We start from the raw sequence: 56,722 nt of genomic DNA, 5'->3' as shown, positions 1-56,722 counted from the left end.
AAACGAACACAATGTACTAGAGACAAACACAATTTTGAAGAAGTGATCGACGGTTCGTATCGTTAATGAATAATTTTATATATCAAACATAGAAATGTAACTAAAGTTTTATCATGCATGCATGATATTAATTTGAGATATGAATCGGATCCAAGACGTTATTAAATTTCATAAATGTACCCTTTTGTGGAGACTATGACATGATTTTAATTACTATATTCGTACCGTTTTGTCTTTCTCTATTTATTTCTTAAATCCAAATCAATAATTCTATAACACCGTTGCTCTTGCCATCACTATGACGAGAAAAAAGACGATTGAGGTAAATTTATTTCAGTTCAAATGATATAACGAAACTTCATTATATTCTTCCTGTAGTCTCAATTAAGAAGTCATGAGTTGGTGTCGATAATTACTAATCACAAACAAATAAAACTCGAAAGACTAAAAGAATATGTAGATGGTGAAATTTATTGCCCTTTTAAAAATAATAATTGACTTTTGCAGCAATTAATCAGAAAATCGAATGTGAGAAAGAGAGTTAGTTCATGAAACAAAGTATCTGCAAGTTGAGCAGAAATCAGTACTTGGGAATCAAATATATATAATAAAGATGGTGGGCGGCTTTCAAAGATCAGACACGCCATTTCCGTGCCTAAGATTCTACTTCTTCATGCACATTTATCATTATCATCATACATGCTTCATATTTTGCATACATTTTTTTCTTGAGAAACAATATTTACATATTTGCAAATACAGCATAAAATATTTAAATTAATAAATTAAAAATAAATTCATATTCTATATATTAAAAAGATAATACAATAATAAAAAATAAGTAAACATGTTTTAGAAAACATAGTTAATAAGTAATAAGTATAAATTTAATAAGTAATTAGTATAAATTTTAGAAAACATAGTTAATATATAGTTTATCTAAACTATAAATTAATAAATACTATATATAGAACTTATATAAAGATGTTTTTCTTCAATATAAAGTTTTTTTTGTCTTAATACTTAACATATTTCAGTGTTATTTGTGGAATTAGCTAGATTTGAAAACACATACTCTAAGGTTATATATCACTTATTCAGCATAAATTTTATCTAATAAAGATAAAAAAATTAAAATATAAACTTAGTCAATATTTAAAATTATGAATAAAAATTTGAAATTTCATCAAATAATTCTTTTATTTTAAAGATTTTTGACAACCATTCACTGCAACCTGTAGAAATGTTTCTCAAATAATCTATCTAATTAATAAAATGTTGTAATTTTGATATAATTTTACTGTATTTTCAAATATATATGTTGTAAATGATCTATTTGTAGAGTTGGATCTTGTAGTGGTCGTTGATTATAGATGGTCTGTCGGAAACCACAGAGTTTTCACTGTCGAAAACTAATTCATGTAACATCGATTAAATTTATCTCAAAAATCTAACTTTCTTAAAAATTTGTTGAAAATCGTCAATGAATTTTTTATGACCATTATAATCACCAATATTGATATAATTTCTTCGTAACTTTTTTGACAAATTTGTTACGATCAAAGTAATCATTGATATTAATGAATTATTGTTAAATTTTGTTTGAAATTTTTGAAAAAACTTTTAGGTTCAAATTCAATGTAAATATCGACAGAATATCGTTTGTTGAAAGTTTCTTACAAAAATATATTGATGTATGTTTTCGTCGAAAATTGTTGACGAAAATCTGAAACATATTTTTATTTGAAAATCCTCTAAATTTTGGCAAATATTTACAACAAAAGGAAATATTTGGTCAAAACTTTTTTCGGGATCCAACAAGTTTTCTTGTAATTTAATATTACACTTTTAAACATGAGAAATGTGTGATGTGTTTTAGACTAATGCTCTGAAAGTTTTATAATGAATACGATGGATTGATGGATATGGATTAATGATGTAAAAGAACTTAATAATAATTTAGGACTAAATAGATAATTTGTAGTTCCATCTTTTGTATAGCCCGTGCATCGTGGAATTATGAGGCTTTAATATATATATATATATATCACGTCTTCAGTTATGAGAACACAACCGACTCACAATTCGCTCCAAATGTTTAAAATAAAATTGTAGGTTAAAGTCTTTGGCATGTAGTCTTCTAGATATATCCAAGAGTACAAATTTAAAATATTTGTGACGTCGTAAATTATTTGTAAATATAGCACCAGACTCGAATTAAGATCTCGCATCACTCAAAAATACTCTTCTTGTTGAAGTAATCACGTTTAGGTTAAACTAACAAACGCATCAGATAACACACACTGCATTATATATATTATATATGATCACGCATGTAAAATTACGTAGTCGTTATAGAAAAGCGCGGATACGAGTGCGAGATTGTATGTGTAGCTGACGACTCAGTACTCACGTAGTAGTGAATTTGACTGTTAGAGTCGCAATTGGGACCAAAACACAGTATGCCCTAACTGGTTTTTAGTTCAAAGTTACAAAACATACCCTCTATCAGCTGTGTTTCAAAAAAAAAAAAAGAACTAAAATCAGCTCTAAACCCTAACACCGGTCGCCATTATATTGTTCTTTCTTTGAGATACATCAAGGGATAGGAATATACGATTCTTAAGAGAAGTAAATACAAACAATGATGAACCTAACGATAAGCAAGTGAATAATTACAGCAATCCTCCAAATTTAAATACTAATTACTCACGAGAATCAATGAACAAATAGATTATATGCAAAAATTGCAAAATTTCTTCAGAAAAGAACAGAAAATATGAAGCCAGCCATGACACAAATATATTATATGCAAAATTTATAAGCTTGAATTTAGGAGCCAGCCATTGCCCTTTTCATTTTTTTTTTAACAGCAAAAGGCTATGAAACTAAGAAGATCCCTAGTCCGAGAGCCACCTCGGAGGAACTGAATCAACATAAACTATAGCAGATGGCGAAGTTCTAGCACCTCGTGCCAGCTTGTCCGCAAGAGTATTTTGCGCCCTTGGGATATGTTGGATAGTAAAGTTGAGAAAGAACTCCTTACATCGCAGAAACTCCTCCGTATGTGTAGTGAACACCGGTCATTCTGTTAGTGTAGACACCATCTTCACCAATTGAGAGCAGTCAGTTGCAAACACCACCTCTGAAACTTGTAGGGTCTTCATGCACTCCATCGCTCATACCAAAGCTTCACATTCAGCATGTAAAGGTGATAGACTCCTGCGAATAGACATTGCACCCATCATAGTATCAGTGGATCCATTTTTCCTATAGACCCATCCTTGTCCCATATAAGGATCATGTTCTTTCCATGCTCCATCAATATAACACTTGTCGATGCCATGTGGCAGAGCTTTTCCTACAACATCTAGGGGTCCACGATTTATAGACGCATCTTTTTGAGCTTCAGCCCACAAGACACCTTCTATATCCGCAGTCCTGAGAATGTCAAAAGGGGTTCTTATCTGATTCTTAAAAACTTTAGCGTTTCGATTCTTCCAAATATACCACAGTATCCATGGAAAATAATTCAAGTCTGGTTCCTTGGGTAACCGCCAGAAAAGATAGTTCATATTTGTGAAAAGAGGACATGAGGGAATATTGGATAAGGCCCAAGTTTGTAATGCCAACGGACATTCAAACAACACATGATTAATTGATTCTTCCTCATCTCCACATACTTGACACTGCGTATCACATCTTATCCCTCGGTAACGAAGATTCTTAGTTACCGGTAGACTACCCGATAATATTTGCCAAACAAAATGTTGCAGCTTTGGTGAACATTGAAGCTTCCAAGAATGAGCCAAAAGTGGTTTAGTATTTGGTCCCAAAAAACTATCATGAGCTCCACTATTGCAGCTTTAATTAAATCTTCCACCTTAAGTAATGGATTCAAATATTGATTCGGAAATTTTTGTATTGCTGACCTCGGGCGAGGAGCAGGGATCCAAGGATCATTCCAGACTGAAATGCTTGAACCAGTTTCCACTCTTTTGATTAGCCCTTTATTAACTAGAGATCTAGCTGATGTAATACTTCTCCACCCGTATGAGGGAGAATATGATCTGATTGGGTCCAAAGGATAAGATTTCCTATAGTATCTTCCTTTAAAAACTCTTGCGAAAAGAGAATCAGGTTTATCTATTAACCTCCATAGCTGTTTCGCTAATAACGCCGTATTAAAATTTTGAATATCTCTAAAACCAATACCACCATCCACTTTATCTTTGCACATTTTATCCCATGAAAACCAATGCATACCTTTTGTATTGCCACTACCACTCCACCAAAAATGGGAAACTGTACTGGTAAGTTTTTTCGTAACCGTTTTTGGTAAACGAAAACATGACATAACATGAGTTGGCATAGGTGATGCCACTACTTTAATTAAAACTCCATTTCCTCCTTTCGTAATGAATTGTATTGTCCAATTATTAACTTTATTATTAACCCTTTCATTAAGAAAACCAAAAACCTGTGTTTTGGATCCCCCAAGACTCTCAGGTATTCTCAAATATGTTCCCATACCACCAATTGTAGTGATGCCCAAAATCTGTTGTACCTCTAGACGAACTGCGTCCGGAACCTTATGGCCAAACTGTAAGGAAGATTTCAGAAAATTAATCGGTTGCCCCGACGCTCTTTCATAGTCTTTCAAGATCTGTAGGATAGTTTCACATTCTTGTCTATTGGCTTTGCAGAAAAAAAGACTGTCATCCGCAAATAATAGATGTGAAATCGCCGGACTACCACGTGCAATTTTTAGCCCCGTTAGTAACTTTTCATCCTCCTTTTTCCTTTTATTCGCTATTAGTGCCTCGGTACACAAAATAAACAAATAAGGTGATAACGGATCACCCTGACGAAGACCTTGGTTTGGTACAATATGTCCTTTTGGTTGACCATTAATCAGAACTTTGTATTGTACCGATGTAATGCAAGACATTATCCGAGATACCCACCTTTGTGCAAATCCCAGCTTGAGCAGCATCACCTCAATAAAAGGTCATTCAACTCTATCATACGCCTTGCTCATATATGTTTTATAGCCAAAATTTTCTCCTTACATGAATTATTCGTTCTTAATCTATGAAACATCTCCTGCGCAATCAATATCTTATCTGAAATTAATCTCCCAGTGACAAAAGCTAATTGTGTTTTTGAGACTAGTCGTGACAATAGTCTTTTCAATTGTTGGCAAAGCACCTTCGAAATAATCTTATATCCCACGTTACAAAGACTGATGAGCCGTAATTCTGTCATTCTACTCGGTCGCACCGTCTTTGGAATGAGGTAAATATTGGTCATATTTATTCTCTCATGCAAATATCCAGTCCTAAAAAACTCGTTAACCATATATATGATGTCTGATTTTATAATCGACCAGGACGGTTCGTTTTTCCATTTAAAATTCAAACTTCAACAGTAATAATACTATAACATATTTGTCTCTTTCTATGTGCTTTTATTACATTTGCATGACAAAAATTTAATTTCCTTCATTTCCGCTTGCAACCTACCTACGCATTACATGCCTACACGTCTCTCGTCTCTGTAGTTCGGTAGTCAGTGACTCAGTATAACAGTGTATATCTCTTTCTGTACATATCAATGGTAAAAGGTGAATATACATAAACTGGCAAAGGTTTGTACTAGAAGAATCTAAGCTCTTGAAGGATAACACTTTATTTTTATTTGTTTATTTGGGTAAAAATTAAAATCGATTCTAGTAGAAACAAAAATGTAGAAGTAGTTGAAGAGGTGAATGAGATGGGTCCTACTCAAACTTTAATCACTACGAAGATCTGAAATATCATTTACTCTGACAACGAAATACATGAGCGACGCTTTATTGCTCTTCCTCTCTCTCTCATCCCAATGTGCCATATTATGATTACATATTATGAGTTTCATCATCTATGAAAGACAAAAATTGTAGGTTATGATTATGTTTCTAATACGAATAGGTTTCCTAAAAAACAACCTAGTTCACATTTGTTTTCTTTTTCGATTTAGGTAAACGACAGTAGTAGAACAAGCTGTTTTCGTTAGTGTTAAAATTTTATTTAGAAAACAGTGAGTTTTGTTACAAAAGAAAAAAAGAACGAAGAAAAGAAAACGGTGAGTTTAAACAAACATTCGACCAGAAAAAATAGTGAAGTTTCACAAAAGTAGTAGGGAAACGTTTATGGAGTAGCATTTTTTACTCAATAGCAAACAACATACAAACATATAGTGGAAAGTCAAGGTAAAAACCCGCTTGAATGATTAATTAATGTGTAAAACCTCAATTCTAGAAAGTTAGATATGAACACAAGAATACAAGATCAATAGCACAATCCTCTTCGAATAATTTTCTAATTTGTTATAATTAATTATCTGTGTTTACCATGTTTGCATAAAAGAATCTTTTGGATATCAGTCAATCATTTTTTGTCAACTTCAGCCAGTCATTTATTATGTATCTGAATATCGGCTAACCAGATAATGTGTAATTAGAAATCTTTTGATCTAAGATTCACTGAACGTTGCAACGAACGGAGCTAAGACTCATAATCATATTGACTAGTGCATGATACTCATGACATGCATAGTTTATATCAAACAAGAGATCCTCCTTGGAGTCTCGTCACAGTTAATTCTCAACTACTATTATCTTACATTAAATCAACCATTGTTTAATTTTGTAAGACACATTAATGACTTGAGACAGTCCATAAAATTTGTTTCATAAAGGCTACGTACTATTTTGTGTGACCACGAATTAAAGAGCAAGAATTAGTACACTTTCATTCATCCAGGGATGATTTGTTAAATCAGTACCGATCATTACTCCTACAGTGTTTTATTTACTACTAATAATTTGGGCGGCTAGATTTGGAGAAGAAGCTGGCTAGTGGCTTCCCCCAAATACGCGGGCCGGGGACCCATAATACTTTTGATTGCAAATTAGATTTGAAGAGCCCATCAAGTGAATGTCCCCATCTTCTACTAGAACCATAATGAATGGTGATGGTTATTCACCTTTTTGTGATGTGGTGCATGCATCTTTTCAACTTGTTTCTTTCTTCCACCCTACTAGATGAATCAAATTTAAGCAAAAATTTAAACACGAATGCTTTAACTGATAACTTTGAAATACTCGTGGAAGTATTAAATAAACTAGATATAATTAGTTGTTTGTAATAATATCTTTTACTGATATGCTACTAGTATCAGACACCAAATTTTATTATATAACCTGAACATATTGACGTAAACGTGGTCGATATGACAATAATAATTCACCAAATTTTGATATATGTTATTGTTAAAAAAATTTGATATATGTTACTGCTAATTATGACGGTTAGGAATATTTAATTTAGGAAGCATTTTTTTCTGTTTAGAGCAGGACAATGGCTTTCTTTTCGTAATGGTTTTCCGGTTTCCGAGTCATGTCACTACAAGAAAACAACGGTATTCTGACGGACATTCCGACGGAAAATGAAATCCTTGGAATATCCCGAGAAATTTCCGAGGAAATTCCTAGGAAACACAAAATTTGGCTTCCTCGGAATTTCCTCGGAATATATCGACGAAATTCCGAGGAAATATTAATCTGTCGGAATATTCTTATGAAATGCCGAGGAAAAATGTATTCCTCAGAAAAAACTGATGAATTCCGAGGATATATTATAGCCGTTAGAGAGCCTTGGGGGATTTTAAAAATTCCGAGGAAATTCCGACGAACTAACTGTTGGCGTCGGAATCCCGTCGGAATTTCCTCGGACTGTCGGTAGGATTTCAACTATAAATACAAGCACCCATCTTCCTCTTCATTCACTCCATATCTTCATCCTCCCTCTTACTCTCTTTACACACGAATTTGATTCATACAAAACATGTTTTCTTCAAATTATTTTCCTTCTTAGATCGATCGACCTCATTTGGATCCGAACACGAGATTGCTTACGGAAGAATACCTACGAGGTATAACCGAATTCATGGGGTTAGTTCACCGACAACCGGAAACAAAAACAGGTATGTTAAGATGTTCTTGCTCTAATTGTAAAAATAGAAAGGTTATTAAAGAGTGGGATGTTTGGACTCATCTATATTTGAGTGGGTTTACACAAAGTTACAAAATTTGGTATCATCATGGGGAAACTGATTATGAACATGGTAGTACTAGCGAACCTCAGCCAGCGGTTAGATTAGAAGAACCAATTAGAACGGATGTAGATTATGGTGTAGGTACTGAGCAGATGGTAAATGATCATTTTAGAGGGGAAGATTTACCCAATGCACAAGCTATGAGATTTTATGATATGTTGGATGCTGGAAAGCAACCATTGTACGAAGGTTGCAGAGATGGTCATTCAGCTTTATCATCTGCTACAAGATTGATGGGCATTAAAACAGATTATAATTTGGCTGAAGACTGTGTGGATGCGATTGCTGATTTTGTAAAAGGTATTCTACCCGAGGATAATGTAGCTCCTGGTTCATACTACGAGGTTCAGAAACTCGTAGCTGGTCTTGGTTTATCGTATCAGGTAATAGATGTATGCAGCGACAACTGTATGATTTATTGGAGGGCGGATGAACAGCGGGTTACATGCAAATTTTGTGAAAAGCCTCATTATAAAGATACGAGTGGAAGAGTTCCAGTGCCATATAAAAGGAAAGGTTGCAGAGGTTGTATCTGTCTGAACGCACAGCGCAACCAATGAGATGGCATGCGGAGCACTCAACAGATGGTGAGATCAGACATCCTTCAGATGCAAAAGCGTGGAAGCATTTCCAATCAAAGTATCCCGACTTTGCGTATGAGAGAAGAAATGTCTACCTTGGATTATGTACTGATGGTTTCAGCCCGTTTGGCAAGAGTGGAAGACAGTATTCTCTATGGCCCGTCATTCTTACACCATACAACCTACCCCCAAACTTGTGCTTACGACGAGAGTTTTTGTTTCTCTCGATTCTCGTTCCCGGACCAGAGCATCCTAAGAGATCACTTGATGTGTTTCTTCAGCCACTAATATATGAGTTGCAACAACTATGGGCTCAAGGTGCTGAAACATACGATGTTTCGTGTAAAGAAAACTTTCAAATGCGGGCAGTACTAATGTGGACAATAAGTGATTTTCCAGCATATGGTATGTTATCTGGATGGACAACGCATGGAAGGCTATCATGTCCATATTGTCAAGATAACACTGATGCTTTCCAACTAAAACACGGAAGGAAAACGTGTTGGTTTGACTGTCACAGGAGATTCCTATCACCTGATCATCCATATCGTAGGAGTAGGAATTTGTTTACGAAGAACAAGAGGGTGTTTGACAGTCCACCTCCGGAAATTTGTGGGAAAGATTTGAAGACACAACTAAGAGATTTTGGTGCAGAAAGGACGCCAGACGTCGGTGGACATGAGCGTTTTCCGGTAGATGCTGTTGGAGACCTACATAACTGGCACAAAAAAAGTATTTTCTGGGATCTGCCATACTGGGAGGATCATCTGCTAAGGCATAATTTAGATGTCATGCATATTGAGAAGAACTTTTTTGACAATCTCATGAACACGATCCTTAATGTTCAAGGTAAAACAAAGGATAATTTGAAGTCAAGACTGGATTTAGTCGATATATGTGCTCGTTCAGAACTTCATGTTGATGAGAATGGTAGGGCTCCTTTTCCCATATACCGACTTGATGCAGAGGGAAAAGATGCATTCTTTGATTGGATTTCAAACGATATGGAATTTCCAGACGGTTACGCATCTAATTTGCGTAACTGTATCGACAGAAAGGAAGGAAAGTTTACTGGCTTGAAAAGCCACGATTGCCATGTAATGATGCAGCGCCTCCTTCCGTTTGCCTTCAAGGAACTATTACCATAAAATGTTCATGAAGCAATTGCAGGGATAACTGGTTTCCTCCGCGATTTATGCACGAGATCAGTGACTCTTGAAGGTATTAAAAATTTGAAGACTAACATAGCTGTGATTCAGTGCAACCTTGAGGAGATATTTCCTCCCTCATTTTTTGATGTTATGGAGCATCTTGTTATTCACCTGGCAAGAGAATTGGAACTTGGTGGTCCTGCACAGTATAGATGGATGTATCTGTATGAGCGGTATATGTTCCATTTGAAGAAGATGGTGAAAAATTTAAGTAGGGTGGAAGATTCTATAGTCGCACAGATGATCAATGAAGAAACTTCAAACTTTGCCGAGTACTACTTTCCAGCAGAAGTTCAGACCAAAAATAGAAGACCTGCTTGGCATGATGATAGAGGTGAACGGGCAACATATCATGTTACGGTTCCAGACATTTTCACAGACGTTGGACGACTTAGCGGAAAACCAAAGGACCGTCGACTTACTAAGCAGAAGCGCAGTAATTTGCAAACATATTTGCTCACCAACTGCGAAGATGTTCTTCAATATGAGAGGTAAATAAATTAGCTTACAAATTTTTATTTTAACAAGTTGAAATTTAAATCTTAATTAATTACATTATTGTCATCATATGTACAGGATTTTCATGGCAGAAAAGCGGTTCGAATATAGATACGCCACATAGGACGAGCTAGAAGAAATGAAGCAGAGAGAATTTTCTGGATGGATGTTTACTTATGTGAGTGCTTTAAACAAATTAAAATATCATTTATCACATATTTATACTAATTCACATTTATTGATATAACATATATATGTGCTATTAATATAGGTGTCTGCTGGTTTGGCCAGAGGTGAAACATTTGACCATTGGATACGCGAGATGGTCGTTGGACCAAAATTTGTTGTGAAGTCATATCCGAGATTTTGTACTCGAGGATATGCATTCACAACTCAGAAGAGGAGACGTTCAAGTACGACTTATGATGTTGGCGTTTGTTCTGCATCAGGGGATGATGTATACTACGGACACATACGTGAGATTTTGGAAATCAAGTATTTGGGCATGGTTGGATTGCGCTGTACTGTTTTCTATTGTGATTGGCACGACAACACTCTAGATCGAGGTGTGAGAACAGATGCATTTGGTGTTACATCAGTAAATTCGAGGCGAAAGCTGCAATATTATGATCCTTTCATTCTTGCTTCTCAGGCCGATCAGGTACTTAAATGTTAATTATTTAGAATGATTCATCATCATGTGTATTAATTTATAATTTTACTAATAATTTTTTTAATGTTACAGGTTTGTTATATCAAGTATCCCCGGGTAAGGAACAGAGATGATCCATGGGTTACTGTTACAAGACTCAACCCGAGAGGCCGAGTTCAGGGAAGTTCTGAGCTGGAAGACCCACTACAACCAAGCACATCCAGCAACTTAACTGCAGCAGAAGATTTAGTTGGAGTTGGCCTTGTAGTCTATTTAACCGACTTCGGAGAGGAAGCCGTCGTTCACGTAGATGATGAACCAGTGATTGGAGAGTTTCACCAAGATCCAGATTCAGATTCATCTAGTGATGATGACTCGGAAACAGACTAGTATCGACTTTTTTTTTAATAGAAATACCGAGGAAATTCCGAGGGAAGATAAGGTTTTCCTCGGTTCCGAGGGAATTCTGAGGAAATAGGGTTTTTAAACAGAAAACAACGTTTTGCGGTTTGAATAACACTTATATAACCCTTATTAAGTGTCTTAGACTGATTATGAAGTCAAAAATTTGTTTCTTACCCTATAATAAACACTTTTCCGATTGTATGAATGAAATCCCCACAACGTAAGAGAAACACTTATACACTTTAATGAACGGTAAAGGGAATACTTTCAATTCGTTTTGAAATTTGTTATTTCATGGTTTATGATCATCTATACAAAGAATCCTCAATGTTATGCATTACAATTGTATAAGAAATGAAATACGGCAAAAAAAAAATTGATGTTTTGAAACCCCAAACACTAGTTCCTCGGTATTTCCTCGGAATATTTCGACGGAATTCCGAGGAAGATAAGGTTTTCCTCGGAATTCCCTCGGAATATTCCGAGGGAATTCCGAGGAAATAGGGGTTTTAAACCGAAAACAACATTTTGCGGTTTGAATAACACTTATATAACCCTTATTAAGTGTCTTAGACTGATTATGAATTCAAAAATTTGTTCACTACCCTATAATAAACACTTTTCCGATTGTATGAACGAAATCCCCACAACGTAAGAGAAACACTTATACACTTTAATCAACGGTAAAGGGAATACTTTCAATTCGTTTTGAAATTTGTTATTTCATGGTTTATAATCATCTATACAAAGAATCCTCAATGTTATGCATTACAATTGTATAAGAAATGAAATACAGCAAAAAAAAATTGATGTTTTGAAACCCCAAACACTAGTTCCTCGGTATTTCCTCGGAATATTCCGATGGAATTCCGAGGAAGATAAGGTTTTCCTCGGAATTCCCTCGGAATATCCCGAGGGAATTCCGAGGAAATAGGGTTTTTAAACCGAAAACAACGTTTTGCGGTTTGAATAACACTTATATAACCCTTATTAAGTGTCTTAGACTGATTATGAAGTCAAAAATTTGTTCCTTACCCTATAATAAACACTCTTCCGATTGTATGAACGAAATCCCCACAACGTAAGAGAAACACTTATACACTTTAATGAACGGTAAAGGGAATACTTTCAATTCGTTTTGAAATTTGTTATTTCATGGTTTATGGTCATCTATACAAAGAATCCTCAATGTTATGCATTACAATTGTATAAGAAATGAAATACCGCAAAAAAAATTGATGTTTTGAAACTCCAAACACTAGTTCCTCGGTATTTCTTCGGAATATTCCGACGGAATTCCGAGGGATATTTAAGTATCCGTCAGAATTTCCTCGAAATATTTTCATTTAACCGAGCAAATATTTCGCAAAAATTGAAATTAGAATTCCGACGGAATTCCGACGGATACTATCCGTCGGACCCTAGGTTTTATAACCACGAGCCGCTTCCTCTTCCCCATTTCTCTCTTCTTCCTCTGCGCCTCCTCTCCCTCCTCTCCGGCAAAAACCTACTTCTCTCCGACGATATCTCCGGCGATCTCCCCCTTCTCTTACACAAATCATGTAAGGACTCTATCCCACTCTCATAGATTCTATTTGTTAGGTTTTTGTGTAGATTTGATAGATTTTTGTTAGGGTGATTGGTTAGGATTGTGATTTGGTTGTATAATAGGTTTAGAATTGTGATTTGGTTGAATAATTTGTTTTGTTGAATTGATTTAGAATTTTTTTATAATTTTTTGATTTTTTTGTATTTATAAAATCGATTTTTTTATATAAATTCATTTTTTTGGATTTTACAAAATGTTTTTTGTATATAAATTCGATTTTTGGATTTTACAAAACATTTTTAATATCTATAAAACTTTTTTTGTACTTAAAAACTATTATTTGGGATTTAAAAAAAAATAATTTTTTTATATTTATATTATATACATTTCTATATTTATTAAACATTTTTAATATTATTAAAACTAATTTTTGTAATTAATAAACTATTTTTTATTTATTAAAACTATTTTATTGTTTATTAGAACTATTTTTATATATTTATTAAACATTTTTAATGTCTATAAAACTTTTTTGTGATTAAAAACTATTATTTGGGATTTAAAAAAACAAAAAAAAAATTTATATTTATATTATATAAATTTCTATATTTATTAAACATTTTTAATATTATTAAAACAATATTTTTGTAACTATTAAACTATTTTTATTTATTAAAACTATTTTTTTGTTTATTAGAATTATTTTTATATATTTATTAAACATTTTTAATATCTATAAAACTTTTTGGTGATTAAAAACTACTATTTGGGATTTTTTTTTTTAAAAATAATTTATATATTTCTATATTTATTAAATATTTTTTTTAATTTACAGGTCGCATGATGATCAGACCCGGCCTCGACAGCGTCGTGGTCGTGGTGGTACGGGGAGCCAGTCTCGGGATTCCAGCCATTTTCAGGATTTCCCTTCGCCCCACAGCTCCTACCATACATCTCCCTCTGCTGCACCCGCTCCTGCTCCTCTCGCTCCCGCTGCTGCACCCGCTCCTGCTCCTCCGGGTCCCGCTGCTGCACCCGCTCCTGCTCCTCCGGGTCCTCCGGGCGTGATGAGTGTTGCGGTGTTGGTTCGACAGCCCGGTCGTGACCATCTTCACTATCTCACTTCGTATCCACATGGACGGGGTCAAACATGGTAATTAAACATTTTTTCATTAAAATTTGATTCATTATTAAGCGTTTGTTCTTTTTATTAGGTTCAACCGATCCGGGAACGGGATCAGCGCATGGATCAACCGTATGATGTACTCGGCCCTCGACAAGGGACATCCGACTTTCACTGACTTCCCTACCGACAAGCAGCATCTGTGGTTTCGTTAGTTTGCGGTAAGTATTCTAATTTTTTACTTATATTTTTAATCTTTAATATCAATTTTCTACTAATTGTGTTTTTTTTTCAGCAAGAATTCAACTGGAATTCCGATGAGACGCTCTTTATCTATCACCACTTCGTCCATAAAGTTATGTACAACTATGGGAAGCAGATCCACGAGTGGAAGAAGAAGTGGGAAATCAATAAGGTTCGATTTAATTTATTTAACAATTTTTTAATTTATTAAACTATTTTTTTATTTATTAAACTATTTTCTTTTTTTTTATTAAAAGGTCCTAAAGTCGATAAACAACACGGTCTGGACGGAGTTGTGTGCGCATTGGGATAAGGAAGAGACGAAAGAAACTTCTTCCACCAACCGCAGGAGAGACCATAAAGGGAAGGGCGTCTTCAAGCATAACTTGGGTGCTCAATCTATTGCCTCTCTGGGAGATCGCATGGTAAGTTCAGCCGCTTTTTCTTCAATTATTTAAGTTTTGAAATTTTATTTTTTGTCCATTTCTTCTACTTTCTAATGTTTCTTTAATTTATGTTTTTTTCAAGGCGGAAGAAAATGATGGCGAGCCGGTTGATGATCTCGCCCTAATGAAGAGGGCGTATACCAACAAGAAGACCGGCCAGATTGATGACGGCCTTGTGAGGGAAGTGGTCAGCCTGGTCCAAACTCAGGTGTAAGACGAAGTGTCTCAGCTTCAAACCGAGGATGACGCTTCGACGGCTTCGACCAACTTGTCCCGGTTTCGAATCAACGAAATCGTTGAATCCGTAAGTTCTTTTTTTTTTAAGTTCAATTCATTTATTTCTTGATTTAAATTTGTAAATTTGGCTATTTTCTATTTCAGTCGGTTCCAAAGAAGAATGGACGTTTGGTCGGTTTAGGTCGTCGCACCCGGTTGGTTCCTCTTTCTTCTGCACCACCGCCCTTTGTTGATCCAGAAGTACTTACGGCTCAGTTGAAGGAAAAGGATGATCGCATATCTTTGTTGGAGACCCAGATGGCGGCTCAACAGGCGGGCTATGAGGCACAGCGGAGGCTGAACCAGCAAATGATGGAGATGATGCAGAGGATGTACCCGAACGAGGTGTTCCCGAACGTACCAGACCCGTAGTTTTTTTTTTCCAAAAACTCGGAATGTTTTATTTTTATTTTTCTAGAACCCGTTCGGTATTCTTACATATCGGGTCGGGTTCAGATATTTTTAGTTCGGGTTGAGTTATTTCATGTCGGGTTCGGATATTTTAGATTTTGACAAAACAAATCAAATTCTTTATTGCTAAAGTTTCTTGTACCTAAAAATTTACAATTAATTTCACTAGTTTTAAAAAATATAATAGGTTAGGCGATCAATCATGCGGAGAATCAACAGGAGATAACTGGTGCGGATGTCACGTGCTAGCCCCCTGTGTCCCACCTTTTTTCGTTGATGATAGAATTTTCTTCTACAAGGCAGAGCCCCATGAATTTGATGAAGTAATGAAAGATGTTAGGATTTATGGAAAGATATCGGGCTAGTATATTACTTTTGAAAAGTCTGCTCTACTCTTTGGTAAGAGAGCCTGCGAATATAAACAAAAAAATCAAAACCTCTTTGAGAATTGATAATGAAGGAGGGATGGGATCCTACTTGGGAATTATGGAGGATATCAGTGGATCTAAATGTAAAATCTTTGCATTTTTAATAGATAGATTACAACATAGAGTTAATGGATGGTCTGCATGATGGTTTTCGAGAGGAGTGAAGGAAATCCTGGTAAAATCCATTGCATAGCCCTTTTGACCTATGTTATGTCCATCTTTCTGCTTTCATTGGATATTTTCAAAAAAAAATTGTGATTGCCATTGCTAGATTCTGGTGGAGCTCAAATCCATCTAAGAGAGGATGCATTGGGCGAAATGGGAGAAACTTTGTAATTAAAAAGAGAAAGGTGGTCTTGGTTTCCGTATGATCCATGACTTTAATTTGGCTTTGCTAGCAAAACAGTTATGGCGTCTGAAACAATTTCAAAATTCTCTTCTTGCAAGGGTACTATAAGGGAAGTACTTCAGACTTAGATTGCCTTTGCGATCAGGTGCTATTGATAGCCCATCTTATGTCTGGAAACGTTTATTGGCAGCAAGACAATTACTGGCATTAGGGATCATACAGAGAAGATCCATGGGTTCTAACTGTTCCGGCGAGGACTGATAGACCGTGTGTTCCGGTAGTTCATCCCTGGATGATGGTGAGTGGTTTTATTCACGGAGAGCCTAAAGAGTGGGATGTGGAAATGTTGGAGAACCTTGAAGCCCCCAAAGATATAACACTAATTCGGAGTCTGACCGTAAGCCAATCCACTCGAGGTGATAAGTTATGTTGGAGCTATACAAAGAGTGAGAAATATATCGTAAAATCTGGATATTGGATGGTTAGGAATATCCTAAATGCTGAATTTTAGCTAATCATAACCGAGCCTAGCATTAAGATGTTTCAAGCATTTTCTTGGAAGATTAATGCTCCTCAGAAGATATGACATTTTATGGCAGATCATAATAGGTCATCTAGCGGTAAAATGGCATGTCGTCGCATGTGATGTGATAATCACTGTCCCCGATGTGAGGAGTTATATGAATGGATAAACCATGCAATTTTTGAGTGCCCACTAGATTTACAAACTTGAAAATTGTCATTTACATCATCTTGCCCATCGTTTTTTCCGATTTACATTGCTTACACTAATTTGGATTATCTTTTCTGACATAAAATGATTTTGAAGACCCATTGTTGTATCCATGGATAATATGGTATTTATGGAAAGCCAGAAACAATAAATGATTTAGGGAGATCACAAGAGATCCCCTAGGATTAGTAAGACATACATAGGGTGAATGTCATACATGGTTTGAAGCAAATGCACAAGCAATTGTGGAGGTCCAATCCTTACATCATCCAATAACTGCTCTAGTCGTATGGTTGCAGAATATTTTCTTGATTGATGGATCATGGACTTTGAATCACATTTTAGTGGAAATTGATGGGCTTGGAAAGATTCTTCTGGACATGATCAACTTTGGGGGATAAAGAATCAAAGAATGTGTGTCTCATCACTTCATACAGAACTTGAAGCACTCTCGTGGGCTATGGCATGTATGTTACAATATTCAATATGTCAGCATTTTGGAATGGATTACAACGACCTCATTTTGGTAATTCAATATCCGACATCATTGTTAAGCTTCTCAACATAATTGAAGGATTTAGTTGTTTTAAAGAAAGATTTCAAGATTGTCTATTATCCTCGAGAGAAAAACAAGATGGTGGTTCCACTAGCTAAGATCACGTAATTTTTATAGAAAGTTGATTTTTGTTGATTGTTCTATTTCGGTCTAGTTTTTTATACGAGTTTAAATAATATAATAAATTTTTGATGTAAGAAACTACTAAAAATATGTGAAAGCACTCCAAAATATAAAAAAAATAACCAAAAAAAATCCTAAGACAAAAATGTCTCCAATGCAGAATCTCAAATGTCAACAAATCGAGAAATTAAATTGCGTTTACTTCTCCCAGCAGTTTACAAACAATAATTACCTATCTTGCTCTCCACGGCTGCAAAGGAAGTAATCATTATAAAGTTGTCAGAGTAAATGAACGTTTTCTTGGAACTAACTAACGGGTAAAAAAGCAATCAAAATTTTTAACGTCGACGAGACAACTTCGAGAAAAATGAATTCAAAGAACAGATCTTACAAGAATGTCTGCTCATTGAACTTAAAATTGAGAGCCTGTGTACAGTAACTCGTTTGTCTTGTTTCAGTTTAAACTCTAGAACGGTACACATGTTTGAATACAGTGAAAAAAGACCGATCATTTTTACGGGCTTCAAGTGAGTCCACTTAATACTTATACGATCCCGTGAATATTGAATAGAGTCAATCCTTAGTTTAGAAGAGAGAAATGTGTGACATGATGATCATCTTACGAAACCGCGTGTAGTTCGTATTCACAGTTGTCACACGTGACAAATCTAAACACCCGTGGACAATCTTCAGTCTGGGCCCTAGGAGAAAGTTAGCTAGTCTGGTGCCGTTTTTTTTTGTAACTTATCTCTATGGGAAACAATAAGCTGATAGCTTAATCACAAATCTTGGTACAAAGATTGTTGCTCATTTTAAGGAAGAAAATCAGCAATGCCTACTAAACAGAGAAACAAACAAGTAAGTTTCAAAGTAGATTGAGGGATATAAAAAGAATACTAATATTGTGTTAATCTGAAACTGAGTACTAACTGTATTTTTTGTTCAATAAGTAATTTTACAAAATTTGAGATCTGAGAACGCAGAGAATTATTAAACCTCATTTAATAAACGTTATTTTTTTCTTGAGTTCTTTTTGGTTGAATGGATTTCTTGTGTTCTTTTCTACACAAGTACAACTGTTAAAAATATATTTTTTCAGAATAGTAATGAAATATCAGAAATTCTAGCTACCACAAAGTGACACCTCGCCTTCTTGAATAACACTATCTCTATATATTTGAAGAAAACCAATGAATATCGAGTCCGATTGGTAATGGCTGTAGCTTTAAAAATTTTGCTGTAGAAAAAAATCTGTAGATTTTTTGTTGTGGCTTTAGATTTTAGTGTTGTAAAATTTTATGGAAAGCACTAAAAAATTGCTTTGGATATTTGGTTCTGCAGATCACTTGTACAGCTGTAGGTTATTTATTTAAGAGCTGTGGCTTCAAAAAAAAATTTAAAGCTTGATTGCTTTGAATTTGGTGCCGTAGAAATAAATAGGGTTGTGAACAGCACTAGCAACTACCAATCACCCCGATATCACATAATTTGAGTTCACTTTAGCACTTTTATGTATTTTAGCTCCAAACATATTGAAGACCATCAACTTAATAAACCAATACAAAATCGTGGCTTGACGAGTTTTTCCTTCGATTCACTAATTATGGATTTAGTTTTTAAAAGATTTCACTCTCGATTATTTCCCTCTTTTCTACTGTTTTATCTGATTCTTTATTCTTTTTCTACGAATCCAACGTAACAGGATTTGATGCATATAATCTATTCCTTTAGTAGGTTTCAGAGGCCAGATTGGTCAGCGGGATCAGTAATTAATTTCGGGTTGCAAAATCCAACACAAAACCAAACCGAATCGATCAATACGGTGCGCTTTGCGCCGGCGCTTAAAAAAAAAAAAAAAAAAAAGCCAGTTGATAACCTAAAAGATGGAGTGTGAGGCACGCTAAACTGCGCTGGTCGTCGTCATGGATACTAAGAGAGCGTTAACGGGGACGCGTTTCGCCGACCTCAAACCTCCGATATCTGACGATATCATCAAGGCGCTTGGCTCCGGTTTCGAGTTCTGCACTCCGGTTCAGGTCGCGACGATCCCTTTACTCTGCAGTTACAAGGATGTTGCCGTCGACGCGGCCACCGGTTCTGGGAAAACCCTAGCTTTCGTCGTCTCGCTGGTTGAAATCATGCGTAGATCCACGTCATATACTCCCAAGCCTCACCAGGTTATGGGAGTAATAATATCGCCTACAAGAGAGCTATCAGCGCAAATATTCAAAGTGACGCAGCCATTCGTTTCGACTTTGCCAAATGTGAACGCTGTCCTGCTTGTTGGAGGGCGAAAAGTCAAAGCTGACATGAAGACTATCGAAGAAGGAGGAGGCAATCTCTTGATCGGCACGCCTGGAAGGCTTTCAGATATAATGCAACGGATGGACATTCTGGATTTCCGACATGTTGAGATTCTTATTTTAGACGAGGCAGATAGACTTTTGGATATGGGGTTCCAGAAGCAGATGAATTACAATATATCCCGCTTGCCAAAGTAACGGAGGACTGGCCTCTTTTCAGCTACACAGACAGAAGCTGTTGAAGAGCTGGGCTTAGGAACCCTGTCAGAGTTGAAGTTCGAGCGTCCGAATCATCTTCCCATCAATTCACCCACTCGAAAACGCCTTCTGGTCTGCATCTTGAGGTATTGTAAGGTCAAATACATAAATACGCAAATTATTGTTTTGTCATTTTCCTCTTTATGGTTCTTTTGGTGAAGAAAAAAAAAATTTTAGGTTCCAATATTCTATTTTACCAGCTTATTTGTTTTTGTCTATTATGCAGTATTTGGTATGCGAAGCAGATAACAAATCATCACAAACTAGTGGATCTACAGATTGAGAACAAAAATAAAAAAGCTTATTGTGTGAGTTTAAAACATCTCTCATAAAATTAAACATCTTTACAGATAGTATATTAAGCACGTATATCTCTGCAGATACTTCATAACCTGTGCTTCTGTTATTTACTGGGGATTCGTACTTTCAAAAATTCCTATCCTGAAGTCCATATCGTTAATTCCTATACATAATACATGGGAAGATGAAGCAGGTAAGCTACCTTGATATATATTTTAAATATTCCATATCATCTCGTTGCCTGTTTGTTCTGATGAAATTATACGTTTACACATCAGAATGCTAGACAAAAGGCATTAGCTTTGTTTACAGAGGCAACAAGCGGTGTTCTTGTGTGCACAGATGTCGCTGCACGTGGACTTGATATTCCAGGCATCGATTAGGTAGTTCAGTATGATCCCCCACAAGACCCAAAAGTATTCATCCATAGGGTTGGCAGAACTGCTAGATTTGGAAGACAGGGGAGGTCATTGTGTTTTTACTGCCCAAGGTTTAGCTTTATACACTCTCTTCTCCATACTTACATAATCAGGGCAAGAAAAGCTGATAATTTCACTTTATTAATGTCTAGGAGAAAGACTACGTAGAGTTTATGCGCTTAAGAAAGGTCCCCCTTCAAAAGAGAAAATGCTCTGAGAATTCTTCTGATGTCATCCCGATTGTAAGGAAAACCTCCATACCTCTCTCTCTCTCTCTCTCTCTCTCTGTGACAGGGTGGTTTAGTATTTGCTATAATGTATTCAGATACGCTCAGCTGCCATGGAGGACCAGGCAGTGTGGGAGAAGGGAAAAAAGGCATTTGTCTCCTTTATCCGAGCTTATAAGAAGCATGAGTGCTCTCACATTTTCATATGGAGAGAGCTTGAAGTCGGAAAGTTAGCCATGGGATATGGCCTCTTGCATCTTCCTTCAATCTCTGAAGTTAAACAACATAGACTTTACAGTGACGGTTTTACACCTGTTGGAGCCATCAAGTTTCAGGACATTAAATTTAAGTAAGTCTTTCGCCTTTTGGAACTTGTTGTTCTATTGTTTTGTCAATGTTCATGCCCACTATATCCATCTTCTCTTAGTTTTCATAGTGCTACAGAGAAAGCTAAAACTCAATACATTTGTTGAAGTGAGTTTCCAACTTTCCATATACCTGATGAGTAAGCATTTCTCTAAAACAGAAAAAAAAAAATTTGAATAAACGCAGGGACAAATCTCGGGAGAAACAAAGACAGCAAGACTTGCAAGAAAGGAGAGAGAAACGGGAAGAATAAGAGAAAAGAGGGAAAGGCAAGAAAAGGTCGAAAAATGCTTATGCTACTAAAGTTAACAGGAAAGCAGAGACAAACCATCCAAACAGCTGAAGATGAAGAAGAGATGGCTCTAGAGTATCGGTTACTGAGAAAACCGAAGAAACGGCTAATTACAGAAGATGAATATTTAAAAATTACAGATTTAATCTTATAAGAAGCAAGAAACCTTTCAGGCTTTGATTAGAGCAGGGATGGGGACTATGCTTTAGTGTTTTCATAAGTTCAAATCTCCAAAATAGCATCTTTCTAAGTTTATATCACAAAACTAGCACTCAAAAACTAAAATGACCAAAATAGCACATTTTTAAGTTTATCTTTTGAAAATTTTAATTTTTTTATTTTTCAAAATTTGAAATTTTATCCCCAAAACCTCATTTCTCAACTCTAAACTCTAAACCCTAAACTCTAAACCCTAAACTCTAAATCCTAAACCCTAAACTCTAAACCCTAAACCCTAAACCCTAAAATCTAAATCCTAAACCCTAAACTCTAAACCCTAAACCCTAAATCTTAAACTCCACCCTTTGACTCTAAACCATAAGTTTGTGACTTTTGATAAAACATTAAGTGCTATTTTTGTGACTTTTGATAAAACATTAAGTGCTATTTTTGTGACTTTTGACCTTGAATACTAGTTTGAGAACAAAAACTTGATTTAGTGCTATTTTTATCTTTTTTTTCTTTTTATAATAGAGAATATCACTCTGGTGTTTTTGTTGTGGCTTTTGAGTCTGAGTTGAGAGCATTAACTGAGATATTTTTCGTATTTGACTTTAATATATTGTAAGCAAATTGGTCAAAAAGTTATGGAGAAATTAGCAAAAGGATTCGATTTCCTCTTTTCAATATTTTTTTGGGAAAATTGTTTTTTAGAGAAAAAAATAGTAACTATGTCCCTTTAAACTAATTTATATTTTGTGTCATATTTTCTTATAATACCCTTTAATATTTATGAAAATAATTTTAATAAATAGTTTTACAAACAAAAAAAAATTAGAAAAATAGTAACATTTGTATACCTATATGAACTTAATGGTATATTTTCCAGTTATAAAAAAGTTAAAATTATAAATTTCAGATTATGTTCTAAAAAAAGTAGAAATGACATTCTACGAAGTAGAAAACGAAATCTATTTTTTTCATTGAATCTACAATGTTTAGAATACGTGATCTACGTAAATAGGAGTATTCTACAAATATGTAGAATACACATTCCGCGCTTAACCTACCATTCTAAAATTCTTAGAAATCAAAATCTACACATTAATCTAATTCTAAAACATGTAGAAACCGACTTCTACAGATTTACTATAAATCTAAAACATGTAGAAATCAAATTCTAAACATTACTATAATTCTAAAAAACTGTAGAAACTGATTTCTACATATTAGTTGTATTCTACGGATAAGAAATCAGTTCCTAAAAATATGGAAACAAAATATTTGAGAATATTCACTTTTATATTTTTTAAATAAATCGATTTAAAAAAAAAACGAAAAAGGAACAAAAAAAGCGACAAATCGATTTGAGAATATTCACTTTCATCCCAGAGAAAAATATCCTATTTTTAGAAATTCAAATTCAAAGGGGTGCTACTGGTTGTTGTCGATGGAACATTCTTGAAGAGGCGTGTCCTATTTTTAGAAATTCAAATTCCTATTTTTAGAAATTCAAATATTTGAGAATATTTGAGAATATTCACTTTAATCCAGAGAAATCGAGTTTAAAGAGTTGAAATAATGCTTGGTCGGTTCAAATCAAGTGGGAATCAATCCGGATATAATCATACAAAACCAAAAAAATCGATTTGGGATTCTTTCCTCGTCACGGGATCGATCGATCTATTCTTACAGATCGGTCGATCTGTGTAAATCGACCTTCGCCGATCGAGTGAAATGGACCAGGTCGATCAGTATATATTTCGCGTTTTTTTTTTGTTCTGAAAAATGATCGGGATCGATCGATCCACTATAACTTGTAAAGTGGGATCGATCGATCCCCCTTGTCGAACTCAATATATATCTTTTTAAAAAAATTACAATTTTAAGGGCATTACTGCCATTTTGGAAAAAAATAGTCTAATAAAACATAAAGTAATATAAATTAGTTTAAATGGACATAGTTACCATTTTTTGGCTCTAAAAAAACAGATTTCCCTATTTTTTTTACACATCCCTGAGTAACTAAATAAACTGTGAATGACAAAATAATATTCGTCATTAGGAACTTAATCTCAACAAAGGCTTGTTTGCATATATACAAATTTCATGATCAGAGATCATTTCAGTGGGATTTGACCCAACAAAAAAGAAAGGATCATTTCAGTGGGTATAATTAACAAGTTGAGTTGATTGTTAAACTAAATTCATAGTCAAAGAGGCCAATAACGATTTTTCTTTTTCATTATTAAAATGAAAATGGAACAAATGCAGCAAATAACAGTTCAAACGAAATATTCTCTTCTCTGTTAGAGATATCAAGGAAGTGGGCCGAGCGGAGAAGGCCCAACTGACTCAAAGCTTAACAAAGCCCATGTTCAGCTCTCCTCAACGGTCGACTTCTGAACAGAAGAGACAAAACCAGAAGAGTACGGAGGAGAACGGTTTGCCTCTCCAAAACAGATTTGAGCTGTTCTTATCCTTTGGTGATTGACTGCTTTATGCTTTACCAGCTGGAGAGATAAGGTTTTGTAAAAGATCTAGAGAGTTCCTAGGGTTGAGACTTGTTTTATATAAATCAATGTAATCACTCTGTTTTGGAGAGGCAAACCGTTCTCCTCCGTACTCTTCTGGTTTTGTCTCTTCTGTTCAGAAGTCGACCGTTGAGGAGAGCTGAACATGGGCTTTGTTAAGCTTTGAGTCAGTTGGGCCTCCTCTGCTCGGCCCACTTCCTTGATATCTCTAACATTCCCCCTCAAACTTGTGGTGGGTGGAGAACCAACACCAAGTTTGTCTCTCAGTTCCATGAAGGCTCGTCGAGGCAAAGACTTAGTGAATATGTCTGCTAGTTGCTGTGTTGCAGGGATATGCCGAGTCTCTATCAGCCCCAGAGCCACTTGTTCTCTGATGTAGTGGTAGTCGGTATCAAAGTGCTTCGAGCGCTTGTGCATTGCCGGATTGGCACTTAGATAAACAGCAGAGAGGTTATCACACAGTAGCATAGTGACATGTGGTTGACTGATCCCAATGTCGCGTAGCAAGAAGGATATCCAAGCAATCTCCTGAGCCGTAGCACCAAGTGCTCTATACTCGGCCTCTGTGGAGGATCTTGAGACAGTAGCTTGCCGTTTTGCTGACCAAGAGAGAAGGTTTGGTCCAAGAAGTGTGCCAAAGCCTGTAGTTGATCTTCTTGTCTCCTTGCAACCTGCCCAGTCGCTGTCACAATAAGCTGACAAAGTCAGTATAGATTTCTTCTTGATATGGAGACCAAGGCTTTGAGTTCCTTTGATGTATCTCAGTATGCGCTTCAGGAAACCAAAGTCAGCTTGAGTGGGAGCATGCATCCTTTGGCACACAAAGTTTACCGCATATTGTATATCAGGACGAGTGATGGTTAGATACTGCAGTTTCCCAGCTACACTCCTGAAGTATGTAGGTTCTATAAATAAAGCCGACTCTTCATACTCAGGGCGTAGAGGAAGCGGTGTTGCCATAGGATTGCAGTCAGACATCGCAGTTTGATGAAGGATATCTCTGACATAAGCTGCTTGATGCAGAAACAGACCACCATCATACGACTCAATCTCAATACCAAGGAAGTAGCTCGGCTTTCCAAGATCTTTCATAGGAAATCTCCGTTTTAAGACTGCTAGTAAGTCTTGGAGAAGACCCTCATCACTTCCAGTGAGTAAAATATCGTCCACATACAGAAGCAACACCAGTGTCTTGTTGTTTCGATGATAAGTAAAGATAGATGGATCAGACTTACTACAACAGAAACCAAAGTCAATGAGAAACTCACTGAAAGTGTCAAACCATGCCCGAGGGGCCTGTTTGAGTCCATACAGAGCCTTGGTGAGACGACAAACATGATTCGGCCTGTTAGGATCTTCAAAGCCAGGAATTTGATACATGTAGACAGGTTCCTTCAACTCACCATGAAGAAACGCACTTGACACATCAAGTTGCCGTAGCGACCAACCTTTTGCTACTGCTACATTCAGTATCTATCACACGTATGGTTGTTGTCCTCACCACAGGGCTGAATGTTTCGAGGTAATCAAGCCCCTCCTCTTGTTCATGACCTTTGGTAACAAGCCTAGCTTTAAGTTGCTTCACAGTTCCATCCGGATTGAACTTGACAGTAAAGACCCATCTGCTACTCAGTATGTTCATCTCAGGTGTTGCAGGAACCAGAGTCCAAGTATCTAACTTGACAGTAAAGACCCATCTGCTACTCAGTATGTTCATCTCAGGTGTTGCAGGAACCAGAGTCCAAGTATCTAACATATGTATGTTAGTCATCTCTTCTCCAACTGCACCATTCCAGCCAGGATGCTTCATCGCTTCTGTTATGTTCTTTGGTATTTCAGGAACAAATTTAGATACCAAGAGAGCATATCGGCTGTTTGGTTTCTGAATTCCCGACTTGGCTCTAGTAGTCATAGAATGAGTATTCTCCAGTGGAGCTACCTGAGGAACTGGAGCTTCCATCTCCTGATAATTGTTGTCAGCTTCATGGATTGGTGAGGGAGGAAGAGGTGGGATTGGAGCTTCAGTTACTGGATCAGGAGGAGGTGGGAGAATTCTTATACACCTCTCATCTGTTGGTATTGGTGGAGGAGATGTTGCAGTCTGCCATGCTTTCAGAAGGGTGGACTCATATCTAGGGACTAGATGTTTGTAGTCTTCGTTAAACGGAAAGTATTCCTCATCAAATACCACATGGCGAGAGATGTAGACCTTACCAGTAGGAGCATACAGACATCTATAGCCTTTGTAGTTAGGACTGTAGCCGAGGAAGACACACTTCAATGATCTTGGTTCTAACTTGTGATCTGCAACCGGACGCAGGTAAGGGTAACAAGCAGAGCCAAATACGCGGAGATGAGAGTAGTCTGGTTTAGATTTCAGTAGTAGCTCAGCTGGAGATTTGCTTCCCTTCGATAGGCCAGGAAGGAAATTTCCAATATAAGACGCCGTATAGAAGGCTTCTACCCAGCGATTCAGAGGTAGGTGAGAATGGAACATCATGGATAATCCTAGTTCAGTGAGATGTCGGTGTTTTCTCTCTGCTAGACCATTCTGCTCTGGTGTATAGGGACATGATACACGGTGTTGAATCCCATGATGACTGAGATGATCTCTGAACCTCTGATTTATATATTCCCCACCACCATCTGACTGAAACACCTTGATCTTCCTGTCAAGTTGGTTTTCGACAAGGTTTTGAAAGGCAGTGAAGACTGATAGAAATTCTATTTTATTATGTAAAGGAAAGAACCACGTATAACGAGTGTGTTCATCCACGAAAATTACATAATAACGGAACCCTTGGTTAGATGTAACAGGTGAGGGTCCCCAAAGATCGCTATGTATGCAATCTAATGGCTCAGAAACAGAAGAACTAGAATAGGAAAACTGAAGACGACTACTCTTTCCCATCTGGCAAGGCTCACAAATGGGAGATGTTCTGCTCTTATTCACTTTAATCTCCTTGCTGGCTTGAAGATGCTGAAGAATTCTGAGGTTTGAGTGTCCTAAGCGATGGTGCCACACTGCCTCTGAAACAGCTACATGACGACTTGAGTAGAAGGCAGCAAACTCATCACTCTTCAGCATATATAACCCTTAAGTTCGTGGACCCTTTGACACCACTTTCTGAGTTTGGAGATCAATCACAGACACATTATGAGCATCGAAATAGACTCCACACGGGTAGTCATCACAGAGCTTAGATACTGACAACAAAGATTTCTTAATATCTGGACAGACAAGAACTTCTTTTAAAGGAATTGTACCTGAACCAGAGGTGATGTTAGCGGCTCCAACATGAGTGATAGGGAGGTATGCTCCGTCTCCAACCATAACATCATCGTTTCCTTCATAGGAATGGGCATTGTGGAGATTCTGAGTGGAGGATGTGACATGAGTCGTTGCTCCTGAGTCAGGATACCACTCCTTTCCACTCTCATCAGTCATCCTCAGGGCAGAGAAAGCATCATTGCTCTGGTAGTTATTGTCAAACCTGTTGTAACACTTGAGCGCGGTATGACCAATACGCCCACAAATCTGACATGTAGGCATGTTACCAGAGCCTGTTGGAGTTGACTGATGCTGAGTGAAGCCATGACCTCTGGTTGAATATCCACCACGACCTCTGTAGTAGCTTGATCTACCTCGTCCTCTCTGTTGTGGATTGTAAGTTGGAGCAGCTTGCTTGTGTTCTTGAGAGTTCTGGTATTGGTGAGTGTTGAACACCATATGTGGAGAGACTGTGGCATTTTCTTCATATGACTTAAGCTTTGAGTCAAAGCCCTGAACTTCAGACACAACGTCGTTGAAGGTTGGCTGAGGGAACTTGGTGAGGGAGCTTTGAATGACGGTAGTGATAGGGTCATACTCCCTTCCAAGGCCATTGAGAAAGCCAAAGATCTTCATCGACTCATCAATAGGCTTTCCAATAGAACTCAAAGCATCACACATTGACTTGAACTCTCTACTGTAAACCGCAAGCGTCTTCCCTTTGTTGGTCAACAGCTGAAGGTTGCGGCGTAACGTGAACTCACGAGCCAAGGAACTCTTGTTGAAGTTTTCCGCAAGCGAGAGCCAGATCTGTCTTGAGGTAGGGAGATTATGAACGTACCCTAGAACTTCCTCTGACAGGGTACCAAACAACCACGAACGCACTAGTTGATCATAACAGAACCAGGACTCATACGCCGGGTTAGGGTTTTCGACATCGACACCATCTTGAACCACCGTTACAGTAGCCTCCGGTTGCATCACACCACCATTGACGAAGCCAATCAGCTTCTGACTGGACAGTAAGGACTCGAACTGGGTCTTCCAGAGTAAGTAGTTCCCATCGTTGAGCTTGAGAGTAACAGAGCTCAGGATGTGAACGTTCTTCGGGAAGGGGTAGGGATCTGCCATTTTTACCTGTTAAGGTTTTGATGGCTCTGATACCATGTGAAAGAAACAAGAAAAAAATAATTTCTCTGAATATAACTTCTCAACTTAATTCTTGAAACAGAGTGATTACATTGATTTATATACAACAAGTCTCCACCCTAGGAACTCTCTAGATCTTTTACAAAACCTTATCTCTCCAGCTGGTAAAGCATAAAGCAGTCAATCACCAAAGGATAAGAACAGCTCAAATCTATTTTGGAGAGGCAAAACGTTCTCCTCCGTACTTTTCTGGTTTTGTCTCTTCTGTTCAGAAGTCGACCGTTGAGGAGAGCTGAACATGGGCTTTGTTAAGCTTTGAGTCAGTTGGGCCTCCTCCGCTCGGCCCACTTCCTTGAGCTGTTCGTATCCTTTGGTGATTGACTGCTTTATGATTTACCAGCTGGAAAGATAAGGTTTTATAAAAGATCTAGAGAGTTCCTAGGGTTGAGACTTGTTGTATATAAATCAATGTAATCACTCTGTTTCAAGAATTAAGCTGAGAAGTTATATTCAAAGAAATTACTCTTTTCTTGTTTCTTTCACATTCTCCACACCTAAAAGTTTTTATAAGATTAAACAAGAATAATCTTATAAAAACTTTTAGGTGAAGTAGACTCAAGTCCAACTAGTCTACTATATTTTGAGGTGGAATAAAGTAAGGAGCTTCAAATGTAGAAGTTGTAGCGTGACTAGCGTTTAAGGGGTACCCATCCACCGGATGGACAGATGTGTGTTGGTCGAAATCAAAGATGTAAACCCAGTTAGGATACAAACCATGGAAGGAAGTAGAAGGGACACAGAACGGTTCAGACTTTGAAAGGAACATGGTCAGATCTCCCATGTCTTGAGTGTAGACCGCGTTTCCTTCTTCGTCTAGCTTGTACACCATTAAATATTCTGTTTTCATTTTGGCAATACCTTCGACGATCGCGGCTGTCTTCCTGTACTGCTTAACCAAAAAAGTCTCACCGGTGGCTCTTGACTCCACCAAGTGCTCGCTCTTCCAGCAAGAATTCATAAGCTCACGTGTGACCATCGGCAGCTTGGGAAGGTTTTGAAATTGCACGTTTTACAGCTTGGGGTCATCGCTGGGTTTGCAGGGGTCCCATGAGCCGATGAGGTGGCCTCCAGATCCGGGAATGCGAAACATGTCGTCTTTCTTTGAAAACATGACACGGGAGGAGTAGAAGCAGGAGCTTTCGATCTTGATGTTGGTCCACTCTGGTTTACTCTTACCGGCTGGTTTGCAAAAGCTGAGTTGAGGTGCCAAGAACTTGACAGCCACGACACAGTCTTCATCATCCTCTGGAGAAGATGATGACATTGACACGTAGGTGACGATTTGGGTTTGGCAATGAAATGGGATCTTTATACAGTGCATACGGGTTTAGATCGTCATGGAGACGCATGATTCCATCTTCCTTCAAACTAGCTACCCACCCATGAGATGCCCCGATGGTTACAATAGTATCAAAACAATCATTGTATACCAACTCCGCTAGACACCTTCTTTTGAAAATGAATGACGCGTAATTTTTTTGGATTGGCATTGATAATGTTGAGTGTTCCAAGGCGATTATCAAGGGAAAACTTGTGTGGTAGACAAGGTTTAGCGCCGATGATGGAACAAGGATGGGTTTGACACAAGGAAGTTGAGAAGGCGTTAGAGAGAAGATGAAAAGATCTTCTCACTAACTCATGTTTCCTCGAGAACCGGCTAAGAAACAGAGACATGAGTGTTCTTAAGCAAAAAACCCGAGAGAGATCTGAGAGAGTTGATGATGTTCCACCTTCTCCACCTAAACTCTTTCCATTAATGCAGAGAATAGTCTTGCCCACCAAGGCAAGGTTTAGTCAGAGGATCTGTAACTTGTTTATATGATAAAGTCTAGTATATGAGCTTTGGAAATAATCTGTTACACTCTGTTTATATGACAAAGTCTAGAACATGAGCTTTGAAAAAATTGTTATACATTATACCTTGTTTATATGACAAGTCTAGAACATGAGAGCTTTGGAAATAAATCTGTTATACTCTATCATCACACATGGGATGTCTTAAACCAAGTGGAGGGTATCCTATACAGCTATGCTATTCTAACACTAATACTATTCCATTTGAACTTAATTTTCTAGTATTTGGAATAACCAAAGGTCCAACACACAAATATGAATCATATGCTTGTGTTTATGATTAGTAATATCTTCTTTAATCTTCCAACTTTTTTGTTCAATATTTTCTATAGATTGATATTGGAGTGGTAACACTAGCATAAACAGCTAGGTTGATTTGTAGCATATGGTTAAGGCCTTGTTCGTTTGTACATCTGGAAGATGCATCCAGATGGTCCATCTAGATGCTTTATCCAGATGCTTCATCTGGATGTTGTTTGTTTCTTCATTTCGTCTATGCATCCAGATGAATCACCTGAATGCAATTATGTTCGTTTGCTTTTTTATTTTTTAACTTGCATCTGCATCCAGGTGGACTTGTTAATGAAGTGACTAAAATATATATTTTTAAATTTTTAGCGGGAAAATAGCATTTTTACGGTTTTGGCGAAAAATAATTTTTGCAGTTTTTGCGAAAAAATGTGTTTTGGCGAAAAGGTGATTTTTCTGGTTTTGGCGGGAAAATACGTTTTTGCGGTTTTAGCGGGAAAATTGTGTAGCAATCTAAATGCATTTGTGCAGTTATTTATTATTTTAATAATGTAAGTGAAAACATAAATTAAGGATCTATCTTTTACTCCATAGTCTGATCAAAGTAGACAAAAGTAGTTGATGTCTAGAGATACCAAACACAAACCAGATGAATGTAGTAATTTAGATAAACCAAAGTAGGTAGATAATCTATCAAGTCGATGACAATCAAAGCCTCCAACAAAAGGGTATCATCAAACAAAACATTACAACATCAAAACCAAGCAAAAGTACTCTTACATTCCAGTGAATGCCTTCTTTGCAAAAGCAGATGCGCCTGCTGGGATCACCTTCAGCACATTGAACCTCACTGTCTTTGACAATGGCCTGCACTGTCCAATGATGACATGATCACCTTCTTTAACACGGAAGCATGGTGAGACATGGGCTGGGATATTGGAGTGTCTCTTCTCATACCTGATCAAAATTTAACGGAGATGTTTATAAATCCTCTAAAACTCTATCAAGAACAGAGGTTTCACACTTGTAAGTAAATACCTTTGATACTTCTTGACAAAGTGGAAATAGTTCCTGCGAAAAATGATGGTTCTCTGCATCTTGGCACTGTGGCAAGTACCAGCTAAGATACGTCCTCTTACGGAAACAGTTCCAGTGAATGGACATTGCCTGTCAATGTAAGTTCATGTTCCACAACAAGCCACGATTAACAAAAAAATATGCCTGAATCTAATTGATCTTTAAACTTAGATAGAGTACATCGAACAATCAGCCAAGCACAAGTTTAGATTTTTAAGAAACCAAACCTTCAATGGCATCACGAGGAGTCTTGAAACCCAATCCAATGTTCTTCCAGAAACGGTTTCCACCTTTGCGAGGTCTCTTTAATAGACTCCTATCAAACATAATAATAGGTCGATGATAAGATGAGGGCGTTTGTCATGGAAGTAATAAGAACGAGAAGAGAGAAAAGACTATTAAATATAAGAAGGATGAACAAAGTGGGGAACGTGAAGTGGATAAATCATTTGACCACACCGGTTTTCAATCTTATATATTAAAACAGAAGTCACAACCTTGATCCATGTGTGATTTTTTAAAAAAAATGATCTAATGGACATATTCTTAAAAAGTTATGTTACATTTAATATATAATCTTATCATTTAAATTTTGGGCCTACCAAAATTTTTTATTAGGCTATCACTAATTGGATTTAAACAATAGATGATCTATTGGATTTATAGATAGTATAAATTAAATATATATAATTTATTGTTGTAATATTATACCTATATATGCTAAATATTTAAATATTTGTCGATGTTAATTTTTAAAATTATAAAGATTTTTTTTTAAATAACAAAAATCATATTATCTAACAATGATTAATCTTTACTACCTTAAACCAATGAAAACAAATTTTAAACTATACAGTTTATTCTAAAAATTAAACAAAAACTAATGTTTAATTATTTACTCGATAATATAAATTTATGAAGCGAAAAGTTTAATTTTTTAAAAACTTTCTAAATTTGTGAAATGTTACAATATCTTTGAATATGACAATAAAACAATATTTTACTAATCTTTATATATATAGTTACGATTTTAATAATGAAATAATAATCCGAAAATATATATATATAAGAAGATACAAATACATGTGAAAGTTTGAAACAATCTATTTAATGGAAAAAATATACAATAAACTTATTATGTTTTAAAAATTGATAGACACATATATATTATAATATATATCAATTTAGAATTGAAAACAAAATATTTATACAAAAATAAATGAAAACAAAAATCTGGGCGGTTGCGTGGATCGAAATCTAGTATTTTCTTCTTTTGTTTTTTTTTGATTTTCAATGGCAAATCTCAGATCCGGGTACGGGCTATTAGTTTCATAGTTTGTGTATATATTTGTGGACAATAATCCCGTATCACCGGTGATCCGACAAATGGTTTGATTAAGCTTATTGCATACCATACCAATATTCTTAAAACGATTTGCTTTTGGTCACCGAAGTGGCTGAGTTCTCAATACTTTTTGCTTTGTTTTCAATGAAATTTGCACGAAGGATCTATTTAGACAGATATCTAGAATTTTGAATTTTGCTAGTCTAACATTTGATCCATACCAATGATATTAAAGTTGGTTTTGTTTTGGTGAGTTTTCGGTACATTTTTGATATTTGTTTGGATCTGGGTTGAGATCGTAGGCCTTTTTAGCTGTTGTACAGTTATAAGGGCATCTTCATCCCTACTCCATTTTTTTTCTAAAATGGAGTAAAAGTGATTATGGAATAAAGAATGCTCCAACCCAACTTCATATCTCACTCCATAATGAAGTTTACTCCATAAATAGAGTAATCTATTTTTTTTTTGGTTCATCACTCCATTATAGAGTGGGAAATGGAGTAGGATTAGAGCAATTTTACTCAATTTTCACTTTTACTCCATTTTGGAGGAAAAATGGTGTTTTACATTGGAGATGCTCTAAAATGCCTAATTTTTTTGCTGAGTTTTCTGTACATTTTTGATATTTGTTTTAATGAGATTTACTCGAAGGATCTATTTAGGCAGATAGCTAAAATTTTGAATTTAGCTAGTCTAACATTTGATCCTTACCAATAACCATAATATTAAAGCTATTAATCTAAGATTTGATTTTTTTTTCTGAGTTTTCAGTACATTTTTATATTTGTTTGGAACTGGGCCGAGATCATAGGTTTTTTTTGTACACTTATAAAATGCATATTTTCTATTCGATTAGAGTTTTAGGGTTTTTCATCTCCGCCTTTCGACGAGCTCTAAATTGGTAAGCTTTTCACCTATCTAATTTCAGATCTATGTTGTTATCTCTTCTGTTTTCCCTAATCTACAACTATCATTGTACACTTAGAGCATCTCCAACCCCTAGCTATTTTCACCTCTATATACTATAATAGAGGTAAAGTGCTTCATCCCATCTCTATTTCCACCTCTAAAATATTTTTTCCTCTATTTATAGAAGAAAAAATAGCATTCCTCTATTATAGAGTTATACTTTTTTATTTTCAAAATAGTCTTTTAACTTTCAAATTTTTATAGTTGTAACCAAAATAATTATATTTATAAAGAAATACAGCTTTTTAGGAGTATAATAACATTTTGTATTTACATAATAGTCTTTTAACAAAACTTTAGTTTAAAAAAATTCATAAGTTTATGAAAATATTTTAAAAGTTAAAAATAAATAGGGTTAGTTATCAACTTTTATAAACAAAATGTATCTTTTGTAAAATTAAAATACAATCTTTTGAGAATATTCCTTTATAGAGGCAAAAATAGAGAAATACATTGGAGAGAAATTCATCTCTATTTTAGAGATGCTCTATTTTAGAAGTAAAAATAGGAGAATACATTGGAGATGGTCTTATAATCAGGAAATGGTACCTAACGTCGTAAAACCTTCTGGCAGCAGAAACGATTATCAGTCTTTCACTCTGAAAAATCAATTGTCTATCATTGCCATATCTGATCCAAATGCCACCCAGTCTTGCTTCTCTCTAGTGGTTAGAGCCAGTTCTTCCAGAGATCCTCAAGATTTAATCTTCTCTTTTTTTTTAATTTCATTTGATGCTTTATACTTAGCTACTAATTACTAATAGCTGAATCGAAGATATAAACATATAGATATTTTTTTGGATCCAAATACAAAGTTTTAACTGGGCCGACTATCTGATCTCCGGCCTTTGTAGCTCTTGTACACATATAAAATATGTAATTTCTATGCGATTAGGGTTTTTCATCTCCATGTGTACAAATTTTGCCTCTCGCCGAACTAAGCTAAATTTGTAAGTTGTTCTCAAACATATTTTGTTATATTTTTCACCTATCTAGTGATTCTACATATATGATTGTGATGTTCTAAAGCGATTATGTGTGTATTTCATGTCATTGGTTCTTCCGCTTGATATTAAAGTTTCAGATCTCGATTATATTGTTGTTTTTATGTTGTTATCTCTTTCTGTTTGTGTTAATCTACATATATTGTTTCTTAGCTAAAAACATACACATAATCGCTTTAGAACATCACAATCATTTATGTAAAATCACTAGATAGGCGAAAAATATAACAAAATATGCTGGAAAACAACTTACTAATTTAGCTGAGAGAAACAATACATACATAATCGTAGTGTTTGTCCGCCGAACAGAGCTGTTGTTGCTTTCATTATGTCAGAAAATAGAACGTAAAGTTGAAAAACCTTTCAACATCAGAAATGATTATGAACCCTTCACTCTCAAAAATATTTTGGATGTCATTGCGATATTTGACTCATATGCCACTGACTCTTTACCTCTCATTAGTGGTTAGATCTGGTTCTTCGAGAGATCCTCAAAATGCTCTGGGATTAGCACATCTTTTGGAGCATATGGTCTCGTTTTCAAGAAAGAGTTTTTGTTGGATTTGTTAACAAAGGAGCTAAGAGAAACAATACCTAATTCGAAGGTGAAGAAAAACTGTTTAGTCGCTGGATCAATATTTACAGTGTAAAGCTTGACGCAGACAGACTATTTATTGTCATAGCTTGTAGCTCTTGTACACATATAAAATGTCCAATTTCTATGCGATTAGGGTTTTTCATCTCCATGTGTACAAACTTTGCCTCTCGCCGAACTAAGCTAAATTGGTAAGTTGTTCTCAAACATACTTTGTTATATTCTTCGCCTATCTAGTGATTCATAGGTGAGTGTGATGTTCTAAAGCGATTATATGTGTATTTCATGTCATTAGCTCTTACGCTTGATCTTAAAGTTTCAGATCTCGATTATATTGTTGTTTTTATGCTGTTATCTCCTTTTGTTTGCGGTAATCTACATATATTGTATGATTTTATCTCGATTCATGTCATTGTTTCTACATAAATCTTAAGTAACAATGACATGAATCGAGATAAAATCATACAATATATGTAGAATAAAACAAAAAGAAAGAGATAACAACATAAAAACACAATATAATCGAGATCTAAAACTTTAAGATCATCCGCCCTCCAATAAATCATGCAGTTGTCGCTGCATACATCTATTACCTGATACGATAAATCAAGACCAGCTACGAGTTTCTGAACCTCGTAGTATGAACCAGGAGCTACATTAGCCTCGGGTAGAATACCTTTTACAAAATCAGCAATCGCATCCACACAGTCTTCAGCCAAATTATAATATGTTTTAATGCCCATCAATCTTGTAGCAGATGATAAAGCTAAATGACCATCTCTGCAACCTTCGTACAATGGTTGCTTTCTAGCATCCAACATATCATAAAATCTCCTAGCTTGTGCATTGGGTAAATCTTCCCCTCTAAAATGATCATTTACCATCTGCTCAGTACCTACACCATAATCTATATTCGTTCTAATTGGTTCTTCTAATCTAACCGCTGGCTGAGGTTCGCTAGTACTACCATGTTAATAATCAGTTTCCCCATGATGATACCAAATTTTGTAACTTCGTGTAAACCCACTCAAATATAGATGAGTCCAAACATCCCACTCTTTAATAACCTTTCTATTTTTACAATTAGAGCAAGGACATCTTAACATACATGTTTTTGCTTCCAGTTGTCGGTGAACTAACACCATGAATTCGGTTATACCTCGTTGGTATTCTTTCGTAAGCAATCTCGTGTTCGGATCCAAATGAGGTCGATCGATCTAAGAACGAAAATAATTTGAAGAAGACATGTTTTTTATGAATCAAATTCGTGTGTAAAGAGAGTAAGAGGGAGGATGAAGATATGGAGTGAATGAAGAGGAAGAGGGGTGCTTGTATTTATAGTTGAAATTCTGCCGACAGACCGAGGAAATTCCGACGGAATACCGACGGCAACGGCTCTTTCCTCGGAATTTCCTCGGAATTTTTAAAATCCCCCAACGGCTCTCTAACGGCTATAATATATCCTCGGAATTCATCGGTTTGTTCCGAGGAATACATTTTTTCTCGGTATTCCATAAGAATATTCCGACGGATTGATATTTCCTCGGAATTCCATCGGTATATTCCGAAGAAATTCCGAGGAAACCAAATTTTGTGTTTCCTCGGAATATCCTCGGAAATTCCTCGGGATATTCCGAGGATTTCATTTTCCGTCGGAATGTCCGTCAGAATACCGCTGTTTTCTTGTAGTGTGTCATTGTTTCTACATAAATCTTAAGTAACAATGACATGAATCGAGATAAAATCATACAATATATGTAGAATAACACAAACAGAAAGAGATAACAACATAAAAACACAATATAATCGAGATCTAAAACTTTAAGATCAAGCGGAAGTGCCAATGACATGTAAAAACATACACATAATCGCTTTAGAACATCACAATCATCTATGTAAAATCACTAGATAGGCGAAGAATATAACAAAATATGTTGGAAAACAATTTACTAATTTAGCTAAGAGAAACAATACATACATAATCGTGGCGTTTGTCCGCCGAACAGAGCTGTTGTTGCTTTCATTATGTCAGAAAATAGAACTTAAAGTTGAAAACCCTTTCAACATGAGAAATGATTATGAATCCTTCACTCTCAAAAATCTTTTGGCTATCATTGCGATATCTGACCCATATGCCACTGAGTCTTTACCTCTCATTAGTGGTTAGATCTGGTTCTTCGAGAGATCCTCAAAATGATATGGGATTAGCACATCTTTTGGAGCATATGGTCTTGTTTTCAAGAAAGAGTTTTTGTTAGATTTGTTAGCAGAGAAGCTAAGGGAAACAATACCTCATTCAAAGGTCCTAAAACGAGACCATATGCTCCAAAAGATGTGCTAATCATGGAGCATTTTGAGGATCTCTCGAAGAACCAGCTCTAACCACTAATGAGAGGTAAGACTCAGTAGCATTTGGGTCAGATATCGCAATGACAGCCAAACGGTTTTCGAGAGTGAAGGATTCATAATCATTTATGCTGCCGAAATATTTTCAACTTTACGTTCCATTTCCTGACATAATGAAAGCAACAACAGGCCTGTTCGGCGGACAAACGCTGCGGCAACAATGGCGATCAATATGTACAAGGCACATTGAAGAAATTTTGTCTGTGTGAATCGCAGTGTTCATTTAATTATATAGGTGAAGACAAACTGTTTAGTCGCCGGATTAAAAAATCAAAACCTCCAGAATTAAATTAATTCGCTATCGTCCTTTTTTCTCTCATCATCGAAATGCCGAAGCGGTGATTTCTCCGTTTTTATGTGTATTTTTTAACCGCAAGACGCTGCCGCATCGTTTGTCCGCCGAACAGCGCAATGAATGATTTTAAGCAAAAAACTCGAGAGATATTTGAGAGAATTGTAGATGTTCCACCTTGTCCACCTAAACTCTTTCCATTAATGCAGATAATAGTCTTACCCACCTAAACTCGGAGGAGTTGTATTTATTTTTATTACTATACATATTCTTTTCCTTCATGATATTAGTGAATTTATCGTAATTGAATATTTAGTGATTTATTTTGGATTTTCTTATATATTTATTTTCTATTTTTGAAAATTCAACTGAGGATACACACACCACAAAGAATCAAAGATCTACAAACATTTCATCTTAAGGTTAACTTGGTAAGTTATTTACGATTTATTTTATTTATTATTTTTTTCTTCATGAATTTCCGTAGTTGATCGCTTGGCAATTTATTTTGGAAGTTCTTAGCGGAAAGAAAGATAGTATTTGTTTTTCAATTTCTTTACAAAACATTTTCCCTAGATATTTAACATTGTAAACTGGGAATTATTCTAATGTTACAGTCAGTGATGTTAACTAATGTTAAATTTTTATTTTTATCGGTCACAGTGATCAAACAATTTCCACATAAAAACTTCATTTTTTACTAGTGGAAAAACAAATTTAAGACTATACATTTTAGTGTCCTAGTTGTGCAGAACTAAATTTACAAGATGTCCATTTTCAAAAATATAATGGTTCTTAAATAGAAATTATTATACTTTTATTATTATATTTTGTCTTTAATGTTTGATAGAACGCGGGTGTTTTCTCATTTTGTATTGAATAATATTTATGATTGATGAACAGTTTAATGGTTTGTACATCTGTTACTTTTTCAAATTGTGGTTAGTTGTTAAACCAATTAGATATGAATAGGGCTGTTCAATATGGTAAAACCGAACCGTACCGAACCGAACCGAACCGAAATAGACAATATGGTTTGGTTTTGGTATATACCATATAAACCGAATGGATATAATTTTATAAAAACCGTAGGATTTGGATATGGTTTGGTATATAACCGATTAAACTGAATAAACCGAACAAAACCGATTAAAAGTAGAAACATGTAAATATGTATATATTTTATAACAATACATGAAAATCTATTTGTTACATAAGTTAAATTTGTGTTAATAACTATTACCATAATTTTATAGTAATAAAGAACCTTAATTTGTAAAACACTTGAACTATAATTAAATAACAATACATCGGAATTCAGACATCTTATTTTCTAAGCCATCTTTTGATCTTTTTGCTTTATTTTAGTCTTCACTAAATTAATATGAAGATTATAAATTTGATGCACAATAATTAATGAAAAATTTTCACAACAACTTTTTTCTTATCTGTAAATAAACAGAGTTTCGTGTTCGATTGAAAAAGTATGACTTTAATGAACACTAAATATGGAAGAGTGGAAAAACTTTTCTTTCATGTTTCTGTTTTGTTTCATATTTTTATTTTCAAAATTTGAAGCTTTGATTTTAGTTATAGATTTGATTATTTTATTTGATGGTAGAAGCATTTTTACTTTTTTGTTCATTTATTTGAACATGTAATATATTTTTAATAAATGACTGTGTTGACAATATGACTCTAAAATTCATATTATATGATCTCAAACTAAATAATTATGTTTTTTGGTATAAAACCGAATAAACCGAAAACCGACGGTATATAAACCGAACCGAACCGAAGTAAATATGGATTTAGAATAGTAGTTATATTTTACTAACCGAAATACCGAAAACCGAAAAAAACCGAACCTAAACCGAACCGATATCCGGATTGAACACCCCTAGATATGATATATAAAATATATCAGTCATTTGATTGTTTTTATATATTAAAGTCTTTATTTATTTTATTTATTTATTGGATGTTCCTAGCGGAAGCAAATATATTATTTGTTTTTCTATTTCTTTAGAAAACATATTTGCGTTAATAGCAAAGAAGCAGAGCAAGAACAAGGAAGGACTATATTTTTTTGAACAACAAGGAAGTACTACTTACCAAAAAGGATTTAAAACAAAACATTTTTGTCAAATGGCTCGATCTTATAACAACAGAGAAGATCTATTCTTCGCTGCTCCAACGTCTCTATGACTTTGTGGAATATGCCTCATGGTGGACTAGGATTGAATTTAACGTGGGTCAAACTATGTACATAAAAAGGAAAAACAAGTAAAAAATATCATCTTGATCCATAGTTTAGGGGTCAAATGCTAAACTTTACCAAGATAGCTACTGATTTTTCATTGTTTCTATGAAAACAAAACAATATTTATACAGATTTAAAGGGTGTCAGGTGACACCCATTGGTCTACGTAGGTCTGCCACTGCAGCTAGCTTGAGGTTCAGTTTTCCTGAAAACATTAGATCTCCTTGAGATGAAAACCGGGGAAAATAGTCTAATGGAGCTAAGATCAACTCTAATGGTTCACTCTATTTTTCATTCTAAAATAGAGTAATTTTATACTAGAGTTGAGTTATACTCAAATGGTACTCTAGAATAAAAAATAAAGTGATGAACAAAAAAACAACTTACTTTATATATAGAGTAAAGCCATTATTTACTTTATTATAGAGCAAAAATAGAATACAATTGTAGTATTTTTACTTTAAACTCTAATTTAGAGCGGAAAATTGAGGGGGTTGGAGATGTCATAAAGACTAGATTTTGCATATAAGTAGCAAATGGAAAGATGATCTTGATTATGATGACCAAAAACATAAGATTTGAAACTTTAGTTATCAAGGAATGTTTTTATTCGGTTTAGCTTTTAATACAGTAAAAATATTCGTGAAACCGAAAATTGCAAAACGAGAAAGTATTGAGAGAAAGAAACAGGCTGGAGAATATTCGTTTTTTATGATCCTTCTCTAACACAGCTTAGAAACAGAGCATGATTAACCGTTTTTCCCGTTAATCTACAATTAATTAAAATAAATAAAAAAGACAACGCACCAACAACCAACGAGTAACTAGAGTTTAAGACAGAGAAGATGTGTGTCAGATAAGACCCAAGCTGTCCGGGCCCTACATTCCTTTAGGCATGTCTTTTTACTATTTAACCGAATCTTAGCTCTCTTGTTCTTTCACCAGTCGGCATTTTCTTGATTTTGGTGAGAGATTTCATTAAGAAAAGAAAAAAAAGACATTCCCTCGCCGGAATAATCACCGGAGATAAAGAAAAAGAATGGCGTCCCTGAAATTTCCTTTGGAGATTCTCGCCGTCTTCGTCATCATCTCCGTGATTCTCTTGCCGATTGCTCATGCACAATCACATTCGCCAGCTCCAGCACCCACCAGCGATGGTGTTATAATCTTCGATTCACAATTCCATTTTAGAATTTAACTAATCTTTAAGAAGTATTGGATTATTAATGTTTGTTTTTGATATTGGGATATGGCAGGAACATCTATAGATCAGGGGGTAGCGTATGTTCTAATGATGGTGGCTTTGGCGTTGACTTATTTCATTCATTGAACTTGATGGATCCTCCAGTTTGTTCTTCCTCCACAATACTTTTGTTTCCTAGTGCTCTTAATCATTTTGGCCCTTCTTTATGTTGTTGGATTGACGTGAGATTCGTAGAAAGTCAAAATATAGTTAGGTTTTGGACATCATGCTTTGTTCTGTTTTTGTTGGTTGGATGATTCGTGTAACTTCTTATTCTTGGTTAATGGAAAAAAGTAATTATAATATTTTTCAATCACGAGGTAATTATATCGCTGGTATATATTAAAATAAAAGCATTACAACATTTCAGGTAACCACGTGTCATCTCCACAATGATTCTTAAAATACTTAGAGAAATAAGTTGGTTCATCTAAATATTTAATTAACTTTTTATTAAACTAGTTATAAATTAATTATTAATTTTCTCAATTCTTTCCTTAAATAAAAATTACGGAATTGCCTAATGTGGCTAAAGTATATATGACAATTAATGATTTTGAATAATAAACATTTGATACAAATTAGTGTATTCTCTATTATTTTTGTTTAACTTTAAGTTACTAAAATAAGTTAAACAATCACATTAACCATATAATAAAAATTTAGATTTTTTCGTATATGTTATATTTTGAACTTTTTAAAAAGTCTCACATTAAAAAATTTATGATCCATGATTATTTTTTTTATGACAAGATACAAATTATTACAAAATCATGTAAGTAGAAATTCTCATATATATTAATATCTTTTAATTAAATTATATACCATAGAAAATACATAAATATTTTAATTTTAAAATTTGCTCTGAACAACTTTTTTCGATAAAATCTCTAAACAAATACTAACAACTTAATATTTAAATTTTAAAATTTGCATTGAATGTTTATAAAAATTATAAATTACTATAACTTTCAAAAACATTGCACAATGGAAATTTGTTATCAACGATTTAAATTTTTGTTATAAAGATACAAATAAGTAGAAGGCATCATTTAACAATATATCAATATTAAAAATATATTGGTTATCTATGTATATATTATGTAAATTTAATTATATAAAATAGAAAATGAAAAACTGATTGTTTGGATTAATAGAATTTATTTACGTATTTACACCAATTTAATTATATACGTAATAGTTACTGACTTTTTCATTATCTAATATATATATTATTTTATAATATATAAAAGAACATATTATACATAATTTTACGTATTATTACTGAAAAGAAGAAAGCCCATTATTAATTCGATAGTAAATTTGGTAAACGACAGGAAGTGAATTTTTATTAAGGAGGTGATAGTTATTAGAAATGCTATTAGAAAATAACAAAAGGATACGGCTGAGTTATTTTCAGTATTGAATAACTCCTTCAAAACGAATAATTGATACAATTAAGTCCATCAATTATTATTGACTCACTTCTTCCCCTCTAATTTAACAATGTACCAACTACCATCATTCTCACTAGTTTACACAAGTTGTCTCAAACTCTCTTCGGGCGATCCCGTTTGTAAGTTTTTGTGACTATTCAAAGCTAGGGACCAAATGGAAGGAAAAGAAATTGGAGACAATCATGGTTATTCTATCAATCACCATGCAACCGTATAATAGAAAAATTAAGAGTTGCACCTACCTCTCTAAGATTCAGAACTGCAAATATCTTTACACTGGCTTAAGTTTTGAATATGCTTAAGTTTTGATGTCTCAGTTCGTTGTTTATGGTAAAGATAGTTGTTGTGCGCTTTCCTATAGTTCATTTTGTGCAACTGAAGAGAGGCAATAAAAGTCATTAGACCATATATAATATGTAACCGTTATATAGATATTGCAAATTAATATCATAGAGAGGGACTGCGATTTAATCTATAAGCTGCAGTGACAGACTCAGCGACGCCTCCAGGAATAATATGGTTGTAGGGAGGATGAGTGAGCTCAGCCTGAACCACTGCTTCCGCGTCTTCACTTGTTACTGATCTATCTCTTGTTATCTTCACATCAATCTCCGCGATAATATCGCGCAGATGAATCTTATTCTCATCTTCTTTACCTATCTTTTTGTTACGAGTAACCGCCTCATTTGCCACGGCTGTTATACTACCGCCGCTCTCTCCAGTAGCTCTAGCTTCCACCTCTTTTATGGCAGCTAAGACCATGATTAACCCGGGGTTCTTAGAATGGGGTTCTTAGCAGAAGTTAAGAACCATCCTAAGAACCCCAGGTTAATCATGCTCGAAGTCTCTGGTTTCCACAGGCTTGTAGCCGACGTTAATGGATGCTGCTTTGAGAGCCTCCGTCAATCTTGCCGACCTCCCGATAAGGGCATTAGCCGCCGTGGAAAATTCTTCTGTGGGACCTACAAACTGTATCAAAATGTTTACACATCACATTTGCATGTTACTATGGTCGCAATTGTTTCACAAACCTATGTTTCTATCCCACATCGGAATCGAACTAGCTAGGGGCTCAACACATCATGACACATTGTTACAAGACCTATGTCTTGTTGGTCATAAGTTAGCTACCTTGGTTTCCTAATGGTTGTATCATTTGCTTCTTGTAAGTTCTAACACAAACGCGTTTATTCTTTTGGTTCGTTAGTAGAGCATACCCAATAACAAAAACCAATAACTATATTATACCTGTCCACCGTGATTTGATTGAGAGACCCTAAAGTGCTCCTCTACAGAGATGTTGGTGAAACTAGCACCATCCTTTGATGCAGTCATTTTTTAAGTATTTGAACTCTGTTCTTGTTTTTTTCTTCCTCTTTAGTTTAAATAAGCCTCAACCTCACCAGATACACGTCAGTGTTAACAGTACACGTGTTCACATTTGGTGCGAGAGTTGCATCGGTGAGACCAACGCGGATGATACTTTTGGCCATTTGGGCCTCACTGAATGACATTAAGCATTTAAGTTTAACACATCGATGAAAAAAACTAGCACGTGCATTTCCGGGCCTGGTGAGTCCCAACCCGTTTTCGAAAACTATTCATCCTAGTTGAGAGGCATAGTGAAGATTGATGTAAGTATTGGCTCACTAATGGCCCATATATATACCAAAACTATCCAGCCCTAGTTTATTCAACTGAAGCAATATAGACAAAAACTAAGAATCCAGAAGTTTATACTTCATAGTCCTGACTATCTTGTTTGAATGGGAAAAATATATGATTTCTTATGTGTATGACTTGCGTTCATAGCAAATTTTCTACAAGTTCCAAATATCCATTGTATATAACACTTTAACGTATAGTCCTAAAACAAAGTAAACTGTTTTTGGCTACTTTTTGTGAAGTTGTTGGTTTTTGGTTGTATTGATGTGAATTGTTTGTGATGTGAACAAAGGAGAGATCATGGGAGGATAAGAAGTAAATGAGGGATGACATATAATGTGGCCTACGGTATAGCAAAAATCATTGTCTTAACATCTCTTTTGTCTCTCTCTTTTGTTAAAAAAATATTTTTGTGCGCATCACTTTTTGTCTACACGCGTAACGTTATAAATGTCTTCTTGTTTTTCTTTCTATATCTGCGTCCTCCCTTTTTCTCAATGTTGTAAACATGTTTTTCAACGTGATTAGACAAATAAACAATACCTATGGATTATGAAAGTATTGGTCTGCATTTGTTTGTCCTGGTCCGCATTATGGGAAATATCACCCCGGGTTTCCTGTCAAAATATATCAACCCAATTTTTTTTTTGTCTGGAATGGTTTTTTTTGGGCAAATATTTTTCACATTTAGACTACAATATTGTATAGTAAGATACTGAAATATAGTATATGAAATTATAAATTTATATGATATACCATCGAAATTTGAACAGCTAAACACTTAGCCTAGTTGACAAAACTCAAAAAGACATTTTTGTTATTAGAAATGATAATAGATTGAAGAACCATAACTTACAATGTACAAGACTATGTAATTGATTGGGAGGGGGGGGGGATATAAGCACGCTGTCATTATTCATTTTGACAATTTGTCACTTCGCAAATAGAGAGTAATATCTGAATTTGGTGACTTCCATTCTCCCCCTATTCTACTATTGGATACTGAAAAAAAAAATACATATATACAAGTGAAACTATGTTTACTCAGACACCAAACAGTAATGAAAACTCGTTCAAGAAGATAAGAAATTATCCCTCGTGGATAGTTATAAGGGGATAGCCGAAATAATATAATTAGATATTCATTTTCAGATGTCGATTATAGATTAAAACGAAGAAGGGTTGGACCAAGTAATAATTATGAAATAGCCAAGTTGCTTCATAGTGATACGACAAAAGCTGATGAAACCGGTAGAAAGTGTTTTGCCACTTCTAAATAATTATTAGCAGATGGGTCACACAATATATTCTTTCATATCTTTCTTCTTTTGTATTTTTTTGGGTAAAACAGCTTAAAGCTTGACGCAGACAGACTATTATTGTCATAACGGTTACAGGTCATCAAATAGCTTCTCTTAACCCAAAGTCTCGTAGGACATGAATTGCATGTTCGGGTAGGGATAATTCCTGATTTGTTACTATCGCTAACACATAAATGCAACTACAAACAATATTTAGATTTAGATACATACCAAATTGATTATGCTCGACCATATATTTATAAGCTAGTTTCTGTAGAAGTAACTTTATGTATCTTCCTTATCAAAAAAAAACTTTATGTATCTGCTTCAGTTATATGACTCAAAACATAATTATTGAACCATACAACTGATACATATATAGTTTTTAAAAAATGTATCCGATAATCCAGAGAGCAATTTGCATTTTTATGTATCTGCTTCAATTATGACTAAAAACATAATTATTAAACCATATAACAGATGCATATATATCGGATAATCCAAAGAGCAAATTGCAAATATTAACTATCAAATCCTGTCAAAACAAAGTAATTTTTGTTATTTTAATAAGTCTAAAGCCCAGCCATATTAAAATCATAGTATAAAAACTCAAATCCTTAGTTTCCCAACTCATTAAATGAAAATTTGAATGATTTGATTATATAAAAGATTGGTAAAGCATACAATACAAAAACTAGTCACTATTTCGTTTTTTTCTTCCTTGAGCAAGATCAGTTTCATTCCATAGCTATCAAATATATTATGAAACATTGTAAGCTATTATGTTTCTACTGTCCTACTATCACACCCTACATGTTGCTTCCACGTTTTTTCTTTATTTCACTATTCATTTGATAACCACAAATTGATATATTCTCAACTTTACATATACACAGCGAGAACTAAAATCGTTTACGGTGTTTAGTGCCGGATAAAATGATTCAACAAAGGCAGAAAATTAATCATATATGACTATATGAGTTTACAAAACTGAAGAGAAAATGTGAGTAGAAATCATAAGGCATATAGTTGTTTCAAAAATGTGTACTTATACGTATACTTTAAAATAAGTATCTCTGTGAATCGTCAGATAGCTTTAAGCGGACAGCTATAGTTTGATCCCATACTTCAACAAAAACCATACAAACTTTAAAAGTTTCTATTTTAGACAAAAACAAAAAGCTTCACGCTACGTTTCGCTATATTAACGAACCTAAGTACTAACGCGGACGGTAAAATTTGGACACGTCGTTCTGAACAGTCGGGCTTTTTATTTTTAGGGAATTTGCTGAATAGGCAAAAAAAAAAAATGAAGAATATGTCCATGTTACAGTAACGTGAAACAGATGAGACAATTTGCACACAAACTTGACTGAAATCTCTTTCCAGGCGCGTACGCGTAATGTTGACATTCCAAAGAGAAAGTTGTCGTACTATACTACGTACCATATAATATAATCACACAAATGATTGAATCAGTTACGAGGTTGTGTTTCATCCATTACTAAACTATACTATATATGGTTACGACATAATATAGAATACTCCACACAAACACATAATTTTTTTTATTTTTTTGTATGCTGACAATGCTTTACCAATTTGGAGAAAGGATCAAAGTTAATATGAAAGCTTAGAAATGTTAATGTATATAACAACCGTATTAGGGATCAAAATTACTTTTGTCCCAAAGGTGTAGTCACGAAACAAAGTTTACAGGATATAGAGAAGCATTATTTCAGAAAAAAAAAAAGAAACATCATTGGTTAATACATAAGACTAATGTAAGATGAAAGCAAATGGTATAAAATAGTTCATTGCATGAGTAGGTCCAAATTGACGCTGGAAAAAGCTGCAACCGCACATGTCTATGTTACGATGCCAAGGGAGGCTTATGTGAGGGTGTCTCATCAATTAAGTTGCACTATCGCACTGACTTTTAGGAGAACAACCATCACAACACACACTAAACCTGAAAAAGCTCACAAGTAACGCATGTAAGTGAAAGAGACATACTATACTACATACTTTATAGTAAAGTCATACGGATGAGTTAACTAGATACAAGGTTGGATTTAATCTATTGTGTGACTATGCCACTGTGCGGTTATAATACAAAGAACTAGGTGATTGCCCGTGATTTGATCAAAAAAAACTAGGTGATTGCCCGTGATTTCGCGGGTATAAATATTTTAAGAAAATTATATATTATGTTTATAATTTTATAATTTTGAATAATAATCATAACTATTAAAAATAACCATTTTATTTTAAATAGATTGAAAATCAAAAGTTTTGGTATTGTACAATCTTAGAAGATTATTGACATATATTGTTAATTCTATGAGTTTTATTATAAGTTTTCAAAAAGTCTTTTTATGACATAATTTTTTATTAATAAATAAACTAAAGATTAATGAACAAAAAAGTTATTTTATAGCACTTTCTATTTTTCGCATTATTTTGTCTACCACTTTATTTTATTTAGAAGTAAAATAGTTACAAATAATTAATTAACATTTATAGTAATACGTAAACAACATGTATTTCAGCAAACATATAAAAAATTAAGTATGTAAAAGTATAAAATAACATTGAATACAACCAAGAATACAACAAACAAGTTTTAATATTCTTCAGTGGTGTTTTTTCTATTACAAAATAAGCATGTCAATTTTATTATAATCAAAACTATATCAATAGAGTCTTAACTCTAGTCTTGTATTAATATATTGTTCTCATTTTTTTTTAATTTATACTATAATAAACATTTTCATTGATTAATATTGTAGTAAAGAATCTACCATATAATTTCATTATAATCAAGGCTATAAAAATTATATTAATAAAGTATATTAACTTTAGTCTTGTATTAGTATAATGTTTCCAATGTTCCGAGAGTAATAACTCAACTATACAATCAACATTTGTTACTCAAAAATGACTGAATGTTTTTTAAGTTGTATATTTGACTGTTTTACATTCATTGGACACATTTTAGAAAAAAATATATATATAGTGAGTATAACAAAATATTATTAGGTTTAGGTTAATTAGTTATCTGTAATCTATAATTTATTGTATCCACTATTAATATTAATGTTAAAATCGTTTATATAATTATTTCTATCATACCATATGTATTAAATGTATATTTTAAATTTCTATAATGTAATCTATGTATTTAATTGTTTCTATAAACAAATTATGTTAATTGTTCTATCTTTAAAATGTTTAATTGTTTGTATGGTAATATATATTAGATTAGGTAGTTCTATGATTAGTTTCCTTTTTAAAACTTTAATTAAATAAATAAAAATTCAAATACTAACAACCAATCAAATTAAAAAAATTAATTCTAAACTCCACCTATGAATGACACCTAAGCAAAAGTCACTTAAGTGACTTCTCAATTAATATATAGTAGGATTGTGCTATCTATTACATGGTAAGCATAGAGACAATACTTCAGTAGCATGCAAATATGCACAAACGAATATACCATTGCTATATTTCAAAAGAAAAACTAGTAAATATATTTGGTTCTATACTATATATGTATATCTTATAGTCTAGTCTTATCAGGTATAACATAGAGTTGCTCTTCCAGCCAGAAACTTCGCTGGTCAAAACCGCGGCAAACACAGATGCAAATATGCGAACTTTGCTTATTCAGAATCCAAATAGAACCCCATAACATTAGTTTCGAATAACTAACAACTGTCTGAACGCATCATTTTCGCGACTCGTCGAAGACTGTTCCAACCGGATCTTCAAAAGAAATGTTGTTTTGGATTAATTTCTTAATAATCCATGGCGGCGAAACATAGTCGATGGATTCTTATGCTATACAATCAAACATAACATACCTTGATTCTTTGCTTGGAGGATGAGGAAGAGGAGTGGAGATGATGTAACAATACATGTTGTGATGTACTATTCTATGTTATCAAATGGAATTGTACAACACAATGTGTATTGTTCGTCTTCTCCAATAGTTTTACGCGTCTTCTGCTTTTTAATCCACATATATTGAAAAATAGTAAAATTGTAAACCCAAAAGATATGAAAAAACGTGATCAGAAACATTGTTGGATCAGATGATTATACGATATGCAAAATATCACTTTCAAGAATTTCGTAAAACTTTTAAATGACATGGAATAAAAAATTATCGTATTATTAATATAAATTTTGGAAAAGAAAAATAGTTTCAGAAGAATGAGATTAACAATGGAAATGAAAGTGAGATGAAACAGTGGAATGAATGGCAGTTTTTGTTTTTATACATATTATACAAAGAATATATAGTTAAAAAATTGTTATGGTCATAAAATTAATTTTTGGTGTTATTATGCATACGGAATGTAATTTCCCTTTTATTTTACTTACAATCATGTGACTGTGCGCTACAAATTGCGGGGCCCATAATCACATCACGTGACCTTGTACGCTCTCTGTCTCTCAACATTCCTTTTTAACCTCGAGTTAAAATAATTACTTTTTAAAAAAAAAATAAATACTTGCTTAGTATAATTGTATAAACTTGTCTAGTTTAGTTTTTTGTATTAACAATGTTGATGTTCTACAATCTGTGTTCAAGCCCACATACCACACATATATTGTTGACATAAATACATGCATAACGCAGCCAGAAATGTTTAGAATTTTTCTGATATTTTTCTAAAGACAATTCGATGCTCGTTCAGAACACGCCTACAGGTAAGATTGGAAGATCGAGAAAAGAGAGGAAGGAAAAAAGAATTGTTCTGAACTATGCCATAAAGCATTTGGAATCTGCAATTTGGTAATATGCTTGGTAAAGCTATTAGAATTAGGCATATAACTCTTGCGCCAACAAAGCCAAACGAGAGAGTGTGTTGGCTATTTTGATCAATCCCACTGCTTCAGAGCATGCAACGTGTCACTACAACATTAGCATTAGCTGCCTTGATTAGTCAACGTTCTCTTCCTGTAAAAGTGTGTAATGCCATATATTACCGACAATAAAAACTAGAGGTAAAAGAGTGAATATAGCATTACTTTACAAAGATATTCAGATCTCAATAAGGTAAATAAATCTCAGAAGAAAGATCTTGCAATACAGAAAATATAGATACGAAGTTATGATAAAAGAAAAGAACAATAGCTAGGGGACCAAAACAGCTTCAACTTCCCAATTTTTTTTTTTTTGTAAAATGAATTATGAATTGCGGCTATAAATTACCCACTTGTGGAAAAAATTTACTAAAATCTTATAATATTATTGTGATTTTTCTTTTTTCTTTTGCAATATTTTCCAAAAGAAACAAACAAACAAGCACAGTCTACTGCATTGTATATATACGTACATTATAGTCATTATAGAGCCTGTCAGTTCGTTATAACCTATTAAATCGTTGGGCTTTATTTGACCGTTGAGAAAAATGGAAAAATTGACATGCAAAATTCATTAGGAAAGCTGCAACTTTTTCTTGTGAGAGCAAACTATGTGATTTCCCATGCACATGAAGACTAATTTGCGGCTCAACTCGATTAGGACAGACGCAAAACAACATTTTACTAGATATGTATAAACAACATGGTTAGTTCTGTTAATAAAAAAAAGGCTTCTTTATGTTCCAAAGAAAGGCTTCTTTAAGTTCAGGCGAAACTAATTTATCGGTTTTTATATTTTGGTTTACACTTACACGGTGATTGGATTTCCTTTACTATAATAGAAAGTTAGAAATTGTACTTTTCTCTTTAGCTAGTGATGCAATTTATACTTTTCTTTATATCATTTGGAAGAGCTTTTTTATTAAAAAAAAACTTAGAGTAGTTTTGGCGAAAAAATGTACCTGAGCATACATGAAAACGCGTGACTTCCGTTTTCATGATTATCATTTTTTATGTTTATGTAAAATAGTAGATTAGCTGAATATATAAAAATGATTAAAACTACAAAAATGGGGAATTTTAAAAAATTTAAATTACAGCCTCAGGCCGCTTCTGTAACAACAAGCAAGACGGCACTGTGGCCTCCAGCTGAGACATAAAAACTACGGAAGGTTCACCGGACGTCTGCTTCCCGTTTCGGAATCGGAATCGGAATCGGAACTTCGTGGAATCTTACGGAATCTACTTCCAAACGCTTCTAAAATATTCTCTTTAAAACACGTTGGAAGCTTACGATTCCGTTTTGGAATCATGTTTCCATTCTATAAAAAAAACACAATATCTTATGTCAATAAAAATAAAAAAATTATAGTTTTTAATTTATATAAAATCCAAATATGATATGTTAATTAATTATAAAGTATTAAAAATAATTAATATAATAATTTATTTTAAATTTAAGTTATGTGTTTCACAGATTTAATATGAAATCATTTAAAATTATTATAAATGAATAAATGCTTTATTTTAAATTTAAATCATATAATTTTAGTTCTAGATTTTTTTAAAAATTCTTATATATGTATATATATATATATATATTTTTAAACTATACGCTTCTGCTTCCACGCACCCGTTTCTGTTTCCACGCATCTGCTTCCGTTTCCATGTAACATAGCATAAAAAAAAACTAAAATCGTAATTTTGTAGTTTTTTTTTCAAATAATAATATGAATGTACAGTTTACTCACATGCAGAGAAGATTTTCTATAAATAAAAAGTGCAGAAAAATAAAAGTATACTCCATTTAATTTGTTATTATCCCGCCCAAGGAAATTAAGAGTACAAAACTTAACTGTAACTGTTAATGTTCAAGAAAAAAAAAACTAAACTGTAACTGTTTGATAGTAAAATCATATTCTATGCCCTTAGTCAAAAAAATCATATTCTAATTTCATATTTACAAGTGCTTTTTAATGTCTTAGCAGATGCGCCCTGATTTTTAAATATATCAAGATTTTTTCCAAATAAAGAAACTTAAAATAATTTTATTAAAAACCTGGTGTACATATCAGCTAGAGTGTCCAGCGAAAAAATGGTTTTCAAATCAATTTGATTGTTTACGTTTGTTTGAATTTGAATTCCCGTTCTGGAAACTTCAGAAAAACTACATACACGATCGATTCTTAGTAAAAAAAACGACGTACACGATTGATGTTCTACTTAGTAGTCAAATCAAATACTAAATTACTGAAGAATGTTTATGTTTGACGTCAAGCTACGTACTACCATTATCATAATGATGGAGATATATTTGCATAATGTTAACTGTTTACCATACTTCTTTAAATATATAATACCGTATTCAATTTCGTATACATCAAAACAAACATAGTTCCCTTCAAACCAGTTGAGTTACCTACGCTTTTTAAAAATGCATTTCAGAATATGAAGCGATTATACGAAAGTTAAATTTACTGTTTTCCTTATTAATCTCATATAGTATGTTATATATATAGTTTGTCAGGTTGAAATGTCAATTGGTTACTATATATATTACTGTTGCTTCCTCTGTTCCGCATATATATCATGCTACAAAAGCTTACAAAGTGGGTCAATGAGGTAGGGGTCTAGGTGTTGCTACTCAGCATGCCAACAAATAAGTTCGTTTTAAAAGTCTTTGACCAATCTATGTCCATTAGCAAATTTTGGTAGTGTTTTCTTCTTTTTGTTTGTTATTTGTACATTTGTGTGTGATGAAGTAAAATATGTTTATGATTAATTTCAGTCTTTGAAGTATTCAATATGTATTTTCCAGTATTTCGTATTTTGATTCGAAGTTATGATTAATTGACTGAATTATTTTATTTACACCTAATCGGTCCTAATTTTGAGTCTATCGACTGTGGATGAGAAGCCACAGTTATAAGCAATAATAATTTGCATAAAGAGGGATGAATCTTAAAGCTTAAAAATGCCTCAAAAGTAGTTTGAAAGGTAAAATTATAGAAAAGTTACCTCAAAGTGTAGGAAATTTTGTTTAGAGAATTTTAACTAAACCAACTTGCATATGGTGACTTTTCGATACTCCAAAAAGGGGATCTTATATGTTTATACATATGGAAAATGGTACGAACAGGAAAAAACAAAAACAAATTGAATGTAACTCACGTGAGTAGAGACATAATGATCCTTAGCTTCACATGTTATATGATATGCTTGAATTATCACTAATTTAAGATATCCTTATCAAGCATGCATCATACATATAAATATATTATGTGTGCATGTATGGTTTTACAAACACAAGCGTACAGCCATAATCACTCGTTATGGATATGTTAGTTTTAATTCAAGACCAATGGAAATAATCATGACTGTTACACGGCATAAATTCAAAACATTGTTTCATTTGGTAAATATGGAAACTGCTGGTTAAATCCAAATTTTTAAAAGACACCTATTTTTTCGTCAGAGTCCAACAGTTAGAATATTTAATCTAAATTACGTACATGTTAGTGAAATCTAAATTAGTTATAGTGCTGACAAGTTTTCTATGAGAAACGAATAGTCCATAGACTAGGAACGAAATTATAGAATTCACATACGTCCTAGGGGATCAGTGAAGATGTTAGAAAGTTTATCGACAATACATGTAAGATATAAATAAATTGGACAATAAAAAATCCATACTTGAACTAGTTCTTCCCAATCCCAAACCGTTGACTGTTATAAAATCAACTAGAGCTTTGATCCGCGGTGTTTATTTTTATTTTTTTATAAGTAAATATTATTTTCATAATTAATGATATATTTTTAACATTTGCCATATAATTAATTGTATAGTATTATATTTTCAAACGTATAGCGTCAATGTAATTATTTAACATTTAACATATAATTAATTGTCATTTGTATTGCATTTTTCTTATTTTATAGTTCCGTTTTATATCATTCAAATATTTATCTATAATATAATTTTTAATACGTTAAATGTTAATAGATAGTTTTAGAAACTATTGATAAATCGTTCTAGGTAACTTTGATCTCCACCATTGTAAGACAAACTTCGTTGACATGGTCCATAAGTAGCTTAAACGATTTTTGTTATGATTTCGGTGTGTTTTTATATAATGTTTTGAATATACTTGATTTTTTTTTTTGGTTTAGAAAAAGTTGCCGAGTTATTTTTAGATCCATTTTATAACATTTAAATATTTCTCTATATTATAATCTTTAATAAATTTAATTTTGATAGATAGTTTTAGGAAATATTGATAGATAGTTTTAGGTTTTTAGGTAACCCTGATCTCCACAATTGTAAGACACAACTTCGTTGACATAGTCCATAAGTAGCTTGGAAGATTTTTGTTATGATTTCTGTGTGTTTATATACTATTTTGAATATACTTGATATATACTATTCAATTTAGAAAAATATGCCGAGTTATTTTTTAGATCCGTTTTATATCAGTCAAATATTTCTCTATAATATAATCTTTAATAGGTTAAGTTTTGATAGATAATTTTAGGAAATATTGTTGAGACTATCAAAATTACTATTTTAAAATGTTTATAGACAGTTGGTATTTATGTATTCTGGTATTAAGCTTGATAATATGTTTTATCTAAGAAGATGAAGAATAAGTTTATAAAATTAAAAATTCAGGTTTTATTTCCCAATATGCTAGAAAATACTTTTAGCATTAATTAGTAAGAAAAGAATAAGGTATGTTATATGCATACTTTAAATTATGAAGAAACAATTAATGCTAAAATCTAGGAATAGTTATAATTTTAGTAGCAAAATTTGTAATTTTTAATTTGATTGAAGGGTTATTTTCTTTTTGTACTTTAGTTTTAATAGATTAGATACATTTTTTTTTGTTACATAGATTTTAAATACAACCTAATATGGAGATTTACGATCACCATGTTAATTTGATAGAATCATTTTTCATTTTTGACCAACTGAGGAAAACAATTTAATTATACAACTATTTTGATATATTTTATAATAAACATCAGATAATATTTATTTC

At 34.0% G+C, this 56,722-nt stretch overlaps 5 protein-coding genes and 2 pseudogenes across 5 annotated transcripts; 3 read left to right on the top strand and 4 right to left on the bottom strand.

Annotated features, from left to right (window-relative positions):
* Nucleotides 1–19,598: 19,598 nt before the first annotated feature.
* LOC106408800 lies at nt 19,599–22,135 on the top strand (annotated as a pseudogene).
* LOC125575418 (DEAD-box ATP-dependent RNA helicase 18-like) lies at nt 20,790–21,604 on the top strand. Its single transcript, XM_048748747.1, has 4 exons — nt 20,790–20,798; nt 20,884–20,937; nt 21,177–21,266; nt 21,350–21,604. Exons 1-4 carry the CDS (start codon nt 20,790–20,792, stop codon nt 21,602–21,604), a joined length of 408 nt encoding a protein of 135 aa, XP_048604704.1.
* A 7,369-nt stretch (nt 22,136–29,504) lies between the features above and the next one.
* On the bottom strand, nt 29,505–32,798 carry LOC125582060 (annotated as a pseudogene).
* Nucleotides 31,962–32,501, bottom strand: LOC106418789 (40S ribosomal protein S11-3-like). The gene is made up of 3 exons (XM_048748746.1): nt 32,443–32,501; nt 32,224–32,352; nt 31,962–32,142 (listed from the first exon to the last, which is right to left on the bottom strand). The coding sequence occupies exons 1-3, from the start codon at nt 32,499–32,501 to the stop codon at nt 31,962–31,964; spliced, it is 369 nt and encodes a 122-aa protein (XP_048604703.1).
* Nucleotides 32,799–42,004: 9,206 nt separating the features above from the next.
* On the top strand, nt 42,005–42,684 carry LOC106418798 (arabinogalactan protein 22). The gene is made up of 2 exons (XM_013859555.3): nt 42,005–42,293; nt 42,393–42,684. Exons 1-2 carry the CDS (start codon nt 42,176–42,178, stop codon nt 42,464–42,466), a joined length of 192 nt encoding a protein of 63 aa, XP_013715009.1. The 5' UTR covers nt 42,005–42,175; the 3' UTR covers nt 42,467–42,684.
* Nucleotides 42,685–44,220: 1,536 nt separating this feature from the next.
* On the bottom strand, nt 44,221–45,183 carry LOC111211523 (late embryogenesis abundant protein 49-like). Its single transcript, XM_022712682.2, has 2 exons — nt 45,085–45,183; nt 44,221–44,805 (listed from the first exon to the last, which is right to left on the bottom strand). Exons 1-2 carry the CDS (start codon nt 45,169–45,171, stop codon nt 44,665–44,667), a joined length of 228 nt encoding a protein of 75 aa, XP_022568403.1. The 5' UTR covers nt 45,172–45,183; the 3' UTR covers nt 44,221–44,664.
* On the bottom strand, nt 44,284–44,598 carry LOC106408825 (late embryogenesis abundant protein 50-like). Its single transcript, XM_013849522.2, has one exon. The coding sequence runs from the start codon at nt 44,596–44,598 to the stop codon at nt 44,284–44,286; it is 315 nt and encodes a 104-aa protein (XP_013704976.2).
* Nucleotides 45,184–56,722: the final 11,539 nt, after the last annotated feature.

Source organism: Brassica napus, chromosome C2 (genome assembly GCF_020379485.1).
Source record: "Brassica napus cultivar Da-Ae chromosome C2, Da-Ae, whole genome shotgun sequence".
Classification (NCBI taxonomy): domain Eukaryota; kingdom Viridiplantae; phylum Streptophyta; class Magnoliopsida; order Brassicales; family Brassicaceae; genus Brassica; species Brassica napus.
The sequence above is the reverse complement of the archived record's forward strand: the minus strand, read 5'-3'. Positions and strand labels throughout refer to the sequence as shown.

Bases quoted from the DNA above. Each gene is read 5' to 3' on its own strand.
- LOC125575418 (XM_048748747.1), top strand. The intron at 20,938-21,176 runs GTGTGCACAGAT...ATTAATGTCTAG, and splicing joins AGGCAACAAGCGGTGTTCTT to GAGAAAGACTACGTAGAGTT. The intron at 21,267-21,349 runs GTAAGGAAAACC...TAATGTATTCAG, and splicing joins CTTCTGATGTCATCCCGATT to ATACGCTCAGCTGCCATGGA.
- LOC106418789 (XM_048748746.1), bottom strand. From the start codon at position 32,501: ATGCCATTGAAGGTTTGGTTTCTTAAAAATCTAAACTTGTGCTTGGCT. The intron at 32,353-32,442 runs GTACTCTATCTA...TTACATTGACAG, and splicing joins TGCTTGGCTGATTGTTCGAT to GCAATGTCCATTCACTGGAA. The intron at 32,143-32,223 runs GTATTTACTTAC...AATTTTGATCAG, and splicing joins TTTGTCAAGAAGTATCAAAG to GTATGAGAAGAGACACTCCA.
- LOC106418798 (XM_013859555.3), top strand. From the start codon at position 42,176: ATGGCGTCCCTGAAATTTCCTTTGGAGATTCTCGCCGTCTTCGTCATC. The intron at 42,294-42,392 runs GTGTTATAATCT...GGGATATGGCAG, and splicing joins TCCAGCACCCACCAGCGATG to GAACATCTATAGATCAGGGG.
- LOC106408825 (XM_013849522.2), bottom strand. From the start codon at position 44,598: ATGGTCTTAGCTGCCATAAAAGAGGTGGAAGCTAGAGCTACTGGAGAG.
- LOC111211523 (XM_022712682.2), bottom strand. From the start codon at position 45,171: ATGACTGCATCAAAGGATGGTGCTAGTTTCACCAACATCTCTGTAGAG. The intron at 44,806-45,084 runs GTATAATATAGT...ATTTTGATACAG, and splicing joins AATCAAATCACGGTGGACAG to TTTGTAGGTCCCACAGAAGA.